The sequence below is a fragment of the Lottia gigantea genome, assembly GCF_000327385.1.
Source record: "Lottia gigantea unplaced genomic scaffold LOTGIsca_8, whole genome shotgun sequence".
Classification (NCBI taxonomy): Eukaryota; Metazoa; Mollusca; class Gastropoda; family Lottiidae; genus Lottia; species Lottia gigantea.
The window spans coordinates 2,092,488-2,164,576 of NW_008710662.1; the positions used below are offsets into that span (position 1 = coordinate 2,092,488).

At 31.6% G+C, this 72,089-nt stretch overlaps 3 protein-coding genes across 3 annotated transcripts; 1 reads left to right on the forward strand and 2 right to left on the reverse strand.

The window, feature by feature from the left end:
• Positions 1–8,894: 8,894 nt before the first annotated feature.
• LOTGIDRAFT_177571 (hypothetical protein) lies at positions 8,895–9,476 on the reverse strand (the record flags this gene model as incomplete). Its single annotated transcript, XM_009066948.1, has 1 exon — positions 8,895–9,476. The coding sequence occupies one exon, from the start codon at positions 9,474–9,476 to the stop codon at positions 8,895–8,897; it is 582 nt and encodes a 193-aa protein (XP_009065196.1).
• A 12,457-nt stretch (positions 9,477–21,933) lies between these two features.
• LOTGIDRAFT_108533 (hypothetical protein) lies at positions 21,934–45,997 on the forward strand (the record flags this gene model as incomplete). Its single annotated transcript, XM_009066949.1, has 20 exons — positions 21,934–22,063; positions 22,786–22,872; positions 23,579–23,681; positions 24,382–24,654; positions 25,200–25,278; positions 35,649–35,746; positions 36,404–36,503; positions 37,459–37,543; positions 38,377–38,456; positions 38,743–38,797; positions 40,197–40,854; positions 41,158–41,322; positions 41,718–41,754; positions 42,448–42,578; positions 43,715–43,815; positions 44,382–44,450; positions 45,069–45,106; positions 45,293–45,397; positions 45,662–45,697; positions 45,932–45,997. Coding segments are annotated over 20 exons (2,496 nt in total), but the record flags the coding sequence as incomplete, so codon positions are not given.
• A 934-nt stretch (positions 45,998–46,931) lies between these two features.
• Positions 46,932–55,602, reverse strand: LOTGIDRAFT_211010 (hypothetical protein; the record flags this gene model as incomplete). Its single annotated transcript, XM_009066950.1, has 14 exons — positions 46,932–48,398; positions 48,605–48,677; positions 48,917–48,983; positions 49,145–49,297; positions 49,516–49,611; positions 49,863–49,942; positions 51,462–51,564; positions 51,753–51,848; positions 52,006–52,074; positions 52,337–52,402; positions 52,597–52,683; positions 53,443–53,664; positions 55,073–55,150; positions 55,453–55,602. The coding sequence occupies 14 exons, from the start codon at positions 55,600–55,602 to the stop codon at positions 48,380–48,382; spliced, it is 1,359 nt and encodes a 452-aa protein (XP_009065198.1). The 3' UTR covers positions 46,932–48,379.
• Between the last annotated feature and the right edge of the window lie 16,487 nt (positions 55,603–72,089).

Consider the following 72,089-nt stretch of genomic DNA (forward strand, 5'->3'; position numbering starts at 1 on the left):
TTCTAAGGCTCTATGATGCTGCTATTCCAATTAACATAAAATTGATGTAGAAAATTCAAAATCTTTTTACTATGCTCAGGCAAAACATGACCAATACCTCGTCTATATGGCCTATTATTTTCTTTTTCTTTGTGCTAGTTTTGCATTGATCAATTAAAAATTTACTCTTTAGAAATATTTGAATTAAAAATGTTTAAACCCTTGTTACTACGTTAAATAGTGAATGGTTACGATAAACATGATATATGCCTGGTTTGATTAATGCTTTTAATACATGAACAGATGAAATTGATACTATTTCTTTTTGAATCTAAATCAGGAAATACAACTTTCATGACTTTGGGGCTACTCGTACAGATGAAATTAATAATAATGCTTTTTCGGTCTCAATCAGTATATAGGGAGATAAATACCGACAGGAAATCCAACTTGCACGCCTTTCTTATGAGTGAGATTATTAAGACTAAATCTATTGACGTCAACAACATGTTTAATTATACTGTTGTTAATATCACCTAAAAATACCGTGCACTTAACTTCAGTTCATTTTAAAGGTGTCCGAGTAGTCCGATATTGTCGACGAATTAGTTTTCTCTGATGTTGATAAAATAAATTAAGTTACAAAGTTACAATTTGTGTGTATGGCAATGGTTGGAGTTTACAATAATGACTAATGATCTTTTGCAATATTACCTGGTAGTCGGTTATATATTAATAGACATGAAGCATCTTCAATAACTATTGTATTCAGTGACAGATTTTATTTCGCTTCCTGCTTCCTACCCTCGAAACATATTAGCTATCAGAAACAATTTGGCAATGTGAGAGACTGGAAAGCGTTGTCTTCCCACATGTCGGAATTTCAGTTCATTATTCCGAATCTTTGTTTAGGCCACTCTACCTCGACAATAAAAAGATAGAACTGTGGCTCATTTACTGCAAATAGCTTCGTATAAGGCGATGAATTTAAACCAATCAAACGACATTTTTCTTACTAGATGGATTGCAAGAGGTTCGTGTGTGTGTTTCAATAATTTCTTACCTAAGTCCGGAATACGAAGGTATCTTGCTTCATTGAAACACGAGAGAAATTTCTAATAGTTTCGGGCGTGTTGGCATTAAGTTGAGAATTCCCTAACATCCCGTGGGCTCCGATCTCGATCAGCGTGTCAAAGTCCGTTGACCTTCAATAAGTCATCTTCACTCATAATTCCAGTTGACCCAGCTGTAAATAGATACGGATAGTCCGGAAAAGAACAATGTCAAGAGGATCCTTAACTGTGAACCTAAGTTGCTATCCTTGTAAAATTTGGTTTTTTCTCTCTTTCCTTTTAAAAAATGGCCGTTATTACTTCTATGTGCATTTAAGTATAAATTCGGGTTGTCATCAAATAAGTTCCATATTGTTGCAATTCGTAATACGCTCAAAGATGTAAGTAGCTAGATAGCTAGATTGTTGTCACCTTTGATCGTATCGTTTTCTAAAATTAGCTGTAGATGAACCATTATAGCTCGCATTACAGAGCGCCGATATGGAGATCCAACTTCTGGGTGAGTTAATATTAAGCAGACCAATATCCCTTTAGTCATCTTTAAATGAAACGGCTACTATTTTATTGTTAGATAATATAAAGCATTAAGATATTTGTCATTGAAATATTCTCACCATGCACTGAAAGTCAAGAGCGAATACAGTGAGATCGGCTTAGTTAAATTATTAGTGGATTAAAACAATGAATATTTAACAACTATAGAAGGATTAACTATTCTTCTCCGATATTACAAAAAATGCAAGGATTAGATTATCCTTTCCTATTTTTGTTGTAACCACAAAACGCTTTATTCTGACAATTATTGAAGCTATTGAAGCAGATGTTTATCATCATTATAGGATTTAAGAAACGCATTTAATTCATTAGTGGTTTTGGGGTAGATTAAATTCACATTAAATATTTGAATAAAAGCATGAACAATCAAATTATGAAATGTATGATGTAAGGATAACAAGTTAAAGGGACATTCTGCTTTTTTGAGAAAGATTTCTTTGTTAAAAACGTCGTAAATTATACCTGAAAATAGTTTTATGCTATAGATATCTATGTATCTTCTTGATCTAACTGAATATATTTTATGAGGGTGAATTGAATTAAAAACTGAGAGTACTAATTGTTAATTAATCAGTTTGACCTAGTTTTGGTGTTTGGCTTTGAATTTGTAGGAGGCATATTTCTCTACAATTATGCGTCAATTTTACTTAAATCCGTACAGTAGTTTTATTACAGCTTCCATAAAGCGTAACGAACTTAATCTTAAGTTATCCAACTGAAACTTTTTAAACAGTTTTGGCGTTATAAAATTAACGGTTGAATTTTTTTAGTTTAAACTTTCAGATACTTTAAAGGACACATATATCTTGATTTTGGTGTAAAATTTTCACAAATTTGAGCAAGAAAACTTTTCGACCTACAAAAAAGCGGAATGTTCCTTAAAAAAAAACTCATATTTGTATATCAAGTTCTGATTCCAAAGCCAATGATTTCAAGTTTGACGTTCAGTCCTATAGTCCACTCTGTAGTAGACTCGACCTAGTTCCATGTTATAAACTAACTGCAATGATCAAGGAAGGTATTGATTGGTAATGTACTCAGCGTTTCATCTCTGTTGTCCTAATTACAACTTCCTAACAGAAGTCCTGTTGCGAGTAATTCGATGGCAATCTATCAATCATGCAACCCCAAGTCGCACAATTGCACCGTTTACTCACCAGAACAACTATTCCTTTCAATAACCAGAAGTGACAATTATTCCTCTCGATCATCAGAAGTGATTACTTCACATTTCACCTGCTAGAAGTAACAAATGTACCTTTCAGTCACCAGGAGTGACCACTACATCTTTCACCTACTAGGAGTGACAACCAATAATAGTGAAAGCTACATCTTTCACCTACAAGGTGTGACAACCAATATTAGTGAAAGTTACATATTTCACTACCCGGAGTGACTACTACACCTTTCACCTACCAGGATTAACAACCAATAATAGTTAAAGCTACACCATTCACCGGATTGACTACTGCACCTTTCACCTATGGTGACAACCAATAATAATGAAAACTACATCTTTCACTAACCTGGAGTGACTACTAAATCTTTCACCTACTAGTCACAACCACATCTTTCACAAACGAGGCGTGACCAATACATATTTCGACTACTAGTGACAACCACATCTTTCACAAACTACCCCCTTTCACCTACTAGGAGTGAAAACCAATAATAGTGAAAACTACATCTTTCACTACCCGGAGTGACTACATCACCTTTCACCTGCCAGGAGTAACAACCAATAATAGTTAAAGCTACATCTTTCACTAACCTGGAGTGACTACTACATCTTTCACCTACCAAGAGTGACAACCAATAAAAGTGACCACTACACCTTTCATCTATAATAGTGGCAAATACACAATTATTGTTAACTTTATCTTTCGAACACCAGGTGTGACAATCGAGCCGTTTTCTACCGAGGAGTGACGACTGCTTTTCACCAACTCTTCTCTTTAGAGTTAAGTACTGTATACACTGGCAATATTTGGCAACACGTTGCGAAGATGTCATGATTTTGAAAATGTTGTTAGTGTGTACAGTGCGGCAACATTCAGTAACATGAAATAAATACAAGATTATTTTTGTAACCGAGATGAAAATGATGTTGTCGAGTTAAATTTTTTCAGGAATAGGCTATAAATCACATTTGTATGGAATCGAGTTGATGGGTGTTTTGCTTTTCTATCCCAGGTTGTGTAGGAGCTCCCCAGGAATGATAGTTTATCCATTCCGAGGAACTTGATCCCAATCTCAGCTTTTTAGGCTCAACGCTGGTCTCCCATATATATCTATTGCCTTGTCCACACCCCCCTCCATGGATTTACGCCTTCTTTGCTGTTTTTTCAATCAAATTCTTGAAATTAAGCAGATGACCCATTCTCTGCTAATTTACATATTGTCGAACGGTTGTGTGTATACGGAACCAAATGTTTGATGTCCGGGTGTGTTTCCAATAATGTTGTCAGTGGGTATAGTAGCTTCTAGTGGATTTATAATAAAGGTATTATTCACTGTTTATAGACCTAATGGTTATTAAAAAGTTTTTATAAAATAAATCGATCCTCTAGAAAGTGACGTTTATGAGAGAGAATATCTAAAATAACCAAAACCTTGTCTGTATGATAATGATATGTGAGTTACAAATTGCCTTCAAAGTGACCTTAACATAGAAACTGTCTGGAAAGTTATAGAAAACTACGATATTAGCTTCATTTAAGTCCCTTAGTGAATTAATGACCTTGAAGCAGTCGTTAGAACACGAAGATATATATCATTGAATATCTTTGTAGACATATATCGTAAATGATGTGATTAAAAGTGGATATATGTTGAAATCTGTATTTCGAAATAAAGTTTGTTATGTTTTGAAAATTCAAATGACAAATTTTGTTTGACACATTCTCATTTCTATCATGCAACGTGCAAAATTTCTACATGTTTTTTTTTCTTGAAGCTTATGTGCGTTGACAACTATTTACCCCTGGAGTATGACAGAACAATGCGTTCACAACTATCTTTCCCTGGAGTTTGTCTGGCCAATGACGTTCTTAACTATCTACCCCATGAGTTAAAAGGGCCAATGGTGTTTACAACCATCTATTCTTTATAGTACTAGAAGGTAATGTAGTATAAATCAATATTTATGCCATATCACATAACAATCGTTTCTTTTTGTAAATTGTCACTTCCAAATGTACTGTGTCACACGTCTCGAGGCAATGTTTGCCTACTAGTGAGTTTGTTTTCTCAGACAATAGATTGCAAGCCGTAATAGATTTCACTATGATAACAGTTTAATTTTGAAAAAAATCTTAAACATTTACTTCATCTATTGAGAGAAAATTGGCTATAATTTGATACGATTTCAATTAACAACATTAAGGTTTTTCCGTTAAAATCAAAAGAAAGAGTAAATAGGCTACTGGGTTTTATATAACTTCCTTCTTCGATCCAGATCGATGTTAAGCAGCTTAAAGATCTTTCTTCGAAAAAAATTCCGCATCTTTGCGCCAAGTCTTTGTAGGATTTTATTCTCTAGCAGTTATCGTGTAAGACGAGATAAAGTAAGCTTATTGACAACTGTCTTTGATATTTCTTATATTGAAGAACATTAAACGCACTTGCTGAAATACCGGGTTAAAATTGTGCAGGTAGCGCTCATATCGGTCTGACGACCACAAATTAAAATATTAATGTGTCATTTGATTCAATTAAGTAAATTCAAATCAATACAGCAGATAAAAATCGCCCAAATCACAGTCAAAAGACTATCCCTCCTACAAGACAAATTAATCAATCTTTTCAAAACAGGAAATCCAACCTCCACAATCCGGGGAATAATATATACCTATCTGAAGTTCTTTACTACTTGTCGACTATCAAATACTCAACTTCCACATTGCTACTTAAAAATGTGTACAATAGCTGAAGATATTTTGATACCTAATTTTCATTTGAAATACATGTGGGAATCATCTGTGCTTTTGCTACAACGAAGCAGGTGGTACATAATTATTTCTATGCATCTTCTGTAATCTAGATACAAGGTGCATCTGAGCCTTGACTGATTCAATGGTATTATCAAATTCAGCGCTACTACCTTTAGAAAGACTAGTTTTTAAATTCTCAGAAGAAGAAATGAATACGGCTATTTCAAGACAAGAACTTCAGGTTGATGGAAATGAGTTTTTTTTTTATTACAAACAAGTAAATCAAAAGTCACAAAGTTAAAAAATGAATGGAGTTACAAATAACAAGTAAAATATTATTTTAGAAAGTGTACTTAACGTGTTAAATGAACAGGAAAACAAGTTGGTAATTAAAATCCTTTATGATTTTCACTATTTCCATCGATATACGGTTTATTTCCAGCCGCATGTGAGCTTAAAGAGTTTTTCTGGATAAATCAACTTTAAATGGGTTGCTTTTATTTCGAAGTTTTGAAAATTTTTCTCTCCCCTTATCTAGATAGTATTGTTGTGATGAGCGAGGGGTTTTAATTAGTGATGTGCATATTCCTCTAGTAGTTCTCAGAAAAGGGTTTATTTAATTTCTTGATTGTCGCAGAATGTAGCGACGGTTTGATAAATTATGTGTTATTATCTCTAAAGTTATAAAGAGAAGGCGATGTTTTGAATGTATCTAACATATAGTATGTAAATACTCTGGGCGATGATCAGTCATATTATAATGTAGCTTTCATCTTTTAACAAAGTGAATAGATTATTTAGTGAATTGGATAGTCCAATTATAATACCTGCTGCTTCCAAATGCAGTTTTGTAGGTTTTGTAGATTCTATCTCGGCCAGTCTTTTCATATGTCTTTAGATAAAAAAAGGGTATCCATATCTTTTGTCGCACAGTATATATAATTGGACAACCAATAAAATGTGTTTTTAACGAAGCCATAAGACATAAGTTTCTACAGTTAATCACTTTGATAGACATGATCAAAAGTTTTAGAAATATCAAAGAACACATGACAGAATAAAAATTGTTTCTAAAAGACGGAACGACATTATGGTACAGTTCAATTAGCTGATGAATTCTTGAATGCCTTGGTCAACAACCAGATTGATATAGATGAACTTCTTCTTGAGAAGTAGTTGAAGAGTGTTTTAATAAAATACAAGAAGATTTCTTAGGGGAGAAATTGGCTGGTAGTTAGACGGAAGAGATACATATCATTGGACATTATATTGTCATTTTGAAAGAGTTATGTAACATGATGATGATACAAGATTGTCGACCTTTTTGAAGAAAGTTGTTGTGATTTATATTAAAAACTAACAATAAAACATAGAGAAATTTTCATGAAATACAACAATGTCATGAGATACATGAAATTAATGAAATAAGTCAATCATCAACATGTAACTGCAACTGTAAATGCCCGAACAACATCATTCTAGCACGTCTTGTTTGAATTGTAGAAAGTCCCAAATCAGAATAGATTAAGAATTGGGACGGGAGTGGGGGGAAAACGTGTCATTAAAATTTGTATTAAGGCACATAGTGGGTATGTTTTCAAATGATACTAAGATGATTAAGGATCATCCTTTTTAATTACCCGAGCAGATTCTATGGGATAATCCCACTTCTTTAATTACACGGACTATAATATCTTCCCTGCCATTGCATACGATAACTAGAACAGTTTCATAACGCAGACAGTGAAATTAATCATGGCGACCATCATGAGTTGATGCCAAGTGACGTTAAATGAGATGAAAAGAAATAATAGAAGAAAACCTATAGAATCCTTGTATTTAATTAATGGTGAGCTCAATTCTTCATCTCACTACATGTATTCTTTATTAGAAGTACGTAATATACTGCTTGCTGTTAACATTTTTAACACAGCCAATGATGTTTGTAAATCACAGAGTAAGTGTGCAACAGCAAATAACTTAATCTATGTGCAAAGTTAATAAACTCAGTCGTTGGTTGTCACCAAATGGTCTATAAGGATAATCAGAATCTGTACAAGCAAGACAATTTCGTTAATCAAAAACACCCATCAATACTAGGCCTATATATAAACGTTCATGCCTGACCAAACAAATCAGCCAAAATGAAAAAAGCATATTTTATTTATCAACGAATTCTCTATAACGACCATAAAGGCATCAGCAATAGTGGATATTGTATCGCTTAAGACAAGGGTGGTAACGACATGTAATGAATTTACACCATACACCAAGGAGTGGTTTGTACAAACCCAATCCATTTATTATCCCTCAAAGAGATGTATAAATTTTCTCGGCGTATAACTTTTCGTATATATACATCTTGTGAATTAGAATAATTTGGTATCTCCTTGTTTATTAGGTTCCGCTAAATATCGCTTATGTTAAAACGCAATTCCGGTTATTCTATTTCTTTATATTTTACGGTTAAGTACAAAAAGGTTGAAGGTTGCAATTTCCCACCATAGAAACAATGCAAAATGGCATATCTTATCCATTTTAATGTCACGCGTCTAAGAATAGTCTTTTGGTCTTTAGTTGCCAGCTTGTATCAAGGTGAGATCAATGAAACAGTTTTGATATAAGTATTCAACATCAGTTGACATCACTTCCGTTTATGTCGTGTGAGTTATACTTGAGCATATGTCATATAATAAATGGTTCTGTAAGATTACCATCTCGAGAAATAAATCAATATATAATTCTTGATTTATAAAATTTTATTTTTTTCATGTTATTTATATTATTTCATATCACAAAAGCATTTTGTATTGTATAATGCCACACATTAATGATCTACAAAATTACAAATATACAAAAGTCTTCCAGACAAAGTAAATATGAAGATCATTTTAAGGCCCCGGCAAAATTCATTATATATAGAATTACCAAAACAACATACAAAATTGTATTTTACTGACTCTTATTTAAACCAAATCAAATCAATTAAAATAATGAATGTAAAAAATCTAGTATATTGAGTACATAATATGCAAAATGATTTAAAAAGAGTATATTGATACGAAGATCGGTATCGAATCAACGTGTAAAAACCTTAAATTAAGTACTTTACATCAAAAACACAACTTATGATGAATTTAAATCAATGCACATAAAAGTACAAATACAAAGTATAAACCCATAATGCTAAAACATTTACTGGACCTTTTCACCCAAAACACGTGATATTAAATAGCACAAAATAGCAAATATAAAGCAAAATTTAGATACAAAAATAATTTATGGAAAATGTATAAAAATACTGTCTATATAAATTTCTTTTCATTATATTATAAAAAAGTTTCCAAGTGTCCAATTAGTCAATACTATGACGTTTTGGAGATAAGTCTTTTTTCTTTTGTGTGAGCACTGGTATGGAAATTCGTCTTCTTTCCAATACTGGACTTAAGGAATACTTCACTTTAGATTGTCTTAAAATTTCCTTGAAAATACCTTCGATATTTACATTTTCTTTGGCAGAGGCTTCCACGTAACCATGTCCCCATTCAACGGACACAAGTGTTTCTGCGATTTCACGTTTTATTACTCTTTCGTCCGATTCCATGTCAGTTTTGTTAGCAACTATCACAATAGGAACATTTTCGTCATTTCGTTCAGCTAAAATCTGTTCCCTTAAAGCAATAACTTCATCAAAGGATGATGGATCATCGACTGAATACACTAATATAAAGGCATTGCTCGTGGATATCGCTAATGTTCTCATGGCAGGAAACGAATGCACTCCAGAAGTATCCAAAATGTCCAACTCTAATTGTGTATCTGTTAATTTATATTCACTACGATGTAACTCTTCAATGGTCTCCTTATATTCCCCAATAAACTGCTCATATAGAAACTGCGATATGATGGAGCTTTTTCCGACGGCAGCGGCACCCATTACCACGATTCTGAATTTGGTCTTCCTTAATTCTCTGTTTGACCTGATGCCAATTTTGATACTGGTTAAGCGGCTTGCAGTCAACATCTTGTGTTGTGTTGTCGATGTATTTCAAAATAACTGAAAGGATAAAAATAAAATATTTAAAAAAAAAACGATCAATTCACTTAAAACATTAATATACATGACATAATATATCCAAGCCATCGAGACAATACTGAAAAAAAGGCTAGGTTAAAATTTGTGAAAAATGAGCACAACATACCTGTAATTCTATAATCTCAATAAAGAAATCGGGATGCAGTTTTCAGTAGTAATGTTCTGGAGAATATTTCTTTGAAATGTAAAGAATCTGAATGTTGACAGTCCTATTTATACTGGTCTCATTTCAAGTGTAACACATTTACACGTATTTCATTGGCTGTTCGTTTTAACCAATAAAATTGATTCAAAACCAGAACATTGACACAGATTCAATACGACTGTGTCATTGCGCATCAATCGAATGAGGAAGACAGAGGAAGAAGAATGAAAATCAGAATTCAATACACTACCTTAAGACTTGTACAGATCCCCGCCCTGATCTTTTAAATATCATTCAGAGACTATGATAGGAAAATAACAAGCTTGTTATTGAAGCAATCGATAATTGTAAAGACTATCAGGAACATTATAGAAAGATATGAGTCATTATCGATACAATGTAACAATATAAATCTGTATGTCTGTTAGTACTTGATGATGGCCATTAACTTTGATTCAGCCTACCTTCAGTAGAGCTGTGTTTTTATAATACTGATTATAACATTCTATTAGAGATCGAGAACTCTCTTCAACTAACTCATCATCAATTGAGTACATGGCGACTGGAAGTAATTGTCTTATATGTACCATTTTCTATTTCTATTTAATGTCAACACACTTTCTCTATAGACACGGTAGTCTTATCAGGGTACTCTAGCAAACATAATCAATCTGAACACAGAAAACTATCATGATGATCGCGATGAGCAAACCATTTACCCGTCGTTCAATAAGTTGCAATATTTGCACAGGCTAGTTTAAATAAAATATGGAGTGGCTAAACATTTATCACACTTTTAAGTTACTATTCAATGCAATAAAAACAAGTAATTGAACAATGAATAAAAATAGCAATACATATATAAACAAATATCTTAACATTTTTACAACATATAATCCTACAGAAAAGCGTATCTATATGAATAGCCCAGATCAGGTCAGGTCAATGAGTACACTACATGCCATAGTTTAAATTAGATTTACAAAATCTTCGCCTTCACACACATCTTTGTAACTGTTTTCAGACAATTGGCATTGTTTTTAATGGACAAGTTCAAATTCAAACACCTACTTATTAGTGCTATGGTTATTTGGAATTTCAGTCACAGTTATGTTTTTAAAGGTTAATCAAAGGTATCATCTAAGTACAAGAATTGTGTATGATAACCGACTTAGCTGTACTGTCTGATCTCATGTTATACCGTACTCATTAACAGCGGAAATTATCAATTTGCAACCTCAATAGTTGATAATTATAGAATACATATTTGGAAGTCATTTGCACACTTTTAAAGTATTTGATTAAAAAATCCAAAAATCTAGTTGATATTCCCATACACTTGAGATTAATTTGCTAGCTTGTTAGACACGATATTTCGTATGCAGAAGTTTTCTTCAAAAATAGTCCGAGTATGGAGCGGCAAAGGTTGTAGAAACTTACTGTTCACTTGCATGTATCAACGATTCAAATAGTTGCATCACTGGGCACACTGCAATGCAGAGAAGATTTTTTCAATTTCTGAGGATATTTAATGCGTACAGGTACTGATTGTTTATACAATTATATTCCTGATGACGGTGTGAGAACCACATTGAAACGTTGTTGAAGTAATAAATATACCAGAAGTATCTATCCATAAAATTGTCTTTTTATCTATATCTTGTAGATAATATGCCATTGAAAGATTATTATTGTGAAAGCTATACCTTGGCGTATCTAAATAACTATCTATAAGTTACATGGTTAGGCACTTTCTATTGCAGATGCCCAGGCCTATTATTGATTTTTTTTTAACAACATTGGATACAACTCGTGGATTGTAAATTGAAATCGTCATGCAAAAGTTTCATCAATTTTAAAATAGAAATGGAAATTCAAACAATTCTCGACAAAAGTAGATTATTGTTGAAACTGGTTTGGTTTAATATTTTTGTCATGTTAGTTGTTAAACCAATAGATTCGTATATAAAGAGGTCCAAAAGCAAATAATTAATAGCTGTTTCTTATAAAAAAAATTCTTTACAAGCTAGACTATTCCGTCAATCAAAATTTGTCCAAAGCATTGCAAAATTGGGAGTAAAAGTTGTATAGTCATGGACTCGTTCAAAGAGAATTATTTTCAGGAGTTTCGAAAAAAAGTAAGCTTGGCCTGCTTCGTTTGACACCTGTCACTAACATATGGGCTAACACTATGTGATACAAATATAGCAATATATGCCTACGGGCTGAAGGCCTGTTAGAGGGTGGGGGAGACCGGTTTGCCAGAAAATTTCGCGTTGTTAACATATTTTCTTTCAGAACTTAATTGTTTTTAGTGCATCACCTGAAAACACTACCTGTCTGCTTAATTTTTTTCGATCGCTGCACAAAAAGATAATATTTGGGGGAGGGAGCTTTAAGAAGTCAAACATCTTTTCAAGAGCATTGTCTGCTTCCAATTTGATAATTTCGTTAACTAAAATTTCATGTTCTGTTTACAGTTATTACTATGTTTGTATGAATCGAAATGTTAAGACAATCGCATTTTCTGTTGTTAAAACCGTTAGAAGGGTGTGTTTCTTTTAAACGTTATTTGTGAGCCCCATATTAATGGTGTTACAGGTCTTCTGTTGTTAGTAAGTTGGAACCGTTAGAAGGGAGTGTTTCTTTTATCTACGATATAACGTTGTATTTAAGTTTGATTCTCATATATCATTATCTTGTAGGTTTCTTTTATCCCCCAAACAGCAACTTGAAGGTATTTAAGAAGCTCGGTGATGATACGGAAAAGAGTTTTATGGTTTGTTGTATGTTTTCCATTACCCCCAACTGATAAAATGTCGTCATTGCTGTTTATTAATTTTCATGCCAATACAACAGAAAAAACTCTATACAATATAGCATAATGAATTGGTTTGGGGTTGATGGTTCGTGATATTTCGAATTCCCTTTTTCGCACGCAATCATTTTTCAAAAAAGCTATTTTGAACTAAAGAACTTTAAAAGTTGTGTTATTTTCTTAACAGTTAGGTTTAAATTAAACTGTCTAATTTGATGGCCAAAATCTATCGATCAACCCTCTCTACTACCTACATCACTGGCGGTATGATCATGGGAAGACCCAAGGAGCAATTAATCTCAGATGTTTTAAAATCGAAATAGAAATAAGCTGAATTAGCTTGACGACATGGTGCAAAGATCACAAAACCACAAAAAATTGTATTATCTTGCCTTAAAAGCGAAATAAAGTATTCATCGTTAAATCATGTTTTCGTCTGAAGTCGAATTTAAAAGAACAGGTAGGAAATTTTTTGACCAATCATACGTTAGTCTCAGCTGAGCGAATCAGTTATAGTGTTCACAGCTCACCGTCGAAATTTGAGCCTTCAAATCCGAGTGTGTCCAGAATTATCCGCGTTTGAATGTTGAAATGACGACTCGTCAATTTAAGAGACTCTGTTATATATAGGAAAGACATATATAGAAATAGTGAGTAAAATTCATAGTTTGAAGTATTTTTAAAGGAATTGTTTTCTTACATTTCTTTACATATAATCAAGACTAAAAACAGCCCTAAAAAAGGCAAAGGACATTCGGCTATTACTTGGTAGTTTCCGTAACGTCACATTTACTTTGGTAATAAATGGGCAATCCCTTGTTTCTTTCTGACATTTCTGACCATTTACGTGTCTGGACCAGAATCACTGTTTAAGGAGTTTAAATTAAAATGATCACAATATGATTAACTTACTCGGAGATAAATGACTGATATGTAACTGTAAAAGTTTGAATATACTTTATAAATTGCGTATATAAGTAAACATTAGAGGATTACGTGTCTGGGAGCTAGGGACTACTGCTGTGAATTACAATAGAATTTCTATATTAGACTCCTGATAAACATCACTGATAATACTAATATACACTTTTATTCTATTTTGCGTAAATGCCGTAAAATAATATTAAAGTACAGTGGAATTCTGTTAGAATCAAAAGTGCTTTGTAAAACTCCAGACTGCGTTCTGATATCATTCTTCCTGTTTTCAAACTGCATTGGAAAAATTTCCCTTAATGCACCCTGTACGACATTGACCATCTTCATGAGCCCTGGTGCAGAAAAGTAGGGCGTAAAACTCCATTCATTTCATTTTTTGTTTTCAAACTGCATTAGAACAAGTATCTTCTGCTCGTCCGCTTTGGGATCAACATATACATTTGTAAGGTGTCTCGGTGGGTTAGGCACATTCACGTAAACGTTTGGATCCCTCATAAGTCCAGATGATACGTTCGTCCAGGTTTTCCCATTGAATGCAAAGTACGTCCATTATTTATGATTTTGCAATAAATTAAGGCCCCGTGTTCTATTGAATGCATTTAAGGGATCAATCGATAGTTGGAAAATGAAATAATGAGGCTTCTGCTGCTGCAGTCCTGGGCGCAAAATTAGGACTCCTTTGCATTCCCAGTTTACATGGGTCTACTTGGGTATTTTTACATTCTGAAGTTGTAAAATTGTAGCTTTCTATTGACCGAAAAGATTATTTGAGAATAAATTGTAAAGATCTAATCATTCACGACATTTCGTGTTTGTAGCGTAATCTGGAAAAATATTTGAATCGTAAGAAAAATATTCTTAAAACACATCGAGTATTCTAGAAGAGTAGATTGGAACGAGTGAGATTCACGAGGGAATCCATTCATCGTGGTGAACAATGTTATCAATCAATTCCAGTACAAAAATTACAAAAGAGTTTGATTCCCAATAGATTTTATTAGTAGAGATTAACATGTCGTAAAGACTTAATATCAGAATTCTAAAATCTAGCTGAGTCTCAAATGTGAAATATCTGGGTTTCTGTGACACGAGAATATTAAAGATACTGTTGCATATCATCTAAACATCAGACGAAGTCAATTCAGGGTTCAGATGAAGTGGTATCACACTGCAGAGTCAATATATATATAACCGTGTTTGCGATCAGATAGATAAATAGTAACGTTATATATACTTTTTACTTCAAGGGAAGGAATTCCCCGTAAATTTGTAAATTGTAAATGAGGCTACTTATTACAAAAATTTAAATCATTTTATGGTATCATCGGTGGGAGAGATAGAAGACGCGACCCATAATAAGACTTAGGAGTACTGTAATTCGAAGATTTGCACGTAGGTACAATGCGTGCCTCTCAATTCAATAGAAAACCTTACTGTTTTGCTGTCAGTGGCCTATCTCTTCTTCCCTCTGTTTTCTGTACTATGAGTTTCTGTCTTGTATTCTCTTCATCCTTAAAGCATGTCCTACTAGCAAGCAGCGCCATACGATATATCATGTCCTACTAGCAAGCAGCGCCATACGATATATCATGTCCTACTAGCAAGCGGTGCCATACGATATATCATGCCCTACTAGCATGCAGTGCCATACAATATTTCGTATTCAAGTAACAAGTTTCGTATGATATATCATGTCCTACGAAGTAAACATCTGCCATGTTTCATCTCAAATATGTTCTTATGTAATCACACATGATACACTCTGTATGTACTGGATCCAACCTGTATATTGAATGGTTATGATCATTAACTACTTACAAATACACCTTGGTAGCTCTATAGTATTATTGTACTATTATTTGATAATTTGTGCTGTTTGTAAAGAGTTTTGGAACAACATAATTATCATAGCTCCAAACTGAGCATATAGCGTGTAACTATGTACAGTTGAGCGAACTTGAATTATTAATACAATAGAGACCTATTTTTAATGTCAAGATTTCATGTTTATATTTAGGCCTATATCAGATAACATAAAGAGACTTTCTCGTGCTTCTTTGACGTCAATGTTCGTTTGTGAAACTATCAAATGTAGGCTCAGGTGGACTATTCGAATGGTTTTAGTTGTCTCTTACACAATATAATACATAAGGGCTCGCCGAATCCTTGAAAATTTGTATTAAAATTCAAGTAATTTTTGTATCCAGGGTGACAAAAGTTTTTAGCGATAACTGAAAACAACGTTTTTTATATAAACTGACACTATATTTACACTTTAGTATTATCCTTTAAATAAATATATTAACATAATTATGATGTTTTCATGAATTGTACCTATATCTGTAAAAATTAATACATATGTGTTAATAATAATAATTATAATAATTTATATGGGTATCCATTGATACTGCACGAAATAAGCATTTTATATTTATTATGCAAGATGACATTATCAGGGGTTACATTAACTTCTAAACTGATTTTTATACGCCCATTTGAAATGGGGGGCGTATATTGCCGTCACCCATGTCCGTTTGTCCGTCCGTCCGTCCGTCCGTCCACAATTGCTCGTTAACACTCTACAAGACACAATTCTTGACGGATTTTGACAAAACTTGGTATGAGTGTTCGTAATCACCCAAGGATGAACCCAATTGAAAATCGGAAGAATCGAGCTAAATATTGAACACGTTTTCAAGAACAAGGGCAATAACTCATACTCAATATTATTCAGTATCGCCCTAAAGAGTTCAAAAGAAGTGTATGACTGAAGGTTGAATATTTCATACTGGTGATTGTAACTGTACTGCTAAATATTTTTATTCAAAATCAAAGCTGCCTGTGGGCGTATATTATCTTGCCTGACAAGCTATCTTTGAAGTTATTAATGAACTCTCTGACTAGTGATGGTGCCTGTGGAGTAACAGGATTTGCAATATCTGGCAAGAAGCATGCCTTTTAGTGTTTACGAGCTAAAAATAGAAAGCGTTTTAAGAATCAGGTCAATAACTTCTATCAAATAAATAAAGATCTAAACATTCACGACATTTCATGTTTGTTGCGTAATCTGGAAAAAATATTTGAATCGTAAGAAAAATATTCTTAAAACACATCGAGTATTCTAGAAGAGTAGATTGGAACGAGTGAGATTCACGAGGGAATCCATTCATCGTGGTGAACAATGTTATCAATCAATTCCAGTACAAAAATTACAAAAGAGCTTGATTCCCAATAGATTTTATTAGTAGAGATTAACATGTCGTAAAGACTTAACATCAGAATTCTAAAATCTAGCTGAGTCTCAAATGTGAAATATCTGGGTTTCTGTGACACGAGAATATTAAAGATATGTTATACTACGCGTCCTGATGTGTGGTCCGAAGACAACTTATACTTATGCTCGATTGATATGCTTTATACATGCTTACGTATGCTTTTATATATCCTGGGACTCCCTTTAACTTGTATCACGCCGTGGCCAATGACGGGTCTGACGTGTTTACTGACGTACTGACGTGGCTGCATGGAGGTAAACTTGGTCAGTTGTACCGGATATTTACTTGTGCTCTTATTGCGCATTTGGAATTACTGACCAATAATAGGTCTTAAATTGAGCATGTGATACGGGGAGGAGGTTGAACCCGGGTCAGGGTATATATTCCGAAATGGAACTAGTTTCGGGGAATTTAGATCTGCTGCAACCAAAGAACTCCTCAAGCTAGAAGGCATATAACATCAATTATAATAGAATAAAAGGATATGATACCAATATACTTAATATAGTTTTATATTGAATATCCTGAAAGTGTCACAAATACTGTTGCATATCATCTAAATATTATATACATTATATAACATCAGACGAAGTCAATTCAGGGTTCAGATGAAGAGGTATCACACTGCAGAGTCAATATATATAACGCTTTTTGCGATCAGAAGATAAATAGTAATGTTATATTAATTATATACGTTTTACTTCAAGGGAAGGAATTCACCGTAAATTTGTAAATTTTATTGACCACTGAGGCTACTTATTACAAATTTTAAATCATTTTATGGTATCATCGGTGGGAGAGATAGGAGACGCGACCCATAATAAGACTTAGGAGTACTGTAATTCGAAGCATTGCACGTAGGTACAATGCGTACCCCTCAATTCAATAGAAAACCTAATGCTGTTATTGACCTATCTCTTCTTCCCCTCTGTTTTCTGTACTATGAATTTCTGTCTAGTACTCTCTGCATCCATAAATCAGTTTTCCACTGCACTACTCTTTCTCTCCACTTCCATGAATCGCTAACTTTCCCCCTGTCTCTACCTCCCTTTATTCCTAGATCTGTATTTCTTAAAAAGTGTACACCTTTTTTCCTCCTAGTTGCTCTCCTTGTTTATATTTTACCATCCGGATCCTTATTTTTGTATCGCTGATTCCGTCCCCGACCTCGTTTATTCGCGGCAGAACTAATTAATATAGTACTATTTGATTGTAGAATAACCATGCACAAAATGAATTACAACTGCAACCAGATAGCTCAAGTCACCTTCAAACGTTTCAAATTAGAATTAATGGATCTAGGAGCTTAAATATTATCTTTATATATTTATTTTTCAGTCATAACTGGGTATGAGGTGGTAAAAGCCGACTCTCGGAAGCACCGGCTTTAGAATTTTAAAACCTTGAGGATAAACCCACGGCATCCAATCGCATAGCAGACGACAATCCAACTAGCTACCGACTAAGCTATTCCACTGCCATAATAAGACAAGTGTTCCGACCGGATAATTATTAAGTCCTTGCTTTTGCTCTGTGAAGCTGGTTCGGTATTTCTGACTGTAAACAAGGGAGGACAATATTCAATACACCATTTCATGAAAAATGATAACTTGCGATTTGTTCATAAAATTAAGAGCTATTGAAATCCTTGACGTGAGTTATGATTTTTTTCTTTCGCTGGTGGTCGTTTTATTGGTCGTAAACACATTTTTCCCCAGGAGTCTACTGTATTATATATAAATCATGATACCTTCTTGTCTAGCGTTATGTGACACAGTTTTTAGAATAATGATTATATTCCATGACTGGAGATATCTGTTCGGAAGAATGATAACGACCTTGAAACTACCAGAATCGAACAAGACAAAAATCAGCAATTGTCTTTTCTGGCCAATCAGGATGATACCCTCGCACATGCACTGTAACGAGCAGTGTCATATTACAAATATCAAGTCCAATAAGCAAGCAGTGCCATTCGATATATCGGGTGGCTTTATACTTTTTGAAACATCCTGAAACAATCCTGAAATGAAAAGTGTTATCGTTTTTTTTCTGTGCCATCCGATATATCGTGTTCAACAATAACGTGTGTCATTCCATATAGCATGTTTAACTGAAAAGTAGTGATATGCGATATGCAAGCAGTGTCCTATTTCGTCTTTAAGTAACAAGTAGTGTTATACGATATAGCACGTCCTACTAAATAGCAAGCAGTGCCATACGATATATCACGTCTTACTAGTAAGCAGTGCCATACGATATATCATGCCCTACTAGCAAGCAGTGCCATACGATATAGCACGTCCTACTATATAGCAAGCAGTGCCATACGATATATCACGTCTTACTAGTAAACAGAGCCATACGATATATCACGTCCTACTAGCAAGCAGTGCCATACGATATATCATGTCCTACTAGCAAGCAGTGCCATACGATATATCATGTCCTACTAGCAAGCAGTGCCATACGATATATCATGTCCTACTAGCAAGCAGTGCCATACGATATATCATGTCCTACTAGCAAGCAGTGCCATACGATATATCACGTCCTACTATATATCAAGCAGTGCCATACGATATTTCGTATTCAAGTAACAAGTTCCGTATGATATATCATGTCCTAAGAAGTAAACATCTACCATGTGTCATCCTACTAGCACTCAGTGCCATACGATATATCATGTACTACTAGCAAGCAGTGTCATACGATATATCATGTCCTACTAGCAAGCAGTGCCATACGATATATCACGTCCTACTATATATCAAGCAGTGTCATACGATATTTCGTATTCAAGTAACAAGTTCCGTATGATATATCATGTCCTAAGAAGTAAACATCTGCCATGTGTCATCTCAAATATGTTCTTATGTTATCACACATGATACACTCTGTATGTACTGGACCCAACCTGTATATTGAATGGTTATGATCATTAACTACTTACAAATACACCTTGGTAGCTCTATAGTATTATTGTTCCATTATTTGATAATTTGTGCTGTTTGTAAAGAGTTTTGAAACAACATAATTATCATAGCTCCAAACTAAGCATAGCGTGTAACTATGTACAGTTGAGCGAACTTGAATTATTAATACAAATATTCCTGTGAAAAAACTTGGCAGAATAAACAATAGAGACCTATTTTTAATGTCAAGATTTCATGTTTATATTTAGGCCTATATCAGATAACATAAAGAGACTTTCTCGTGCTTCTTTGACGTCAATGTTCGTTTGTGAAACTATCAAATGTAGGCTCAGGTGGACTATTCGAATGGTTTTAGTTGTCTCTTACACAATATAATACATAAGGGCTCGCCGAATCCTTGAAAATTTGTATTGAAATTCAAAACAGTTTTTTGTATCCAGGGCGACAAATATTTTTAGCAATAACTGAAAACAACGTTTTTTATATAAACTGACACTATATTTACACTTTAGTATTATCCTTTAAATAAATATATTAACATAATTATGATGTTTTCATGAATATCTGTAAAAATTAATACATATGTGTTAATAATAATAATTATAATAATTTATATGGGTATCCATTGATACTGCACGAAATAAGCATTTTATATTTATTATGCAAGATGACATTATCAGAGGTTACATTAACTTCTAAACTGATTTTTCTATGCCCAAATGAAATTCCCTTCACCCATGTCCGTTGGTCCGTCCACAATTGCTCGTAAACACTCTACAAGACACAATTCTTGGCGGATTTTGACAAAACTCTGTATGAGTGTTCGTAATCACCCAAGGATGAACCCTATTGAAAATCAGAAGAATATTTAGTATCAGTTGTTATTGCCCTTGTTCTCGAAAACACATTCAATTCAGCCTTTGGTGATTACAAACACTCACACCAAGTTTCGTAAAAAATCCGTCATGAATTGTACCTAGCCTACTAGAGTGTTTACGTGCTAAAAATTGAACGTATTTTCAAGTGCAAGGGCAATAACCCATACTATTTTTTGTTCAATTTTTCTGATTTTCTATAATAGGGTTCATTCTTGGGTGATTACAAACACTCACACCAAGTTTCCGCCAAGAATTGTGGCTTCTATGGTGTTTACGAGCAATTGTGGACGGGCGGACGGACGGGCGTGGGTGACGACAATATGTAACAGCCACCATTTCAGACGAGAGAGAGATTTGCGACTATGACGCATCTATATAGTTGCCGCATTTTGAATTTCAGCTTCGACATTTAGTCTGAATCGCTCAAATCGGCTACAACAGCGCTCAACTGAATGGTCACGGATTTATGTCGATGGCATGATCTAATGTTTTACAAGAAGATACTTATAGGATTATTGGCGGGCCTATTGATGATGTAATCGCCCGATTCTGCTTCTGAATAATGTTTCAAAATAATGAGACATCTCCAGAAAATCAGGGATAGCCTATCATCTTCAAACAAGTTAAATTTCTTTGGGACAGTATTTTAAACTCATATTATGAAGCTACCTAGAGTAGATCCGATGTCATCTTTCTAACCCAATTATTTTTTTTTAGATTTTCGGGTCAGTTAGGTCCGACATTACTCATTCAGTGTGGCCCTGATTCCAATTTCAAATTTCTGTTGTGCATTTACCTAATGGGACTGGTTGACAGAGACATTCTTAAAATATTGTCATCTTGTTAATCAAGACTATGTAATTGCGGGGAAAGATTGTTACACAGAATGGCGGAAACCAATGACAATATTTAAACGATGAGCTTGTCAACTTTTGATAGCAGGTAATATGCTTGAAAATATATATATAATATGTCAGCTCTGTTATTACACAAGTTACAGATCTAACAACAGGTCAGATCTTGAGTACACTGTTTTGTTTTTACTTGAAGACTCTTTATACTTGCAGCTGAAACTGTGCAAGGGAAGCAACTCTTTATTTACATTTGTAGTGCATCAAGATTCCAGACCACATAAAACGATTTATTTTTACAAGGTTTATTTTTTTTATATAAATGATTAAGTCAAAAGGAATGAATATACGGTTGATTTCCAGCTTTAAGAGTTCAAATTCAGCAAATTGAAAGAAAATTGTTTGGACTAGTTCCGTTCACTTTATGATTCTCATTGTAGTGAAACTCAAGAATGTAAAGCCAATATGATACAAGCTATTGATAAAGGTTCAGTTCATAGGATATGTTCGGGACAAGTAGTGCTTACGCTTGCTGTAGCTGTTAAAGAACTGGTAGAAAATAGTGTTGATGCTGGCGCAACATCAGTCGGTAAATGTGGGAAGGCTGCCACTTCCATATAAGTTGAAGCAAAAATTTCACTGGATTTAGTGAAATTACTGGAAACCTTTTCATATTTCTTTAGTGTTCCCAGCCACGTTGTTAGGATGGGGTCCGTGGGAGCGGGACCTCAGCAAGTGAGAATTAAGCCGCAGCAAAACCTTCTTCACTTCAATTCAGTAGAGATTTATTCATTTACATTGTTTTTGTACAAAATCAAAAAGATAAAGATTTTGATATGTTTTTGGCACCTCAAAATTGTCAGAAATGGGTACTCTTGGCCTTTAATTCCTCAAATTTTCTGAGTATAAAATCTGAGCTGCTGCACCAATTCATTCCTGGAGACAGGGCTGAGGGTTCCTTTCAACCTAGCTATACATGGTTAAGGTAAATCTCTAAAAGACCATGACCAATTTAAGCGCTTGCTTTCTAATCTAAAGGTTTGAATAGTGGTCAAGATAGTAGATGTACTTATAGAATATTCAATCAGTTCCCCAGTCAGTGATATTGTAGACCTATGGAGATACAGTAATTTGAGTTAGTGATAAACCAAGGCCTTTTTGAATAAATGCTATGCATAATCAAATTTCCTCAAAAACTGAAAATTGTTCATTCACAATTTCCTTCAGTGCACACTACATGGCATGAATATCTTTAACATTATGCCAGACCAGTATCATAATTTACTAATTTTTACGACATTTGTATTATAGATATTAAGTTGAAGGAATATGGTAGTGAATGTATTGAAGTATCTGATAATGGTTCTGGGGTTGAAGAACAGAACTTTAAGGGGCTAAGTAAGTTTTAAAAAATTTGAACTGTATCACACTAGGACAGCTGAACTAGGGGTAGAATATCATATTCTGATTGTAATGTTATTCAAGCGTATAAGAGGAATCATACATGTATATTACAAACGTTTTATTTCTTACTCAACACAGAAAGTACCCTTCAATTATTCTGATTCATTAACTGTGTTTCCACTGAGGGAAAAAGCTGGCTTTAAGCTAGCTTCTGTGTGTTTCAACTGGGCAAATTGCCGAACCGTTAAAGTAAGGGAACTGAAAACCTCTCTTTTTGTGTTTAAAAATTTTAATGAAATTTGGTGTGATCATTTATATTGATGAGATCTTGGACAAGTTCGAATTTGACATTTCAATGAACAGTCTTTGAGTTATTGCCCTTGACTTAGGAAAAACGCATCAAAATTTGTTTGTGAACACATAAGAGACTACAGTTTTCAACTGATGTTAATGCAACATGGTGTGATCATGTATATTGATGCGATAATTTGATGTATTTGGGTTTTTGACATTGATTTTTAAAAATTGGTGGTATTTCTCAGCATAAATAACTGGCAGTAATTATATATATCAATGATTTCAAACTATTTCTTTAATATGAGAAAATTCATACTTTAGTCACTAAAGACTGTTTTATCATTTCTGACAGCTGCCAGTGGGCGTATGTTACATTGCCTGGCAAGCTATCTTATGATTTCAGCTTTAAAACATCACACATCCAAGCTGCAAGATTTTTCTGATTTAGTTAACGTTGAAACTTTTGGATTTCGTGGAGAAGCTCTTAGTTCATTATGTGCACTCAGGTAATATAGAATATATTATTAGATTTTGCTTAGGTATACAAACTTAGTACTGTCATAGTATCTTGTTAGACTCATCACAGCAGGTGAGGTTCTATAATACAGTCGGTTAGAGCGTTGGTTCTTTACAAGACGTCATTTGCATGGTTACATCGAGCGAATGGCGGCTGTGGGTTCCGATCTCGAGAGGCATGTGAAAGTCTGATGACCTTGAATAAGTTATCTTCACTCATAATGCCAATCGACCCAGCTGTTATTTGGTACAAATAATCCAGGAAAGATCAATGCCAAGAGGTTTGGCCAAGGATAAGCTGGTAGAAAGTATCCTTAACTGCCAACCTGAGTTGTTATCCTTGAAGTCCTAAAATATGGTTGTTTCTTTCTTCCCTTTTTTTCAAATATGTATTTGTAGACTTACAGAATATCAAAATTTCATTCTAAAAAGTGATATGTATAGTTGATAGGATGTTTTATGGACTGATACAGTGATGATTTAGAAATTGACTAAGTAAAACAAGAAATTTTTTCTCCAAAAAGAAGATCAATTAATATAAAATATGGATAATTCTGAAGTTGTTTTTCAGAAACATTCAATAACTTACTTATTTATGGAGTAAATATATGAGATGGAGAAAATATGAAACCTTACTTGCACACATCTTCAATTTAGCTTGACTTCACCTGAAGAGAATTAATTTTTCAGTGATTTAAGTGTTTTAACTTGTCATAAAGATGCAGCAGTAGGAAACAAGTTGGACTTTGATTATCATGGTAATATAAAAAAACAAGTACCATCTCCAAGACAAACTGGAACTACTGTCATCTTGCAGAATTTATTCCACACATTACCAGTTCGTCACAGAGAATTCCAACGTAATTTGAAAAAAGAATTTGCAAAGATGGTTCAAGTATTAAATGGCTACTGTCTTATTAATATTGGTATTAGAATACATTGTACTAATCAAGTTGGGAAAGGGTAAGAATATAAGATATAGTTTATGTTGTTTTGTAGTTTGTAGTTTAATATGTTTTCCATTTATTGTCCTGTCAAAGTGTTGTATTATATTTGTTGAACAATCACAGGTATTACTTCCCTGCATGTACTTTGATTACTTAACTACATGAACCAAGATAACTAGCCTGCATGTACATGGATTACTTGCCTTCATGTACTTGGATTACTAGCCAACATGGATTACTCGCCTACATGTCCATGGATACCTAACCTACATGTACTTGGATTCCTAGGTTACAAGTACTTGGAAAACTAGTTTACATTTATTTGAATTCTTAGCCTACATGTACTTAAGTTCCTATGATCCGTGTACTTGGATTACTAGCCAACATGTACTTGGATTCCTATCATACATGTAATTAGAGTATTAGCCTACATTTCATTGAATCTCTTGCCTACGTATATTTGAATTACTAACCTACCCTTGTTTGGATTTCTAGTCTATTTTTTATCACTAACTAATTTGAATAACCAACTGTACTAATCTTGAATGTAAATTTTTTAAGGTCAAGGTCTGTTGTTGTATCAACTAAAGGAAATTCAACAATTAAAGAAAATATAGTTAATATTTTTGGAGCCAAACAGGTTAGATTTTAGTTATTTTTTATACATCCATGCAAAGTTTGGTTTTAGTACAGTGGTGTAACCTATTTTCATGGATATAAGGATTCAACACCGAATTTCGTCAAAGTTAAATGAACGAAAAAAAATTTTTATGTCTTGGATGTTTCCTCAGATATTCTACAAAATAATAAAAATTGGTTTGTTTCGATTTTCTTTATTAATCCTTCACTTTGACCCATATTTCATGAGCAACCAACTCGGCAACGGCGGCATAATGCGTCACCTATTTTCGTGTACAATGTTTGATCTATAAATAAGTCTAGAAAAACACGTTGTATGGATACCGGGTGGTATAATTAACTTCTCTTAGTATTTATCTTTAATATCAATTCATTATAACTAGTGACAATTCCTTGAAAGAACCACGATTTAAAAAAAAAATAGTGACTGACAAAATATGATATGTACCGTGATTTATTGCTAAAAGTCACTGAAACAACATAAGAATATGGTCCACTTTGTGTTCCATAGAAATTTTCTGCTGACACAGAATCCGCTAGTTGATCACGTGACTTCATTTGTTGGATTACATTCTAGCAGACGACACTTGGAATTCCGATTACCGCTTGGGATTATAAGGAAATTCGGCCGATAAAAAATGATGACATTTGGTAATAAGTGAAATCCGCCATTTTGTATTTGTCAAAGTATACATTAATACACTTTACCTTGCTTGAAACTACTGAATTCATTCTACTAGCTGATATTATACAGAAAGCCCATGTTTATTAAAACAAACTAATGCGGAGGTCGCGCAAGGTCGCTCATGTAAATTATTAATCCTTTCCGGAAATCCACGAATAATAGGTTTCCACGAAATTAGGTTACTTGACTGTATATATTTTTGTCCCACTTTCCATTCAGCAGTCTATCTGCCTGCTGGTCTAGTCACTTTTAGCCTCTGATTTACAGGTTGTTTTTATTTTATTCATCCCTTTGACAGATTCCTTTCATTTTAATGACCTACACAAAGTGTGGGTGTTATTGTCCTCCTTACACTTTTCATTTGTCTGTTCGTCCTTCAACTGATCATATAATATCAAGTGGTTAATCTACAGGTTAGACACCCAGATTATTCTGAAATAGCCCAATTAAAACAGCATTCATTTACGATTTTAAAATATCAAATGAACATTGCAACTCATGTTGTTTTAAATATTAAAGTTTCTTGTCCTTACCAGTAGTGCAAAACTGTCTCACAAGTCACAACAGTCCAAACTTGGCTCATGTCCCTTTTGGTGGGTGAGCTAACTAAATGCTTTCAAGCCCATACTATTCAGTGGCCTGTAGTAGGGTAAAACTGACGACAGTCTAGACCCAGCTCATGTACCTTTTTTCGTAGGTGAACGATTCAACACAATTCGATCCCAGATATATGTTTCTCTCGCACTAGTCAGTCCTACCCGCTCGTAGCCGTTCGTTCGTAAAGAGTTCCCTACCAGTTGGGTAAAACTAGTTAACATGATTTAAGATGATCTAAACCCAGTTTGCGTTTTGTGTTTTACCTTTTGGTATTCAACATTTTTGTTGTATTCACTCATAGTATCTCGATTATAAAGAAGTCTCCCACCAGTAAAATTAATCTGCCTCACAACAGTCTTAACCCTGCTCATGTTCCCTGTTGATAATAAACATTTTTGTTGTATTCATTCATAGCTACTTGATCGTAGCCTTACCGGTTGGTTTAAAATTAGCCTGTCTAACAAAGTCTAAACCTGCTGAAGATGAAAAATTATTATTTCTAAATGACCATTACCCTATCCACTCATTTGTAAAAATTAACCATACTTGTTTTCCCATATTCTTGTCAAAGATAATAATGATTATAGAGGTATTATCAGTGTATTGTTGTTGGCATAGATTATTCTGGAAAGTTTTTTGTCATTACAATAATTGTGATTTTATTATTATTATTCCTGTGAGACTGTGTGTAGAGAATACTCTTTAACTAGAACAGGTATGTTATACAATTCTATAATTTATCTATATTATTTCTTTCATTTTTACCTACCAACCAGTAACCAGATATCAGTTCAAAGTTACAGATTTAAATATAAAGAGAGTTTTAATTGTATACATTGCAAAATTTTATCAGAAACAGTCATAACAAGATATGCTTATGCTTTATTTTTTTTTTTAGAGAACTTTGTCCATTTGCATAATTTTTTCATCTCTAAGAAATTGCTCCCGTTCATTTACCATGGCATGTATGAAATTAGGGATGCTATAAAATATGTTTAGTTTTGACAAGAGTTCGTCCTTGTCTTGTTCGAAGTAAAATTTATGAAATCAAACAATGTATAGTGTATAATGTTGTTTAATGTGCGGGTGGGTGCATATATGTACGTTAAAGTACTGGCTTATAATAAAGAAAGGTAATCAAATTCTCTTTTGTAGCTTCACTTGATGAGGTAATTATTGAAATCTGTAATTGTAATCAGCTATAATCAATAACAAGTAATCAGATGTAATTTGTAATCTTATATTTTTCAATTATGTATAATGTAATTGTAATTGTCTACCTGATATTGTAGTTACCTTGATTTATCATTAGATTACTTTTTAATTGCCTTAATTTAAAAATATCAAATACCTACTTATAACTTATTATTATAACTTATTATTATAACTTAATGTTCCATTGTAAGATCCAAGTTGAAAATTTGCTATAAATTCACAGGGATACAAAAAAGGTTATTCTGTTGGGGGTACATTTATTTGCACCATTCCAATTTCCTGTTTGATACATCTGATGTTACATAGATCCATAACATGTGAAATGGTTTATGCAATAATAAAAAAATTTGAAAGTAGAGTTAATATAAATACACAGAAACCTGCTTTGTTTCCTTTTAAACTTTAAGTTCTTTATAATCTTTGATTTGTTACATTTTCAATTCAAGTAGAATCTGTTCTTATTATTTTGAACCATTTCTGCAATTTTTACAGTAAGAAGCAATCAATGTTTTTGGTTGATCAAAGACTTCAGTTGTTGATATCAATTTAATATCTTTTATACAACTTGGGTTTATCTCAAATTTTATTACTTGCTTTTTATTATTTTACTTACTTTCAGTTTGTAACATAAATAAATTGTGTGCAAATTGGTCATTTTCTGGATAAAAAGATCATCTAGGATGAAGGGGAGATTGTTTTCCTACCTGTGACGGATTTATGAATTTAAGTTATGCTTGATCAACTTGTTGAAGTTGAGGGTGAAAATTAACAAGATAACAGCCCCACAGGAGGCTTAGGTTTGTGACTATTGTTCCATCTCAGTAATCTAGATATATTTTATATCCATCCTTTCTGGCCTGCATCATCAACAAATATAAAACTTCTACAAAATGATTTATATGTCAGTTTAAACAATAGTTAGCTATAGGTATTGATTTATAGTTGCTACCTTTTAAAATATAAATAAGTAGAATACTCAGATATAGAAAAGATAGCAATTAAACAACAACACATACTGGATACTGGCAATCAAGGTAGGATTACTAATACTTTATTTATTTTACTGTGGTTTTGGAAAAATTGTATTTGTAGGCTTGTTTTGGTTATTGTAGGCTTGTTTTGGGATTCTCATGTTGTTATTTTTGTAGGTTTATTTTGGTTATTGTAGGCTTGTTTTTGAGGTTATTTTACTGGTTTTTTTTGTGGGTTTGTTTTGGTTAGAGTAGGCTAGTTTTAAGGTTATTTTACTGGGTTTTTTTGTGGGTTTGTTTTGGTTAATGTAGGCTTGTTTTGAGGTTATTTTACTGATTTTTTTTGTGGGTTTGTTTTGGTTAATGTAGGCTTGTTTTGAGGTTATTTTACTGGTTTTTTTTGTAGGCTTGTTTCGGTTTTTTGAGGCTTGTTTTTAGGTTATTTTACTGTTTTTTTTTTGTAGGATGGTTCTGGTTATTGTAGGCTTGTTTTTAAAGGGTATTGTGCTGTCATTTTGGTAGGCTTGTATTGGGGTTATTTGACCCTGGTTTTGGTTGGCTTCAGTTATTATAAGCTTGATTATAGCATGCTGTTATTTTGATAGAATTGTTTTAGTTTTATCAGTTATTTTGATAGGCTTGTTATAGTTGCTTGACATTCATAACTTGATTCAGAAACCAGTGGTCATAGAGTACTTTCTACATGTGAAGGCATAGCAAAACAACAATATAAAATAACTGTCAAATGATAAACAAATAAACAAAATAAAACTATGGAAACAAATGGATATGTTATGTATGTTAAGAAATAATAAATGTTATAAAATGATAAATAATATAAGATAATAGTTATAAGATAATAAATTATATTAGATAATATATATTATAAAATGCTACAGCATGGCAAAGTGTTGAAAAGGGGAGGATACACAAGTCTAAGAAGGCTAAAATTTTCAGAAAGGCAAAAAATTGAACTGGCATTAGATTTTAATTCTGAGAAGGGGAAATTATAGGTGAAATTGAACAATACAGCAAATATTTAGACTTCTTTGTCTATATAATTGATTATTTGTAGGCCTATTTGTTATTCGGGATTTAATGCTTTTATAAGAAAATGAAATATATGTATTAATATTATGTTAATTTATGTAAAAGTAAGCAACATATGGAATATTAAATGAGTATATATTAAAATTTTTTAAATAGTTTTCATAGATTTTAACACTTTAAAATTGCTGTTGATATATCTTTATCAATTGTAAGTCTGGGGTTGTGATATAAAAGATCCTGTAATCATTCAATTTATTAGAAAATTAGTTTTTGCTACATGTGTCAATTATCAGTATAGAAATCAGACTGATGGTTAGAGTTAAATTTTTGTTCATGTAATTGTAGAATTCTAAAATCAGCTAGGTAGACAAAATAGCGCAAGTTGGGGCAAGAAGACATACGACATAATAAAAGTGTTTTATTTTTCAGAGAGAATAAGTCTGAAGTGTGACACAATGGGGAGTTTTGGAGGTCATGCTGTTCCTGGATCATTTTTCTTTCTCTTTGGATTATGGCAAGTTATTCAAATCTTTAAAAGACATCGACATTGTCGTAAATTGAAAGAAGACTTTGTCAGTTCCACATGGTATCCATGTGCATGTTGTTGTGGAAGGGTAAAAGAATTTCCAGTGGAATCGTGTGTGAAGATAGTGTTTTCATGTATTGGAATAATCATTGAGAGTTGGACTGCAAACTATAGCAATGGCATTATCTCTGATCCTGGCAATGAACAACACATCACAATGTATTTAGCCTTTGGTGTTAATGGTATTTTAGAAACTTTAACTTATTATCAATTAACATTTTCTCCATACGTAAGTCATGTTAGCTTGGCTTTTGCCTTTGGTGTGGAGTACATTTTGTTTCATTTTCACCTGCATGGACGTACAGATATTGATGTTTTGGTACACACTTTACTCCTGTATGCCATTCTGGTTTCTATTTTTTCTGTGATCTACATGATGCGTTATAGAAATCATGTGTTAGCTCCTCTATTGTTGGCTTACTCTGGTCTGCTTCAAGGAACATGGTTTTGGCAGATTGGTTTTATTTTATACAATCCATTTCCAAATGCAGTTACGTGGAACAGTGAAGACCATGGAAACATGATGCTTGTTGCATGTTATTTTGCATGGCATTGTGGGACATTGTTACTTGGTGTGATTTTTATTGGATCATTATTTTCAAGATGTGATCAAAGCGTTTATATTGGTCAAAGCGATTATAGTGCATTAGATGTAGAACATAAAGTGTCACTTTTGTCTGCGTTTAATGAAAAAGAGTCATTGAAAAATTTCAACGAGGTAAATGAAGATTTTAAATATGAAGATGATAATTTATAAAGATTGTAAAACTAACATAGCTTTCAAATGTGTTTTCAATTGTTTCTTCACCAAAACTTCACTCCATATTCTTGATTTCCAAAATATATATTTGCTTGCAATATCAATTAAAATAGTTATTTTTATACGCCCACCCGTAAGTATGGTCGTTCTGTCGGTCCGTCCGTTCACATTTACCTCATGCTCACTCTACAGGCTACAATTCTCTATCGCTTCTTTTGATCTTTTGTTTGTGTGTCAATATCATTATGAAGATGTGCACTATTGAATTTGGTGATGATTCGATGATTTTCTTCAGAGATATCGCATAAAACTCTGATTTCGCGTTCGTTTTTCTTTACTTTTTTGCTTTGTGCTCACTCCACAGGCTACGATTCCCCATACATTCTTTTGATCTTTTGTATGTGTGTCAATATCATTATGAAGATGTGCACTATTGAATTTGGTGATGATTCGATGATTTTCTTGAGAGATATCGCATAAAACTCTGATATCGCGTTTGTTTTTTTTCTTCACTTTTTTGGCTTGTGCTCACTCTACAGACTACAATTCTCAATGGAATCTTTTGATCTTTTGTATGTGTGTCAATATCATTATGAAGATGTGCACTATTGAATTTGGTGAGGATCTGATGATTTTCTTCAGAGATATCGCATGAAACTTTATTTTTTTCACTTTTTTGGCTCGTGCTCACTCTAAAGGCTACGATATAGAGTTTGTTTTACAGTTCACGTTTAGTTCTTAATCAAGCTGCTGGTGGGCCTATTTACTTGCGAAACTTGCCGCAAGCCTATGTTTTATTCTACAAATTGACATGGATAGCTAATGTTAGGATGACTACCTACCTTAACAGTCATGATGATTAAATGATATTCTGTTCCTTGCAAACTTTTTATAATAACCTTAGAAATAAAAAAGTAAATAACCTTGTTTAGACATCTAAATGAAAGAATGTATTGACCTTATTAATCCTTGGAACCATCAAAAGAACAGCTCATTTTGCAAATTAGGATGATTTGCTGGCTCAAATTAAACTGAAATTTATTTTTTTCTTCTGACTCATTATTATGTGAAGAACAAGTCAATATTTATTAGAATGTTATTTTAGATTATTTTTGCTATTTGTTTTCTTGTTATCTTGTATTTTGAATGAATATTATTTATATCACCTATAATCTATGCAATAAATTATATACAATGCCAGTATATGTTATTGTGATTATTATTTTGATTATCATTTGGATAAGTACTGTGCACATGAAACTACTTTTTTCTTGAAAAAAATACACACGAATGTATTCCAAAACCATTTTGAATCTTGTATTCAACTTAATAAATCAAGTTTTTAAAATACAACAATACTTCTAATCACATTAAAAGCTTTTTCTAAATGTTTAAACGTGATTGAAAGGCGTAGTTGCAATATTATATTTAATATTTATTAAAATTCGACTTGTTAAGTTGAGGAAAAGATTCAAAACTACATTCTTGTGTGTTATTTCCATTTAAGAACCAAACATAAACCGCGTTTCCACTGATAATTGTTAGGTAAAACTAGCTTAGAGCGTGCTTTATTGCCGAAACGCAATATCACAATAAATAACAAAACACAATTTTATGCTGTTTTACTCCTTGAATGGTACACAGTTTAAATTGCCATCATCGTGTAAAATCTCACAAATACTGATATTGTTCTCAAAGAATTATCTTGAGACGCGGCCGCTACTGCAGCTTTCTTTTCAGCCAGAAACTGCCAGTTGTGCAAGGAAAGCACTACTGAGAGAATATTTGCCACTTTGTAATCATCACACAACCTCAGTTAAGTTAACCCACTATTCATATATAGCCTGTAGAGAAAGGTTAATAGGTCTATGTAAGGATGCATTATGAAAGCTCTTCTTGCTTTTCTCAAACCCTTTGCTTAACTCACTCAAGTTATTAGTGATGAAAATAATTCATTAGAAATTAAAGTATTTTAAAGGACAAACAATCTTCCAGAAATATAACAACTCTGAAGCTGGTTTTTCAAAAATTTAGCTTATTTTGCATAAGCAACATTGATGTTCTAACTTTGTTTTCTGCAGAAAAATATATGAATATTTATGAAAAAAAATGTCAGACAAGTAGATTTGGAAATTAGTCGATCCGCTTTCTACTTCAGTAACAGATGATGAGCCAGGGCCATCATCTAAAAGTGTAACTATAGCTCTATTAAGAGAAATATCTGTTATAGGTCCAAGTCATTATAATATTTAGCTTATTAACACTCTAGAAGACACAATTCTTGACGGATTTTGATGAAACTTGTTGTGAGTGCTTGTAATCACCGTTAAACCCTATTGAAAAAAAGGAAAATCGAAAAATATTTAGTATGAGTTATAGCGCTTGTAAACAGATTCAATTCATGCAAGATTTTCACAAAACTTATTTTCTTTTGCTCATTATTGATCTCAATCTTGAAAATGCATTTATTTTTGAGATCATAAACACTTAAAGGCTCAATTCAGTATGCACGTATCGTTTCAAGTCCGCTCCAACAAATTCCAAGCGACATATTCTTCACATAGAAATGTAAAACTATGCTTGGTTAACTCGCAGTTAAAAGTTCCCACAAATTTTTCATAGCTTTAGAAAGTTCCCGGCATCAAAGTACCAAACTCTTTGATTGCTGTGTATAGCCACCATTTTCTGGTAGTGATAAGGTTTTCTTGGAAAAGGCGTAGAGATATTTTTAGTTCAACCAATGAGAGGCATTGGAATATGGGTCATCGTCGTGGTTGCGCATAATAAGGTCATGACGTCACAGACCGTAAATAAAACAGTCAATAAGTTGCTTGTTTTAATCTTGTTTTGAGCGGAAAGTTTGGCGATTTAACATGAAATTGCTCTTTTGTGTTCAAATAAACATTAATATGCAGTTTTAACTTTATATTTGTATCTTCAAAGAAGCATAAAAGGAAAGAGATAAACACAGCCTAGCCTAGTATCTGAGATAATCGAATGTCCCATGCCATAATTTTATGTGAAAATCGCGAAAAAAGGGATTATAAAATTAATAAAAAAAAAAGACAATAGACCAAAGAGTGGTTTTAGGCTTGGCCTAACTATAATCTAGGCCTACTTCTGTATGAAAATTACAAAACATTTTTTTTTCAAGCATAATTCATTAATTAAAAACACGCAGGTTAAAAATACTAATATAGGCTATATTGATATAAGAAATGTAAGATAAGTTAGGGCCAATATTATCATTAATAAGCTTATGTTTCATATGATTTATGATTTATATATACTCATATGAATTTTAAGATATATATGTCTATATAGCATGAATGTTACCAGTTTTTGCATGAACAACATGCATTGAATGCAGTTTGTAAAAAATGAATGAGCAGAATTTGTTGAAAAAAGAAATTGATATTGCATGTTAGATTTATACATTATTGTCTTTCTTTCCAAAAATACTAAAAGTGTAATCATGTAATGAAGAAACATCTTAGTACCTATAACATATGAAAATGATTTCTTTTTATTATAGAAATAAGTAAAATAAATCTGAACTGAATCAGTACATAGGGTGATCTATTCTCTTCTCAATAGATGATTTAATCCAAGTAAAATGTTGCTTGATAGGAACTTTTTACATAAAATATTTTACCTCCTCCTGGTCAAATTAAAACATTCTAAAAAAATTAATAATAGCACTATTTTTTAGACAATGGTGTTGTATTTCCACCCTATGGGGTGGTTTAAGGAATAGATGATAAATGAAAAGTATTTATTAAGTGAATCAACAAAAATGCAAATAAAGATAAAGTAACCTATTGGTTACATTGGTTCAAAAAACTGAAAAGTTTTATAACAATCAGCAAGTTGGGTTGTTTGACTGGAATGCGCCATATTTATTTACATTTATTGTGGGAGGGCTTCTGTTCATCACGTGATGTTATACAATAGGTTTGATTGGCTGTGACCGATAATTTGACCGAATAATACAAATGTCCTTACGCACTACAGATTTTAAAAACGTAAAATACGAGAAAAAACTTCTTTTTCGACGGGAACTTTTTGATTATGATATCCACAGTATGTACCCTGTTCGTACTAAAAAGTTCTTCTAATACAATTTTGTCGGAGCAGCTTATGATTTATAACGAAAACTTTCACTGTGAGAATAGGGCCTAACAACTACGATTTGTGTCTCAGACTTGAGTCTTTAATGAAGTTTTTGATAATCACATGATGAATAATGAAATATTGTATTATTAATAATATTAATCTAAATGAAATAATTTACATAGACAGGTGTGTTATATTAATATATTATAAAATGATCTCATAATATATATTATTTATTGATTAAGTCTGCAGTTTCTGTAATATTACAGATTTAAAGTTGCAGTATGGGACCCTACATGTCTTTCTATTCAATCTCAACTTCCAAAAAATTTATATGTTTATTAATGCAAAGTCATTCTAAGAAAGTTAGCGAAAACTTTGTTATTTTCAGTTACAACAAGTATTAGAATTTAAACAATATAATCCATCAGAAGATGTCTGTACAGAATTCGGGGTGAAAACTGCAGATGATACTTCAGATCTTTTTAAGTAAGTATTTGTGAAGTCTTTGATACAGAGATGGTACTCTCTTGTCATCATTTCAAACAGATTTGGAAGAGTGTCAAAGTAATCATTGAAAAATCATTAACACCAAGTGTCCAAGTGTCTTGGATGCATATGCATGAGAGAATAATGTAATTTCGATAATATAGCATTTGATTTATGACGTCATCGGCAATCTCCTTGCCAGCAAAAATACTTGTTGGTTTCAATAATCATTCTGGTTCATATTAAAGCAGAGGGATGATTGAATTTGGCTGTAAGTTGAAGGAAGCTGCTTTATGCTCAACAAGAGCTATATTGCATGGGGTCATGCAGGAAAGTGGTATGAAAGATCTTTTCATCATTCAGTACAATATTAACAATATTGCAGTCTAATTAAGATTAGCCACTAGCCAATAAAATTTCTTCCTTATCCAACACTGGGATTTTGAGGAACAAGCAAATGGTGTATTCCAAAAAGCATAAAACTAGTTTATCAAATGAATACTCAAAATCCAAGCATTGGAGAGAGAATAAATTTTTATAATCAAACGGACGAATGGGCAAGAGAGCAGTTGTTAGACACTAACTGAGGTGTCTAAATTAAAAATAAAAGCTAATAAAAAGTTTGGCCTAATATTAATTAGACTGACTATGTTGTAGATTAAATGGGTTTATATCTAAATGTGACCATGGTTTAGGAAGAAGTAGTACAGATAGACAGTTTATTTTTATTAATAACAGACCTTGTGATTCTACTAAGGTAGGTTACAATTAGTGCTGGTATTTCCACATTTTGTCACAATTTGTATCACTATATAAAGGTTGCAATATGATATTTATCACGATATAAGGGTTGTATGATGATTTGTATCACTAAATAAGGGTTGTGATATTATGATATTTATCAGGATATATATTGTTGCAATGCAATATTTATCATGACATATTGGTTGCAATACAATTTGTATCACGATATAAGGGTTGCAATATGATTTGCATCACTATATAAGCTTTGCGATACAATATTTATCACGATATAATGGTTGCAATACAAAATGTATCATGATATACGGGTTGCAATACGATATGTATTACGATATAAGGGGTGCAATATTATATGTATCACTATATAAGCTTTGCGATACAATATTTATCACGATATAATGGTTGCAATACAAAATGTATCATGATATACGGGTTGCAATACGATATGTATTACGATATAAGGGGTGCAATATTATATGTATCACTATATAAGCTTTGCAATACAATATTTATCACGATATAATGGTTGCAATACAAAATGTATCATGATATACGGGTTGCAATACGATGTGTATTACGATATAAGGGATGCAATATTATATGTATCACTATATAAGCTTTGCGATACAATATTTATCACGATATAATGGTTGCAATACAAAATGTATCATGATATACGGGTTGCAATACGATATGTATTACGATATAAGGGGTGCAATATTATATGTATCGCGATATGGGCAAATAAATTAAATCAGTAGTACTTAATTTTTAGTGTTTAAATGTTTTTACAGCTGGCCAATAATATATTGTATTTTGGATAATGACATGTATTAACTAAGAAGGATAATAACATGTATTATCCAAGTAGAACAAGAACATGTATTATCTTATCTTCTCAATTAAGAAATATTTTTACCCTTGCATTTGATTTTGTAATTTTTTTATAGTTAATAAAAGTAGTAAATGAAGTATATCATCAGTATAACAGACATCAGTATCCATTTTTAGTTTTAAATATAAATATGGAGAAGAGTGAGTACTAACTAACAGATTTGTAGTAATAAAATGGAACTTTATATCCAATTGTTCCCCTTATAGAGATAACTGATACAATTTATGCAGGTGACATGTGCTTAGAGCCTGACTATTGTCAATGACATATGTCAAGATTTCATTTTTCCAACTAGGTCTCCCTTTGTTATTAATTACATCAAGTACTAACAATCTAAACCACACAACAAAACCAAAATCCAAAACATTGGGAGCGGAATAAAATAAGATTACAATTTCATTTCTTTCTTCTTTTTTTCCTTCTCTATTGCAAGTTATCATGTTATCTAGTGCAGTACCATTCTAATGATGTAGATAATCATATATTTGACAATATATCATGATAACTACCATATATCATAAAATGGCTATATTTAGATAGTTTTGAATGAGACAATATTACTAATGATATATTCCTATACCAGTATTTATCATGATACAGGTGTTGAAAGTGTTTAGAAATCAGTATACTTCATTTCTTAATGAGTTGAATTAACTGATTGTTTTAAGAGATTAATAACATCAATGATATCAATATCAATAATAAATAGACTTTAATATCCAGTAATATCTTTCTGCTCCATTGACTCTGGTCAATAACTGGAATGATTACAGGATGATCGGCTGATAAATCTAAATATCCATCTACTTGTATCTTTCTGCTTCATTGCTTCGTTCTTTTCAAGGTAATTTTATTATAAGATATTTCAATATCTATATCATCAGAGATATATATACACAATAGATATACCGAAATCCATGGCAGAATGGCATCAGATATTCTAGAAGAGTGATATTTTTAATCTCCTTTTTAGCATCAGTAGATGTGAATGTGACTCCAGATAAAAGACAGATATTTTTAGAAGGAGAGAAACTTCTACTAGCTGTTATTAAGGTAGACTTTCAGTGAAATTTGATTTTTTAAATAGACAAACAGGGTCATGAAGATCAACTGTAAATAAGGACCTAATGGTTAATTAGATGAAAAGCCAATGTTTCAAAAGATTGAAATCAGTTAGGAAGATGTTATGATGGCAAAGCCAGAAATCTGTGTAGAAAGAATAGTCTCTCTACACTTGTACCATCATTTGATTATTGTGTTACTGATTTGTTCTGCTACTGATTTGTTATGCTTACTGATTTGTTATTCTATAGAGTTTTTACTCATCTTGTTATTGTAGACATCCCTAATAAAACTATTTGAACCCACCACTTGTATGATGACTCTAAATCAGAGTACCATGTTGAATAAATCATTTGGTAAGCTTTATTCATTCTTTGTTTAGATTCATCATTGGTCATTAGAGTTCAAAATTTAGTAATAAGAGCTCAAAATTTAGTTATTGGAGCTTATAATTTAGTCATTGGAGCTTAAATTTTAGTCAGTAGAGTTAAAATTTAGTCATTGGAGCTCAAAATTTAGTCATTAGAGCTTTGAATTTTGTCATAGTTCAAAATGAAGTCATCAAGGTTCAAAATTTAGTCACTGGAACTTAAATTTAGTCAATGGAACTTAAATTTAGTCAATGGAGCTTAAAATTTAGTCATTGAAGCTTAAGATATAGTCATTGGAGCTCAAAATTTTGTTATTGGAGCTCAAAATGTAGTCATCAGAGCTTAAAATGTAGTCATTAGAGCTTAAAATTTAGTCATTATAGCTCAAAACTTAGTAATTAGAGCTCAAAATGTGGTCATTGGAGCTTAGAATTCTGAGGAGTAAATAAACAAATCTTAATTTTGATAAGATATGTTTGTGTTTGTGAAAAGTTTCAATTAGGGGCTGTGGTCCAATTACAGCCCCACTATGTGCTATACATACAACAGTGGTAATAAGATTGATAAAAAATTAACAAATGTTACTTTAGTGTATTAAGTTTGCAAATAAGCTAATACAGAAAACATAATAAAATGTCTTATCAAATAATAGATGTTTTCTGATACACGTTCATATCTGTATATGGAAATGAATTCAACTAGTATTGTTGTATATTTCAGACTATAAGAATTCAAGTTCACAAAATACCATTGATTCCAGTTCCTTTATATAACAGATTAAATAAAAATTCATTTTTGACAAACAAACCAGTTATAAATGAACCAATATTATCCAGAAAAATCATTGCAAACAGTCAAACAAGAGGCTTGAGCAGGATCTTGATTTCAGTTCTATTCTGGCAGATGGTACAAGCAATGCAGAACTTTCTCACCCTTCTGAAACACCTGACGCCTCCTGGTGACTGCGCTCCTATATCTACCATACATAAAAATAAACATGTATGTTCCATTTCAGCCAAGCAAAACTAGTGTATTGTCCAGATTAAAGAGATCTTTTTCTAGTGCTTTTAATCCACTAGACAGTCAAAATCCATCTGGTACTAGTCCTAAAGTTGAAAAGAGTCCTAAAAAACGTAAGCATGGATTTCCTTTGATGCAGCAACCTGCAAATTTTTGTCTTTTTCAGCTGGTTATTTGAATATTAAATACTATTATACCGATAGTTAGTCAAGGTTTATCTGTCTTTCATAAAATATGATGTGTTGATGACACTGATTTAAAATGTCATATTTGGCTGAACCTGGTCAACATTTCACATGTCTGCTTAATGTTTATGATTTTGAAAATTTTACTATTTCAGAAAAATGTTTGGATCAGTTTGTGTCAAGAACATCAAGTGATTTAAACATTGATTCCAAACCTTCAGTCAAGGATATTAAACTATTTCTATCTCCTAATAAAAGCTCTGAAGAGTCTGGTGATTGTGTAATTCTTGAAAAAAAAGACAAATTTTCTTCGGAACAAAATATTTCCATAGAAATTTATAATCCAACCACTGTCAAAACACACAATGAGTCAGAAGAAACTTTAAGAAGACTTGAGGTTTCCACCTTGGTGACTACAGACAGTTGTGACATTGACACATCAGAATCTGGCATCTCAGGAAGTTTGACTTCAGAAAGTCAGAGCATTTTGTCTTCACAAACATTCTTAGATGATAGCTTGTTACAAACATGTGAAATGCAGACTGTGATTAAACAGAAAGAGACAGTGTTGAATGTTAATAATCTGGAACAGTTTGTGATTACACAGAAAGAAACAGAGTTGAATGATGATAACCAGGTACAGTCTGTGATTACACAGAAAGAGACAGTGTTGAATGATCATCAGGTTCAGACTGTGCATGTATATAAAAATCATGTCAGTGATATAAATGTATCGGACAGCAATAAAGTTCATCAAAATTTCGAAACAGAATTAGTAAGTTCTCTGAATATTTCCAGATCAACAAAAAGAAGGTTGTGCATTATATTCTCCAAGATAGGTTATGTGGCACAGCACAGTAAAATGCAGTGAGATGTGGCAAATTTGGAAATATGTGGCATAAATTGGAGCTCAATTTGATATGCCTAAAGTAGTTTCAATTGATTTTTTACAGGATAAACCGCAGAAATTCCAGAAAAGAGAAAAAACTATAAAGTTTAATTTTGAAAAATTCAAAAGCAGACATAAAGAAAGAGAAAGTAAGTGAAATATATTAGTCTTATTTATCATTTCTGTACAATATTCTTCTTATGGAATTCTCACTCCATTTCAATGAGTTTGCTCACTTATCTCATGCCCCTTAAGTCTATTAGTAATGTCTCATCTATTTCATTCTGTGTTACAGAGAAAGATGTTAATCAAGAATTTTTTCGAAGTTTCCGGGCTACCATATCACCAACAGATAATAATTCTGCTGAAGAGGAATTACAAAGAGAAATAAAGTGAGTGAAGATTTTAAAATTTAGATATAATAGAGTTGCAGTCCTGGGAATATAGTTACTTAGAGCTGTATTATCAATCATGTACCTGTATATCATTCCTGGAAATGTCCTGTTTAATGCAGATTTCTACATTTCTTGTTATTTTTTTATGTTCAGAACATTATAGATCTTGATCTTGGCTTGAAATAAAATATCATTAGATGATATCTTTAACCACCTAAAAGAACATCATATTTTAAATACTGTATGTAAATTTGACGTGACCTATACTTGATGAAAAACTAGTCAATGTGTCCATCAGTGAACAGCTATTTAGGAAGCTATACCATAGAAATTGGAATCCACAAATTTATGGAGATCAAGCATATCTATTTATATTTATTATCTTGTTTCAGGAAAGAAATGTTTTCACAGATGAAAATCCTAGGACAGGTAAAGATTTATGATTTTCGGTTTAGTGTGTGATTTATGACATTTAAAAATTTCTGTTTAAGGAATTTTAATTTTTCAGTATTAATATATTGATATTTCAGTCATATTTAATAATATTTCAGTTTTATAAGGATTTATAATATTTCAGTTTAATTTGGGATTTATAATATTTCAGTTTAATTTGGGATTTATAATATTTCAGTTTGATTAGGGATTTATGATATTTCAGTTCAATTTGGGATTTATAATATTTCAGTTTAATTTTGAGATTTATGATATTTCAGTTTAATTTGGGATTTATAATATTTCAGTATAATTTGGGATTTATAATATTTCAGTTTAATGTGGGATTTATAATATTTCAGTTTGATTTGGGATTTATGATATTTCAGTTCAATTTGGGATTTATAATATTTCAGTTTTAATTTTGAGATTTATAATATTTCAGTTTAATTTGGGATTTATAATATTGCAGTTTAATTTGGGATTTATAATATTTCAGTTTAATTTGGGATTTATAATATTTCAGTTTAATTTGGGATTTATGATATTTCAGTTTAATTTGAGATTTATAATATATTTCAGTTTAATTTAGGATTAATAATATATCAGTTTAATTTGGGATTTATAATATTTCAGTTTAATTTGGGATTTATGGTATTTCAGTTTAATTTGAGATTTATAATATTTCAGTTTAATTTGGGATTTATAATAACTAAACTACAAGATGATTTGTTTATTGTTGACCAACATGCTACAGATGAAAAATATAATTTTGAAATGTTACAGAAAAATACAGTATTACAAAGTCAGAAATTAATTCAGTAAGTTATGGATTCTTGATTTTAGAATATTATTAATCTCTTTTTTGCCTGACTGGAAATTGATTCCTAAAAGGTTACATGTGTATCTTTGTCATTGACTATGGTCATTACCAGGATGGTCTCGTATGCAGATACATGTATTTTTGATACATGTATCACGACACCATGAGTCATAGCTGCCTATGAGAATGCTTTTGTGTTTTCAATATTTAAACTCTACTACCATTCCCTTCGATGAAGCTGACATATAATTTTCATCATTTATTCAGTTTGTCATGTGATCAATTGTGTTTGCACACCAATAATGCTAGTAAGAACAACATTTAACTCTTAATTGAACAAGACTGACTTACATTTATTGAAATACCTAAACTGATTTCATAATATAGAATATTTAAACTTAGATTTCATTTAGAGAATGGATTAGCTAGCAGCTCCTGATTTTTTAAGTCATCCTTCACAATCAGTTTTATATTAGACATTTTTGATAACTATATTAGTTGATAATTTATTTATTATTACAGTCCACAGTGTCTAGAGTTAACAGCTAATAATGAAACTATATTAGTTGATAATTTATCTATTATTACAGTCCACAGTGTCTAGAGTTAACAGCTAGTAATGGAACTATATTAGTTGATAATTTATCTATTATTACAGTCCACAGTGTCTAGAGTTAACAGCTAATAATGAAACCATATTAGTTGATAATTTATCTATTATTACAGTCCACAGTGTCTAGAGTTAACAGCTAATAATGAAACTATATTAGTTGATAATTTATCTATTACAACAGTCCACAGTGTCTAGAGTTAACAGCTAATAATGAAACTATATTAGTTGATAATTTATCTATTATTACAGTCCACAGTGTCTAGAGTTAACAGCTAGTAATGAAACTATATTAGTTGATAATTTATCTATTATTACAGTCCACAGTGTCTAGAGTTAACAGCTAATAATGGAACTATATTAGTTGATAATTTATCTATTACAACAGTCCACTGTGTCTAGGGTTAACAGCTAATAATGAAACTATATCAGTTGATAATTTATCTATTATTACAGTCCACAGTGTCTAGAGTTAACAGCTAGTAATGAAACTATATTAGTTGATAATTTATCTATTATTACAGTCCACAGTGTCTAGAGTTAACAGCTAGTAATGAAACTATATTAGTTGATAATTTATCTATCTTTAATCAAAATGGTTTTGAATTTGTTATAAATGAAGAAGGTAAGCCATGACATATTTTATCATCAAATTACAACTTAAAATCTCAAAGATCCTTTCTGGTTGAATGTACATGAATTTGACTAAATATCTTAAGCAGTGATCTTTCTTTTATTATCTGAGGCGTTCTGTAGCAGTTGGTTAGAGCGTTTGAAACTTAAGTTGATGTCATTTCATTCTCGGTAGGCATTTGAAAGGCTGCTGACCTTGAATAAGTCAACTGTCCTCATTGTCCAAGATGTGGGGTCTTGAAACTCAGAGAAAGATTAAGAGGTTTAGTCAAGGACCAGATGCTGGACAGGATTCTCCTGGACTTGTTGTTATCTTTGTAAAAAATATGGTTTTTCCTTTCTTTCTCAACTGCAGTGCAGATTCTGTACCCTTTTACAGTAGGATAGACTATTACTTATTCAAGGTAACCTTGACTGGAACATTGACTGAGATTTAAACACACAACTCAAATATAATCAAATATATTCAGCTGGCCATTAATTCTTCAATACAATTTATAAAGATTTTAGTTTACAGTAAATAAGACATTCAGATAAAAGGTGTTTTTTTTATTTCAGCTCCTCCTACTCAAAGAATAAAACTAACGTCAACACCAGTCAGTAAAAATTGGAATTTCGGAAAAGAAGGTTAGTACTCTGTTTCTATTTATCTTTTACGTTTGACAGGACACCCAAAATATCTGACGTCAAAACATACTCCATCAGATATCAAGTATAGATTAGCTAACAAACATTGAACATTGCAGTTCTTGGCCAGATTTTGGAAACTTACAAATATCTATAATGGATTGCATTTGATTTGATTTTTTCTGACATGTATTTTTTGCAACAATTTGTAGATAATCTACACGTGAGGAATAGATCTTTCATCTTAAGTTCTGGGAACCTGAGCGCCACATTGAGTTGGATGCTTGATGTTAGAGATTCAATCCCTGCATAAGTCAAGATGACAACTTTGGATTTTTTATGTTGTTCAGAATGACTGACCTCGAAAAAACTTTAGTTGTTTCAATGTAACAATAAACAGAGGCTCCCCCTGTGCTGCAAAATGCCATCTTCATTAGCCCACATGGTGCAGAAAAGTTGGACGTAAAGCTCCATTCATTTCATTTCATTTTTTGTGCTGCAGACTGTGTTGTTATAGACACCTTGACACTTTGAAATAAACATGATGCTATCCTTTCAAAATACAGATAATATGTTCTCTTAAATAATTATGTTAAATGTATGTTATATTTATTATAGATATTGAAGAGCTATTATTTATGTTAACTGATTCACCTGTAAGTTTCCTTTCATTTCCAGTGAGCTTTCTTTATAGAAATACTGGATAGATTTTTTTAACATGTATTTTTTCTTTAAAAATTCATCATCGTGTACAAAGACCTGATTGGTTGAAACTTGCTTACTGTTCTTTTTATACAAATCCCAAGCTTGATTTTAATTCATTTTATTTTTCCATTTTTAAGGGAACAATGTGTCGGCCATCAAGAGTTAGAATGATGTTTGCTTCCAGATCTTGTCGCAAAGCAGTAATGATTGGTACAGCTTTAAATAAAACTCAGATGAAAAAGGTTATTATTTTAGAATATTGTTATATATTGCATAAAAAAATATTGTATGTAAAAACTTCTTTTATGGTTGACAGAGACTACAATTGAGTTACTCAATTTCCAGTCGTGTAATGACCTTGACCATGTTGAATACTGCATAACTCATGGATAAATAAATCTATATATTTATTTGATCGTAGATAAACAGGACAATTTAATGTTTAAACATCTGCATTATCTCTTTGATTAAATATATTTGGTTTATGCTTTGATAATTTATTACAGTTGGTGTGTCACATGGGAGAGATTGAGATGCCATGGGTACGGATTCATTTTTGCTCATTACTATTGAAACTACATGAAAATAATGTACTGGTACAAGAATATGCCATATCTTCACAAATAACTTTGCAAAGATGTATACTACACTTTCATGTCAACTAAAACTGGTCCTGTGATCAGAGGAATGAAATTGTCTGTAGTAACCTCCCTTTAATGTAAAATAAAATGAAATAATATTTTCCTTATGAAACATATTTTTTGTTATTTTTTCAGAACTGTCCCCATGGAAGACCTACAATGAGACATCTATTTAATCTACAGATGTTACCCAAGTTATGATTATTACAATAGAAATACTCTTTTATGTATAAATTGCCTGATTGTGTTCTAATTTTTAAACATGTTCTTCTGAATCTCTCTATAGATCTAAGAGTTTTACTGTAAAATTATATACATTTTTTTTATCAGTCAATAGTCTTAGTTTTAGTTTTATCAATATGTGACAAGGCCATTCAACGTTTAAAGGAGTCTGAGATACATGTTTGCTCACTTCCTGAGAAGTTTGATTTTGGGGAAGGGAGGGTTTGATTCTTTTATTGAGAAATTTGAATTAACGGTCAGGAAATGCTGGGGATTTTCCTCTGTTCTGATCTGAAATTAAATAAAATGGGCGAGAGGTTAGATTGTTATATACTTATGTTCTTGCTATGAACAAGGTTGTCATTTAAGTTCTGTTTTTTTGAATATACAACAATCATCTTTTTTTTTTAGACATGAGCCTCTCATAATGGGTGTGGACTTTCGTACTTGCTCGATTGCTAGTGGTATTAAACGAGATGATAAAGGGTGCTATGCCTGCATTATGATGTATGGAGTTTGCTCAGAGATCTGAGTTAGATGTATGCTCCCTATCCTAGACATCTGAGTAAGATGTTTGCTCACTAACCAAGAGATCTGAGCAAGATGTTTGCTCACTAACCTAGAGATCTGAGTAGGATGTTTGCCCACTAACCTAGAGATCTGAGTCGGATGTTTGCTCACTATTCTAGAGATCTGAGTAGGATGTTTGCTCACTATTCTAGAGATCTGAGTTAGATGTTTGCTCACTAACCTAGAGATCTGAGTAGGATGTTTGCTCACTATTCTAGAGATCTGAGTATGATGTTTGCTCGCTATTCTAGAGATCTGAGTTAGATGTTTGCTCGCTAACCTAGAGATCTGAGTAGGATGTTTGCTCACTAACCTAGAGATCCGAGTGAAAGACATTCATATTCTGAAAAAAAATTTTAAAGTTTTATTTAATTTTTCTAATGTTATTTTATTTACATATTTTGTAATAATATAAATATGTTAATAAATAATGGGATAGAGAGAAACAATTCAAGGAGAAATAGAACAAAGTGTCAAAGGTTAAAAATGTTAAAGCACTGCATTCAGATGAAAATAATGCAATAAGTTTTATATTTTTTACCAAGTGATGGCATGATATATCAAATACCCAGCACTAGTTTAAACAGTAATAGTTACAGTTTTATTGCAAGTATATTGTGTAGTACAAGGAAAGTTTCACAGTATATTGAGAGAAATAACTTCATAATTGTGCATATTCTCAAACAAGTGCACATTTCTTTGGATTATCACTAAGGCTTTAAAGAACCGGTATGGGGAATGATTTATAAATAAAGGTGAAAATGATTCTGTGCTATTAGATGTTGTAATATGTGCCATGATGCTAGAAATTCAAAGACTAGCACATATCTTAATACTGGTAAAAATATCGTTGACAAAAATATTTCTTGATTTACTAAGTGTTTCAAAGAAATGCCATTTTCCTATAATTCTTAACAAAACAGTTTTAACAAAAGCATTCTATTTTTTCGGAAATATGAAAAAATGTCGTATACATTTATCCTATTTATGAAGAAATGAATGAATAATAATTTTAAGTGAAATGATATTCTTGGCAGGAATATTTACAAATATTTCTCAGCAATTATTTATACATTTCTTTTCATGTACCATGATATTTCTATAATAGTAAATTCAGTAAATGTACAATTCCATGAATTAAATGAATAAATATACAAATGATTATGAAAATGAAAAACAATCTAACAAAAATCTTAGTAGAGTTTTGGGGTTTCTATTTACAATTTATTTGAACATTTGCACTTTATAATGCATAGAGTTTAGAGTCATCGCTAGGACTATAAAGTTTTTATTGTCATCTGTTGCAAGTGCAATTAGCAACTTTCACTTATAGCACTACATTAGTATTAAAACACCATTAGAACCTACTAATCCATTCTCTTGTAATTAAGCTCACTTTTCAGCTTCAGCAAGACATACATATAACGTCAGTTAACATTTTGAGCTTTGAAGTGAGGGTATGTGATTCAGTACTTTCATGATTCCTGACTGCAAACGGTTCTTATCAAGCAAATTCATTCCTATCCCATTTACTACTTCGTTCTGCTTAAATTCATTCCCTTTCTTTCTTCTAAACTTTCTTTCTTCTCACTTGATAAATGGTGCTGAAGTGTCCATGATCAGAAAGCTCTTTCATCTGATATCATTATTGACTATTTTCATGTCACATGTAATTTAAAGCACTATTAGGCAAGAATAACCATTGAGTTATTAAAGTCACTATGGTCTTACTGATTTACCTACAGTATTTATAAGTCTTGAGCACCAAAAATAACATGGATCTGTAGATAGTCATAAACCAGCTTCCGATCTAAAAATAAAATAAATAAGCAACATAAGTTCATTTGAAAATAAAGCATAATTTTTGTCAGAATAATTTCCAAGCCTTCTAATAGTCAAAACAATGTTGATTATTTACATAACAAGCTTAGCCACTTTTAACTCTGATTTGTTTGCATTAAGAGTAAGAGAATACTTGTCAAGAAGATAGACATCTGTGTAAAAGAAAATACATACTTGAGTGTCTTGTGTCGTTCTTTATCAAAACTGTTTTCTGGTGGTTCACATTCAAATGATGCTAAAGACAGTGCTGAAATTAATAATAACAGACAATTATCAATCTCTTTAATATCAACCTCTTAAATATCAATCTCTTTAATATCAATCTCTTTAATATCAATCTCTTTAATATCAATCTCTTCAACATCAATCTCTTTAATCAATTAACCTTTGTTTATTTTCTACATATTTTTTGTAAACTTTGCATGCATTTCTAACTATCTGTATCAATACAACAAGATATGGAATTCTATTTAATTGTATACTTACTGGTTTCTGAGAACACTGGTGATGTTAATACATAATGTAATGTTTTATTTTCTTTCTTAAATGGACACTGAAATAAGCAAAATAAAAATAATCAGTAAATTTTCTCTGTAGTCAGTTCACAAAATGTACTTAGTGTTTTTTATAAATTTGTAATTTTATAAAATCTTCATGTGTCATTTAATTTGAAATAATTGTTGAAAAAAACATTCAATGAAATTGTATACTAACCTCAACTTGTTGCCAAGCGATAAATTCAGAGATCTGTTTGGCTAATTGCCAGAATTTCTCAAAATTGATATGACCGCCATCTATTTTATTGGAACATCCTTCATTGAGGAAATACAAATCTTTAACAAACAAACTGAAGAATGGCACCACAATCTGAAATGATAAATAGAGGCAATGTTAAAATAGTAAAAATTGCTTCAGATGTGAACTGAACCCTATTGAATTAATTGATTAAAGGGGATGGTAAAGGTTTTCTAAATTTGTTACGTGTATCAGAAACACCGGTTAATTACTACTGATACTGGCTGAAAATATGTTTATGAATCATTGGATGTTCTCCATTTGATTAGTAAAAAATTCTTAGTAATTACCTTTTCTCGATCTTCAACAGCCCCTTGTGACCTCCACATAGCAGCTTTTAAACAGGATCGGTAACATCCAAAATTATTCCATGGATTCATTTGATGCTGAAATAGAAGATGAAGAAGAAATGAATATCTTTATTCTGTAAGATCAAGTTGGTTTTATTTGAGTTCAATCCAATGCCAGTACATACTAAAACAATACTATGTCTCTTAATTTCTGGCCCCACATGAACCCTGCAGTAGTGGTACAATATATCTTGATATACCATTAGATGAGTATTTCTTTCGGTTATATGCATTCCACATGCAGAAGATATTGTATATTATTTTTATAAAAAAATCAATTTTATTACCTCTAGAATATCAAATTTATCTTTGTGAACTTTGGCCCAAGTTTTCTTTAATCTTGTGACTGGACTGAGATTCATACCAGCTGAAAATAACAAAAAAATAACAAAATTAAAATCCAGAAATTATTTGGCATTTTCCCTTTTACCACAGACTAACTAGTGTGTGCATTAAAAATCATACATGCCAAGAAAATACCTTCAAAATAAAATATCTATAAGTGTACATCAACCGAATCTGAAAGTGCAAAGCTATCTACGGTTCAGCACCGTGCACCCTACATTTAATAATAACAGACACTTGTACCAAAATTACATTTACAGAAGATAACAGAGCTTTCATTACATTAACAGCTACATTTAACATTACATATAAAATAAATCCCGTGAATTTGATACAATTCAATTTTTTTTTGCCCAATCCATTACATTAACATACATTTGACCAGACCAATTGAATATGCAACATGTCATTTGATTTCAAAACCTACCTTAAATTACAGACACTTAACGATAAGATTTTTTACATTAAAAAACTTTTACAGAACAGAACAGAAAGTGTGTTAATAAGCGAAAAAGAAACTAGAGCAGTGCAAATGAAAAACAGGGTGACTTGAAACAAAAAATGGACTATTCTTCAGTAGAATCTCAAAAATCTGCAACAAAATTTGTAATTACCCATAAACCTTATATTGAGGTATATTTATTATAGCAAGCATACTTAAGCATTTGAGGTTATAAAGCCACAACAGTAGACCAACAATAACAACATTGAATTATGGGAAATTAGCCAATTATCAGACGAAAGTTCAAGGCCACAACATCAAAATTTGTTCCAAACTTCCCATAGCATAAGATTTAAACAACCAATTCACAATCATTCTGATCAACACATCATTCAAGACATGACAGTCAGACATTTTGGATTAGTAGAAAGTATTATTTTCGTTCCGAGACATCTCAATGTTATTTACAACATATGCTGGATAGATATTGACAAATATTCACAAACCCATCATAGTCCATTTTACGTTTAAATATAATGAAGGTGCAAGAGGATATGTGCGAGATGTGACACCATTAACCAGTGCAGGGTGCAGTACAATAAGTGTTTCTGATGAACCCATGACCGACACCAAGATGTTTGTTCAGAGAGTAACCTACCTTAGTTGTCAGCCATTTTGATTCTACTTTCATTTTGTGTGAAAAGAGCTAAGAGCTTATAGAGATAAAGGGTGAAAAGATATGATGGAAAGAAATGTCATGATTAGATGAAATGTTCCCTTGAGTCTCAATCAGAGAGCTTTACTCACCTTTTAAGTTAGTTTAAACATGAGAGGTCAGAGAAGATAACACAAGTTATATAACTAGATAGGCACTGCTCGCAATATGCCAGGCATGTCTGACTTGTATTGTCTTATCTTATAGAATGAGAGTAGAGTTTAAGATTTTAATGTTAACGTGTAGGAAATTAGGTTACAAAATTAGGAAACATGAAAATTAGAATGATTAGGAAATTGAGTGAATTAGAAATGAACAGAGTGAAACTTATCAAAAGAAGTGATTGCCTATAAGAAATTTATTATGAGAAAATAATGAAATTACCTATAATAGCCATTAAAGAGTTGAAATTTCCAATATTTATACATTCTTTAGCCACATCAATAAAATACTCTATCATTTTAACTCGGTTCTTTTTCTTTAAATGCTGAAAACAAATAATGTTTGTTAGATCCAAATTCTCTTTGATTTTGAAGAAGTAAATTTCTTCCACCAAAAGTCAAAATTCTACACAGGCTTTATTTCAAATTGTTGAATTACTGCAGTCACTTCTTAAATCCAACCAGGCAGCATGTTTTAAGGCACAAAGCAGGTTTGATAGATTTGTCTACTTACTGAGGTAATTTCTGTGGCTACGAGGTAACTCAGTCGGTTAAACCACTGAACATAAGATTCCAAATTACTGGTTTTCTTAATATCTCGGAATGTAGTCTGAAAAAATAGAAACATTAATTCATTAAATCAAGTTTTTAGCAAAAGAAATATTGACAAAGTATTCATTATGTTAATCATATGCTCTAAAATAAAATTGTTAATTTTGTAAACATGTTGTTGTTAAGTTGAGTTATTTCCCTTGTATCATACTTACTTCTGAGGTGAGCTCTTCTTTACAGAAGGCTTGAACAAATTCTTCTGGGCCAATCATACTTAGTCGTTCCTGTAAAATAAATGATGTTGATAATATTGATAAAAATAATAATAAACAAATACAACTCACAATGGGCTTAAAGTCAAAAGGATTACAAGTAGAAAGACCATTCTTGGTATCTGCAAAGAACTGACATATTTTGCTGACACAAGAACAGATTCTTGCATTAAACACCAAGGGCAAAGAATGTAGTACATTGATTACCATACATTCCAGTTCAACAAGAGAAAAAACAGGAAATAAATTGGAGAGTTAAAAAAGACCAACATACCAGTTCTATGTGAGTAAGTTGTTGGGCTAAGACTAGAGGTGATGGACAAACTTCAATTATATCAGTCTGTAATAGAAAATAGGAATTAACTTCAAAACATGGCTAAAATATCAAGTTGAATCAACATTTCAAATCAGAAAAAATACTTAAGATGCATCATTTCATTAGTTATCATTGATCATGTCTTATAAAATCAAAACTATAGTTGAATTTCACAGTAACACTTGCTGAGGTTAACAAAACAACGAAATCAAACTTACAGTAGGGACAAGTTGAGCTTGAGCACTTTGCAGAGCTTCTGAATTTAATTTACTCAACATTTCTTCATATTTTGATAATCTGGCCAGCTGAAAGTAATATAACCAAAAATATGGAGAAACTACAAAAAAACACTATAAATACAGAAATATATAGGTCTAAAATGAGTAAATTTAGTAGTTTAAATTTATCATATGCTTGTCTGATAGATATCACATATGGATTTTATAAGTAGGCTACAGGTTTATTCCTTGCATTTGACATAAATTTCCTTCTATTATAAAATTACATATCTAAAGCGTCATATCTTGATGCATATATAACCATGAATAGGCTTAATACTAGATCTTATCAATCTAAATATGCAAATCATCATTAAATATAATTTAAATTCCACATCATTAATGCATATGACTATCAATTTCATGACTATGAATTGCATAATGATACATCACATGAAGTGTACGTGAACAACAACTGTATACATGAACATGAATAGGAGTCTTGCCATTATGAAATTTCCTTCAATGACTCAAGTGAATGAAAACAATAGGAAACCAGTGGAAATGCTTCAAGTGAAATGAGGAAATTGTTGCCTAGATCAGGTTAACAAGGTCACCATTGATATGCCCGCTTGAAAAGTTTCCAAGGTTTTTGTGGCCAGACACACTGTCCCACATCTACAATTATGGATACAATTCCTTTGATTGCCAATGTGCAGTATGCATTATTAACAAAAGCTCAATTATACGCCCATATACCTCAATATTTCAGTCAAAATCTTTAAAAAATGAAAAAAGTAATATCCTACTTTCAATTTAGAATAAAATGGTGGTTACCTTGACAACTAAGTTGTGCATGACTGTGCTCACTTCTTTCCTTAATTCAGGATAGATGTTGAGAATACGTTGTGTTATATCTTTCAGATGTGTTTTCATTCTTTCATCTCGGAAATCATAGGGGAATAATTCTGTCCACTCACTTAATAAATTAACGATATGTGGTCCGAACTTTCCCAGGGAGCCTTTGTCTATTCTGTCTTGTGCCAGATTCTGTTGAAATATACAGACCTAAAAAGTGGAATGAGTCTTGGTTAATTTTTGCTGTTACAAAGGAAACTAAGAAAATTCTTAAATTTTATTTCCCCATGCACCAAACAATTGTGTAATAGTGTGTATATTGACATTGATAAGTTATAATATATAAATCATAAAAAATGTCAAATTTGACAATTGTCAGCAGTTATAGCCATTTTTAGACACCCTACCACTGGACTATTAGGGTCTCTAATTATCAGGTGAGATAACGAAGTAATATAATTAATGATAATTAGTTTGACACCTTCACTAAACTGTCATCACTATTATTATCAATCACTAATTCTATTAGCTTGACACAACTGTTTAAATCACATTTCACTTTTTATTGTCAGTTTTGTTTGGACATAATTCTGATGCAATTTTTTTTAAATTTTGAATCATATCAATGCAAGCCAGTGCTTTTTAGGTCTTTTATACTTATATTTATAAAAATCCTTTCTCTTGCACAAAAAACCTAACAAAAAAGAGCACATTTAACCCAAACTTTAGAGATGTCTATGTAAACTTTTATTTTTTGTTGATTGTTGTTTTTTTTTTTCAACTTTAAATTTTCTTTTTTAATGCCTCAGCACCAAAAAAATATTGATATCTAAGATTAAACCAGGCATTTCAAGTTTACTCAAGAATGGCTCCTCATAGACTATGATATACAATAAGCCATTAGGATAGGAGTCAAGTATTTGTCAAGTCTTTAATCTATCTAGCCTAATCATTAATCCCTACTAATCCACTTTAATAATCTTCTTATCACCTGTCAATCAAGCTCTGAAGGATTTGAAATGGTTAAATCAATATTTCTCCATCAGATTTAAATGGCATTTTAATCGGTAGACACCTTGACTAATGTTTTTCAAAATAATATCAAGTATCAGATCTATTATAGTGTTTAAAAATGACACCCTTGCTTCTTTAACTTTAGAAAGATTAATCTTTTACAATAACTTTAGGTTTTCACCTTGAAAGTATTTTTTTTTTGCTTTCCTTTATGTATAATACATATAAAAATATTATCATATTTGCAAATTTCATTTAAAGAATTTTTTTTCATTGAAAAATTGAAAAATTGAAAAATTGAAATATTGGGCAATGACTCATAGAAGTGAAACTGCCAACAATGCAGTAGTTTATAAGTTTAACGCAGTCAAATTATCAGATAAGGAAATTTAAAACTAACTGGAATTAGCGTTACTGTGAAACACAAGACATTATTCATACATGACAGTTACTCATAATACATGCATATCAAATAGCTATAATTTATAACAAATCATAGGAAGTTATCATGACAACCATCCTCTTAGTATTTTGGGGAAATATATTCTGTGAATATTCTGTTAACAAGGAAAATGGAAGTAGAAGTAATGTAAAGTGGTCGTACCTGACAGACTTCAGCAAGTAAATTATGTGGACGAATAAATAACCGCGAACTCAACAAGAAAGCAAATATATACGTTCTCTGAAAAACATAGCAAATACAATTATAAGTAGTTGACAAACTATTAAGATATAACAAAATATTCAGGAAGAAAATTAGACTAAAAGTTAAATGATTCATATGCACAGTATCCATTTTGTTTATCATATAGATTCAAGAAAACTTTTAAGTTGTCAAAGAAAAAATTCCCTTTAATTTCAATTAACTTTTAATGGATATAATTTCATTTGTAACTCAAAAGAGAAAATTTAATATTTCTGTGCATAAATTATCATAAATCATGCATAAATTATCATTAAAGTAAAAGATGATATAATACTTACATCAGGGTAGTAATCTGAAGTTGGTACAATATGTTGTATTAATGCATCTAAAGAACCAGACGACAAATTTCCATCTTGAAATATTAACGTCTGCAAAGAATTAGCCAAAAATAATTTGACATCTACTTCAATGTCTTTATCAACATCCATAATAGTCCTTTTACACAATCCTTTTTTCACCTTCATTTTGACAAGTTTATAAGATTCTTACAAAATTGTAAAAAAAAAGTGAACTGTTTCTTATTTATGTCCAAAATAACAATAATCTGCCTTGTTAGTAAACACACTTAATATAATACACAAAAAATATCTCAGGTAAAAATATAACAAGTTGACAGTTCAAGTTAGAGACAAGTCACTCCAATAGCTGCTACATCCCAACTAAACCTAAAATGTCAACTGTGCAGTAGTATAGCAGTGTTAGAGTTTTTAACACGCCTCAGCTCTTCACTGATTATATTAAAGGAGATAAGAGCCCCTTTGTTCACTCGTCAACCAGCAATAAGGCTCTAATCAAGTCTAAACACCAATCCTTGTCTAGATCAATAACCAAGCTCTGTGGGACTTCAAACTTCAAAAAACTCTTGAAATTTGGCAGAAGTGAACGGATTCTGCCACTTGTAGAATACTTTTGACTAACAATCAGTCACATCAGTTAATTTGTTAGACAATCAGTCATAATCAATAACATCAGAAAATAATCAAATAATCTTTCAGCTGAACTATAAATCCTCTACACAGCTCTTCATATAAGAAGTTTTGAAAGACCACACAAACTTTCAGCAAAAATTAAAAGATGAATATCTGAACCGAAATGCAGAACACTTTTATCACAACTTGTCCAACACACCTCCGAAATCTAAATGAAGCTAGAAGAAACTGCTCACAGCCAGAAAAAAAGAAAACATTGACTGTAGGTCAACAGAAAGTTTCAATAAGGAAAGAGAGTTTCGATTTAGTCAACATCCTATCTTAGCCAAGACTTTATCAACATTCAGTCCATATTTGAAATAGAGGGAGAGGTCAAACCCAGGGCTCAAATTAACATACATGGACCCGATTCAGGTAGAATTTGTTATTTACAGAGATTTATTGACAGTATTTTACAATCGAACACTGACAACGTTTTAACTGTCTTCTCAACTTGTTGATACAAACTAGATTTTTTTGAGAGATGTCCAAACTAAATTAACACTACTAAATTGGGAACAACTGGTAATTTTATTTGAAGGGACAAAATGACGCAAATTTTCTACCTCCATTTAAGAAAATTTTCATGCAAGTTTAAAATAACGATTTCTCAAATGGGTATTGCTGCCAATTAAAAAATGTCCACCCTTTTGGTACACCTGATGCCACACAACGTCTGGGATTGTCAAATTTGAATTCCTTTTGGGTTGGCAACAATCTTTTGTGTTTTAATTATAGGAATTCAGTAATTATTTTCAAGAAAAAGACTTCAGCCCAAAAATAATCAAATTTCTATTTAAATATATTAAATTTCATATTTGAGATTAATGAGATGTCAAAAATGTCAGATTTATAACAAATGGTGGCATGAATATATTGACATTCCATTTAACTAAATTTAATATGGTGTACCAATTTCATTCAGAAGTTCCAACCACTTGTTGTGGCGCCGCCAACTACAAAGATAACAAGTCAAGGTTGGAATAAGTTCAGAAATAGAACAGCCACATTTTGAAATCTATATAAGAATTTGTCACGTTGCCAAAGAACTATTTTTCTAGTTCATCAAAACAGTTCCTGATAATCTGTTTTCAAAACTAAAGAAACAGACTATATATTTTAAATGTTATTTTGGCTAATGTTTTTGGCTTTGAATTCCATTTGATTGTCAATTTCAAAATTCCAGCAATTTTTCTGATGTGACTTTTTACCACTGAAATGTGAATCATGCACAAAAAAAATGATCAATTTCAAATCTCTATCAATTTATTCAAAGTTAAATTCAAACTTTTTCAAGATTTTAAATTAATTATTGTGTTGAAATTTCAAATTTCAAATATATTTCATAAATTCATTCATGAAGTTAATTGCAAAGTTATGGTGGAGGTCAGACAGAAACTTTCAAAGGAAAAAAACAAAAATTCTAATTAAGTGCCACAATCTGGACAATCAGTTAATCCTAATCCCAACATATGGATTAATAACATCAAACACTATCCTAATTAAAACCTATTGTTTTAACCATTATCCATATGTTAACCATAATATTTTAACAGATTTTCCTGCTATACCCCACCCCTAAATCTGCTTAGTGGGGATATACAGAACTGACATTATTAGGTTCTCAGACAATATCTATCTGGTTGATATACAAGTCACAGCAAATGATATCAATAAATAAAACTTCAAAAACAATACAATTAAAACTTTGATGAATTTTTTGAGATGTTCAATGGTCAATTAAAAATATTTAATAATAAAACAGTGATGTAGACTGTCCTAAACAGATGACGAGCTGACAATCACCATTGCAGAGTATCATCAGGTTTCCTCTTATCTAAGAACCAGAACATCTGTTTAATCATATGAAGCATTCACATAAAAGAATGGTTAATTTACAGTTTTATGAGAACAATACCTTCCATAGTGAAAAAGACAAAATTTGGCAAAAAAATACTAATAATAGAATACTTACATCAATGTCTTCAAGGTGTTCTAAATGACGATCATAGCCACTACCAGCTAGATCAAACATTTGAGCCAAACTTAACATTTGTGGTCCAACACTCTTCTGAAAGATATAAAATATCCTTCAAATTAAAGATGGCACTTTGAACTGACTGTGAAATATATCGAACTTTCTAATGTCGTCACTATTAGTATCATAAATAAACTGTAGAAAAACCAAAAGAGAAAGATTATTCATTTACCATATATGCCGCTAATGGTTTCATATTTGCAAATTTTCCCTCCAATTTGAATTTGAATATATATGAATTGTGTTTAAATAGAGAAATGACGGAAGCGTGGAGGTCATATAATCAAGTGCTCATTAACCCTAGTCTATTAGAAGCCATATCGCCTACGATTTAAACTGTCAGTTTACAGGAAGTTATGACCTAATATCATTAAAATGGTAGAGTTGTTGTATAATGATTGAGTAATATCAATTGAGATACAATTATATTCTGATAAACTCTACAGAGACTTAATTTCAACCATCTAGAATTTCTTAACTGGATTCCTATGAGATGAAGAATTATGTCATTATTTTCAAACTAAAAACTCAATATGTGATTTTTAAATTACTATGACATTGATGGTCATTGATATTTGGTTCAGTTTAGCCACTTGACTACTAAGACAAATGGATATCCAGGCTATAAATAATGATACTTAATAATATTAACTTTACTGGTCATGCTTTTTCTAATAGGTAGGCTTTTTGTTTTATATTTGCCCTTCAAAATACCTGATAGCACTTTGCAACTAGGATAGTTAACTTGGCATATACTTTCATGAGTAGATAGCTGATATTTTTTTTTTTCAAACAGCTAGTGTAAAATTAATTGCTTATTCAGGAATAAAATATGCATTTCCACAAGGTTCCACACATTTTTTACCCTAAATTCTACATCCTCTAAAAACCACTTGAAAAATGTTCAAAACAGGAAACAATGCGGATATATTTCAGACTATTTTGTTAATTATATTGGTCTTAAATAAGTAATTACTTTTTTAATTCATTAAGTTTTACCACTTAAGAAACATGAAAAATAGGTGACAATTAGAAGTTATTAACCATATTGAGAATAAGTGGTTCATTAATATAACAGTTGAGTTTCCATTTTCATTAATAAATTTACCACTTGCATTTTTTTTTAAAGTTTTAAGCATGCACTTAATGTGTCTGTGGTCTGAAAATAATAGAGGGGGTGGATTTCTAAATGAATTTCCTTTTTCTTGAAACAAAATTTAATACAAAAATCAAATTTTGATTTTAAACTATTTAAGTTTCTTCAACACTCAAGTCTGCAGCACACAGGGCTTTGATTTTTTTTATTTTCATTCTGACAAACTGGGCAAAAACGATGGCTGATCAATGTTCTAGTGTTAGTTATAAGATGTTGTCTTTTTACTTCTCAAAATATTGTTGACAAAAGATAAAGTTAGTTTCACTGTGCTTGAAAAATGATCTTCACCAGTGTAGTGTCTGCAATCAACTGTAGCAGTAATTGTTGTAAGGAGTTTTTTCTTGCTACAGACATTACAAATATAAATAACCTAAGTTATTAGTAGAGTTATAAATAGGTTATATCCACCAACGCCTATTTATAAACAATTTAGAATTTTGGCAAGAATACAATATGATTAATTGACACTAATATTTATGTTAATATAAAAATTGTTCTCCACCTACAAAATATATACAATACACATGTTATAATACATGCTGTTTATGAATCATAATTTATTGTGAGCATTTTAAAATCTTTTTTTAGTGACAAAGGGCCCTTTCTGTAAAGTAGATTTATTTTTATATAAATTTTGCTTTTAATTTTAACTGCATGAAAATATGCCTTTTATAAGAACAAAATTACAAATTGCCATAAAATAAAAGACAAGGTCAATGTGGCAATGGGGTATTTCATGATAGTAACACACCCTATAATTGTTCATTGGCAGCTAGAGTTTGGTCTGCTTTAGGATATAGTTGTACACATAAGCATTTCTACATACTAAATATAACATCCCTGTACAAAATCAGCTAGCCATCAACTGAGTGAATTCCAATTTTTTTTTTTATCAAAATATGCCCTTCATCAATTTTGAAGCAACAGAACCAGCAACTGTACATGAGATACAGGCTGGTAAAAGATGGGTCAAAAATACCAGAGAGTTCCAATAAGTCATTCATAAACAATACCATGTTTAACAATACAAAAACAAATTTACTTAGATCAGATTTGAGGCATTTGTAGATACTAAGTCAACTATGAAATACAGTTAATGGTATTAGAAAAGTGTAAACTTAATCCATAAAACTACAGAATATACTCTAAAAACACAGTCCAATGTTGATATTCTTACCGCTTTTGGCATTCTTCCTAATAAAAGCTAACAAAACTCTATTTGTTACCCCATTTACTGTAACCAAGAAAATTTCTCTCCTATTGACTCATGCCTGTCCATATAATTACACACACAGAACTATTTCAAGTTTGTAAGTACCGTGGACCATGAAGGCTATCAAAAACAAATATTCACTCCGTTTCTTTAAACATAACATAACTTATTGTTACTTTGAACAGAAAAAATGCTAATCGTTGTTAAGACGCAGTAACAGAGTTAAACTGACCAAAACTGGTATATCTTGACTAATTTCTTCAGAAGTGCATGGACATGACCATTCTTTGTAAAATTATTTTTAAATGATGAAACCTGACTCAAAGACGAAATCAATATATTTCACACCTTTTACATTCCACCAAAATAATGAAATTTAAAATCATTCAAACTCATAACTATCACATCAAGTCAAGCCAACCCCATTGTTTTTAAATGAAGTGGAAGAAAATTGAGAGCCGATAATAAAGAAACTCTAGTGGCTGTGAATATTTAAGGTTTTCTTGTAATGATGAGGTTTCAAACCTGTGGCACTAGTAGAGAATAATTTTACTTTCTAGGATGTAAGATAACTTGTTGCAACTTAGAAGATGACAATATAGCATGGCACTATTTATCAACACTATAAATGATATCTTGCTTTGTGATTTCTAATGAAAGAACCAATATGATGCAATTCCTAAGAGGATGATATATCCAAGACTTATCTTATCTCCAATGCTTGACACATTAACTCTCAATAGTCTAAAACAATGAGGTACTGTATAACTAGTATATAATTAATCACTGTTGACTTTACCTACCACTGTTGGTCTTTGTTTCTAACATGTTCAATTATTTGATCAGAGAAAAGGCTTGGTAGGGTCACAGGGTTTATATATTGAAAGACCACTAAAATAAATGAAGTCCTCAGGAAAGTCAGGCAATTGTTTCCTTAAGACAAGTGCTTTTGGGAGTGGATTAGCTTTGAGCTATCTATTAGCTAGCACCATAATCGTTAATGGTTCTTTTTGAAAATTGCATAGAGATGCCATTGACCTTTAATACAAGAAGTTACTATCATATGACAAAATCAATTGCAATAAAATGGGGTTTTCTTTCTTTTGATGAAGAAGATCACAGAATCATAACAAAAGAGTCAAACTAAATCAAATTTTCCAATGTTCCTTGGCACAGGATTCAAAATCTCATCCTTAAATTCAAAAGACACCTGGTATTCCTGGAAGGCTGAAAATTCTTTTCTGATGAATAATTCTGACAGGTAGCTTGTTAGATAGAACTGAATGATAATAAAGGTAAATTCTTAAAGACAACAGAATGACAGGAATTTTGTCTGTTTCTTTTCCATTTCCTTCAATTTGGCACTGACAGCTCTTTAGGATGTTTATTTAGTGGTACTATTGAAATCAAGTGGTTACTAGTAAACTACCAGATACCTACCAGTGTAATGACCTTCTATAGAACACCTGTTGGTTATAGCTCTAATGATATTCAGTTTGTTATCAAATTATTTCTTTGATCATTTCTTGAGATCTACAGGAATCTAACAGTGTAATTTAAGCTTAGATTTTTTTCTATGAATCAGGCTGATTTAACCTTTGAATTTAGTTGATTTAGGCTATTAAGTCTTGCAGTGTTGCTAAATTAACCTCTTTCAGTTTGCCTGGTTTAGCATTACAACTCATGCTGAAGGAGTAATTTGAGAATGAGTCTTCCTGTTTTGTCTTAAATATTGAAGAAATTAGCAGAGATTAAAATTTAGCACAAGAAGCACATACATGCATCTGATACATTTGTTGGTCGCAATGTAAATGGCTTCATAAAAGATATTTACTTTTACTCCAGTAGAGGAAAGAAATGATGTAATAAAGATTGTTCAACAGATACACGAATCATAAAATATAATGGCCACAAGAGTATTCTGTAATGTAAATCAAAGACTATTTAATGAGACCATTTCTTAGTTTGTTTAGTATTAAATCTGAAATTAAAAAGATGGAAAAACTCAGGTGGTTCATTCATGAAATTAATCATGAATTGATCCAAGCAGGTGTAACATTGACTTCTTGATATTTAAACAGAATTTACTGTTAGTCCATAATAATACTGTTAAAACTTTGTAATGAAACATCACAAGTTACAAATCAACTTAACTAGACAAATCCAGAACAAACCGGATTGTACCAACCAAAATTGATCTTCTGCTGAAATATTGGTTTTTGAATGGCAACAGATTAAGATATGCTTAAGCCTATTCATTAACCATAATGTGCATATAACATAATTTGATTTTTTAAGATTTGCGAGCTTGGCATCACCATGTAGAAAATTAATCTTCTAACTAAAATAATTTACACGTTTTCAATAATTGACTAATGCTACATTTAGTTATTATTGTCACTGAAAGTCATTAAACTTTGCCACACATTCTAGATTATACTTGCCTTGCTATTTTAAGATAAGGTTTGTTTGAAACCAAGACAAGAAGCAAGAGTAAACTACCTCTCTCAATAATTCTGACAATGTCAATATTTTCCTAGTGAAAACCTTCACTTATTGTCTATCTGAAGAGAGAAGGTAAATACTGTTACAAGGTGTGTTTCTCTTACATTCCAGTTTATACTATACTTGTATCTACAGAATAGACATGTCCTCAAGTAAGGTGGAATTCCTGAAAGTCTTTAAGAGTAAATAATAGATTGGATTTCAAGAAAACTTATGGAATTTCTGACCTGTAGGTAATTACAGTCTGAGACTATTCTTTGATGTTATAATGAAATTACATGACGATATCTTCCAAAGTGGAACTTGCTTCAAACCGCGATATGATTTCACAATGAAAAAAAATCATTACCTTTCACAGAAGATCCAAATAAGATGCGTCTTGCATTTTTCTAGGCTTTCCTAGTAAAGGGCGAATATAACTCTTCTGATAACCTTCAACAGACGTGTTCAAGAAATTTCCAATTAGCACAACAATAAAAGATATTGTTTAGTTATCAAGGAGGTGACCACCACAATAATCAAGTGGGACTTTGATGACAATAAATAAAGTAGGTGTGTCGGACCTCACAGATACATTCTAAATGAAAATATCACCATGTTAACCATACAGTCTAATTAAATTGTTTGTGGAAGTATGATGGTCGTGACTAAGATATCATATAACTTGTTATCTGCAAATTATCATTATATGATTGCAGAAGTAGAATTTAGTTTCAATTAATGACAATTTTAATTAAGTATGGAACCATATAGTGACAGTTAGAGCTTTGTTTATAAAATTATACTGATAAAAAAGATGACACAAGGGTGTGGCATTTTAATAGTTAGAGTAAAAATATTTTGGGTGCTGTGATTTTGATTAAAAATGGAGGAAAAAGGTCTTCCTGCATCTTTCTTCTGTACTGCAGCTTAACCTGAGTGATAATAGTCTAACTGAACTAATCCTTACAGCCAAATGGTGCATTTATTCACGATGGAAGAATTAACACCCTATAAATTCCATTACATGACCACATAATTATAAATGAGATAAGGGAATTGGGAAGTTGCAGAGACACTTGTAGTCTGAATTCTTAATAACGTTTAACTCCAATGCTAACAGTGATTGTATTCATATTAATTCCTTTCAAGTCATTACCCATGACAATAAATAAATAACTCATTATAATTCTTTCATTAATCTTGCGGTTGTTGTCTGCTAATTGGTTAACGTAAAACTCAGTGCTTGATAGGAAATGAATTTATTAAATCAGCAAGAAAATGGGAAATGAGAATGGACTTGCAGAAATGACTTGAATTTATAATTGAAATTTGAGAATTTAATGGACAACTAGAAGAAGTGACAGACATGACTATGGACAATGAAGGCCACAAGAGAAATTCATCCATGACTAGAAACCACTTATAATTTTGTTGTGTGGTCAATCTGATCAGTCATTAAATGAGAAATTCGAGACACTGGTCTGCTCAAGCTGTTATATTCACTTGACATAAGAAATCATTCAGAAACAGCTAGCCATTTTGTGTCCAAAAGACCACCAGTTCATCATAAGTGTACTACTTCAAAATAGTATCTTTGAAATAAGAATAAATCTGGTGTTCCTTTACTTGAAGCAAGACTGTTCAAGGTCATTGTTGAATGGTGTTAATTAAATCCTATCAGATTTGGAATATAACCAAATAAAAATTTTGGTTAATGCCAGTCTTAAAAGTTTGAAGAAAACAACTTCAACAAATGTTGTGTATTTCCATTCAAGATGATAAAAACCATCTTCTAGTTTGTAAACAATATACATGTGGGGTAATTTGATTCTAAAATAAAATGCTTTTAATGCCAATTAGAAAGGCAGGAATCATCATTAACAACTGTATTGCACTAAACAAAGTTACAGCCCAAAATTTTTAACCAAAAACAGAAAATGTGTATAACATTTGAGTAGGCTATATACCAAGTATATAACAGATACACTTGCTGTGTGAGGCTTCTCAGGTGTGAAGGTATTTTAAAAATGGCAATAAGAGAAAAGTTGGCTGATGCTACCATTGTAGAAATATTTACCCCATTGCACACTACTGTACAAGGTGTTGCCAGTCTTTAGCAGACCACAAAGGTGCAAAGACATAAATTTAGTTTCATTTCATTAAGTGATGCATGATAAAACATCAATACATCAATAGGTGTGTCACAACCTAGAAACTGTCAATGCAATCTCGGGTGAAATCTGTGTATGCACAGTGCATGTAGCTTGAGGCCTTTTTATCATATTTTGTGCACATTTCTTTTCAAAACACACATTCATACATTAAGCTTTAGGCAAATTATATGATACATGGTCTTGATTTACACCATTTGTTTACATTTTGTCAAGATAAATGTGTCAACAATTCACAGTAACTACTATATGGTAATATATAAAAAAAAACTAGGCTATGTTTGAGAGGAATGTACTTTTAAAAAAAATGTTGATATATAAATATTTTGGCAATGTTACAAAATGTCTTATAATTTAGGTCCCCTTGTTCAAATATTTATTGTTATTATTCAATGTGGCTATTTTCACATTCAATAAGATGAAGGTCACTCATTTTTCATACATATCAATTCACCAATTACCCTTCATTACCTAGCTAGCCTAGAAACACCTAATAATTTACTCTAACTTAGAGCTGTTCAAATGAGTCAGCTTAAGACATGGTAGTGTCTAGAAATTGATTCTGATATTTATGTAGATCCAGAAAGTTGCATTGAGATTTTGTGAACTAAATAATGGCATGGCATGACATTGCCAGCCAAACAGAAGCAGAAAAGGACATAAACTTCTTTTTATTTGACACTTTGGGATTTTAGAAAGTTCATATTTTGATGAAATGATATGTGATGGGCTTACTCTGGGCAAGCACATTGTCTTCTTTGCTTATCTCCAATATAGAACAGCACTGAAAGAGAAGAAACACATTTGGCAACCTTCCACCTGAACTCAAAACAATTCAGTACACTTCTCTAAACTGAACCTGAACCTCCATCTACAAGACACTTCACTTCTTCGTGACTATCAGTAACTTTTCCAATCAAGAACTGAGTACAATATAATTAAGCACTCAAAATAAAAGACTAATGAATAGTGTTTAGGTATGATACTAGTCAAGTCAAGGGTAATAATGAATAATTAACTACAGTTGATAATTAAGTAAAGAGTTCTATTTTATAACATGTAATTTTCCCTTTTAGTTTCAAGCCACTCATCATTATCTGTTAATGGATCTCTAGTAGTAGTGTAAGTAGGCATAAAGGGATAAGCCTTTTGGTATCAGTTTCATTGTTCATTATGCTTAATTCAACCACTACTAATTTATTACCTGATGTCCACAACCAAAACTTTTAATAACATAACTGACAGCCTGCTGCAATAATACAAAATGCCACTTTTCTGGGTTTTTCGGTTAATCAAATAGAATTTGTCAATGTCAATCCACTTAAAAGCGTAAGTAAATACCAATTGAATTATGTTCAATCATTGAAACAGTGGATCAAGATTTATTTCTAAAAAATAATATTGTATAGTAAGTTTCCTCTATAATATCTGGCTTCAACTCTTCAACAATGTAGGACTTCAGGTTTTTGGGGAATGTAAACAAACTCAGAAATGTTTCTGAAATAAAATTTTCATTAAGGCAACAATTAGGTGATGGAAATGGAGGTTAACATTTCCTGAAGACTGTTGGTGTACGACCAAATATCATCATTGAAAAATCACTAAAAGCCTGAGCATTTTACATGACATAGTTCTATGTTTCAATGTATACCATATTTCAATAACGTAATATTTTTATGATCAAGGCCACTATAAATTTTCAATTATCTTCCCATAACTATAAGATAAAATATATTAAAAACAGACTACCCAAATGTTTTCAGTTTTAAACAATTACCTTGTAATTTTACCCCACTTAGTACAGTACCATTACACTCCATCTTTATGTCATGTAAGATTTTAAAGAAGTGCCAAGTTTTCCTGGTAATTGAAGAGAAAATTGATGGGTTTGGTAATGAAATGCCCTTGAATTTGGCACTAACTGACATAATTAAGGTAAACATTAGATAACTAATTAACTTGATATTGAGACAACCAGAGGGTTAATTATAATGATACCCCTTGTTGATTGTTTATTAGAGTTGTTCATTTAGAACATTTAAAATTTGATGCTTGAAACTTATTCAATTAAACCAGACAACCTCCTGCATCGCTTCCTATACTGTAATATTCTCATATTCTCTTATATAATTATTTTCTATGCGTGGGTGTACAGTTAATGATTTAATATTTATTTGATGGTCGAGATCACCTGCACTTAATACATGTACTAATTTTACATCTTTCTTATTTGATTTCTAGCTACATCAAATCTGAAGATCTACAAAACCTGTTAAGCAAAATGATTTTGAAAATTGTTACACAATTGCAGTCAGTGGATGGTCGTTGCATAAGCTGCCGTTCAATATAGCTTTGAAGCATGTGTTGTATCCATCATACACTTTTAATGTCATGTTTCAGTGCCATTGCATCATCTTGATCAATCCAAAATTCGAATATTATTATAATATAATAGATCAATGTCTTTACATTAACCATGAAATATCCATCACAGCAAAAAGATACATATTAATATCACAAGGGCATTTAACACCATGATAAAAGCATATTGATATTTATACAGCTGGAAGTTATGATATATATATATTGTTGTTTTCTACTTATTTTAAGTTAACATGTTATATTGATTATCTAGAATACCTACAATGTTAGAAAACAGATCATCTCAAAGGAATATGTAGCATTTAACATCTTTATACAGGCCAAAACAAATACTTTTATATTTATTATTATTACCTACAGATCATTTATTATATTCATAATTGTAATGTTCATAAAGAATTACCCACAATTGAGTATAAAAATACCATACAAATTGTTTCACATGCTCTTGGAAGCAGTTGTATAACTCATTTGGCATGGTTAGATTTTAAAATAAAGCAGTATAACATGTTAACTTAGTCTGAGTAACTATTTGGTTTTATCATGAGCAATTTTCATCACTTTATTAGACATGAAAAGAACTTATTTGAAATGGAAGTTTGTTGTTTTCTGAACATGGTTGAAATAATTCAAACAGAAGGTACACATAAAGCCTTCCCTTCTTTCCGTTTTCAAACTTCTGAACACCAAACATATCAGAAGTGAAATCACAAGCGGTGAGTGAGAGATGAAAATGATATTCTGACAATTCATATTCTGACCTTTCATCATAAAGAAATAAGTAGAATGGTATATGAAAGTGTAGGAATAATAATCAGAATATTGAGCTATGATGAAAGAGGACTCTATATCAATACCAGATTTTACTCATACTTCTATCTTCAAACAAAAGGCATATCTACATATTTCTAGAAATACTTCTGTTAAAGATAAATAACCACAAAGGTGACTGAGGAATGTTTCTGCAATTCCTATAAATATCCTTGTAGAGTGATCTGCAAAGAAATGACATTCCAAATTGGCAGAAAAAATATTGTTTCTTTCAAGTTCAATATCTTGTTGGTGACTTGAGAAACACTTTTTATGCCAATTTTTTTGTTTTTTAAGACAAATTTCCGAATTTTGTTATACATAAATAACTCGTTCTGGAAACCTTGCATGAATCAACAAGATTCCCAACTTCTGGACAACAGGATATGATTAATGGAGACAAAGATTAATTTTTGTACAGAACCAAAAATATTGTTCATAACATTATCATCAAATCAGTGAGGGCCAGTGGAAAACCCAAGCAAAAGAATTATGACCAGTATTTTAACCAAGATGGTTTATCTAGAGCACAATTTGGTATCTCGTACCATTACTAAAATATAAAGAAAAAACTCAATGATAAAATTGGTAGGTATTAGAAGTAGTGTGTTTATAATAAAAACTGTGTTTATGTATCTCGTTATAATTAACCTATATTTCATATATATTTAGATATATATATATAGATAAAACATTGATAACTTAGATATACCTTGTTTTTTATATATCTTTCATTCATTCTTTCATCTTTCTTTACATGTAAAACTCCATTCATTTCATTTACCAAGCTGTAAAGACTAGAAATAATCTAGAGAAAGACCACTGAAATCCAGCTGGAAGAAACGGTCTGAAGAATTTTCGATGCTTCTCAAATAATATATGGATATTTCAATCTTTACTTTTACTAAAAATACATTTGATCCATGGATGTACTGTAAAAAACTTGTAAATTCTTCACTTTTAATGATGATGTTTTGTTTGGCCTTTATGGTTGTTTTCGAAGAAATATTTCAAATTTTTTCAGTCTCTTACTACCCTAACAAAAAGATACTACAATGAAACATGATATATAAAACATAAAACGTTGTATACTGAAAAGAATACTCCGGTTGTGATCTAGTTTAATAATAAATTTGATGCAACTATTACAAAAAAAATATCTTCTTGAATGTCAAGTGTAATGGTGCAAAGTAGAAAGCATTTGACAAGTTGTAATGAGGTAGAAGATGTTTTGAAGGCATTATTCTCACAAATTGTGTGGGAAATATAACATGATATATACACTAATTTAATTCTGTTAAAACCCTTCATATCATAGACAGAAAATTGACACTTTCTCTATAAGTTTGAGGGTTTTCAAATTAATAAGAAAATTGCATCTGCAGTGGTCTTCTTTCAAGATAAGATCTACATTTTTGCAGTAATAAATTTGGTCAATTTCAAATGTATGAGATCTCTCAAAAAATATGCTGAATAACCAAACCTGGCCACTGATTGACATCAAGTGTTCCAGAGGAGTAAGCATACCCTGCCTTACTTGTGAAACTTATTATGGTATATACAATTTTCAGATTATTAAATTGACAGAAGACTAAAACATCAGTTCCGTGTTTTTAGATAAATGTTCAAAAGTTCTTAAAAAATAAATGTTTTTGTAAACAGGATATTGTGATAAAGAGGATATTCTAATATTCTGTGATATTATTCAGTATGTCAAGATAAAGAATTATGACTTAATCTTTATTAAAACAGTTCTAGCTGTCATCATTATTATTCTCATCTGTATTCAGTTTTTACTTTTCAGGTAGGAAGATGTTTGGATTTATGCCCACATTTGCATTCAAGCTCAAGTGAAAATTAGCATATGTCCTATAACATGTTACTACAACGATCTGCAGATGATATAACAATCTACAAATATCTCATCTGCTGGTGACATACTTAAAATTTTCATGAGAATTATCAAATTTGTGCAATTAATACATATCTCACATTATTTGAATAAGGCACAATGATCATATTTTCTAACCTTATAAACAATTATATCTACATGTTATATACTGTATCTTCACAGGATACATCATTACTTACAAACAACTACAACCCTTCCTACAGGAAGTTTCCACTTGCTTTAACAACTTACTAACTCTCAACATGTTCACTTGATAGGTCAGTTCAGGCCAGTGATTCCCTGCAGTTACTACTTCATTCACATGCTAGACTATCAAGTCTGACATTTAAAACCTGCTTTTGGCAAAACAATTTTAGAAATTTAGCAAACTGAACCTAAAGCTACTTCTTGAGTCCCAAAATTTCATGTAATGAAAGTCGCTGGCCTTCAGCAGTAAAAAACACGCCTTTGTTATCAAATTCCTTGAAGAATGAATCTTTAAAATAGCTCTTACGTCAAAGAACTAAAGTCAAGTTCAAAATTAGTAACAATAACCTGCAAAACGCATCTTCAAGAAACATAACTCCACCTTGAATAACATGTTCAAGATCACCTGTTCTTAAATCAACAGGTACCTATTTTGATACAGTGACCTTTAATCAACTCTCCATGTTGGGAGGTAAGGAAGGTGTAGAATCAGTAGCAGACATGTATCTGTTATTTCAACTACATGTTTGTACAGTTGTAACAGTATGATGTATCCAGCTCTCATGAAAATCTAAGGACCACAGTCAAAGACAACTAAATATTTCTCCCAATATTTCTATTGGAACTAAGTGAAATGATTGGCATCAGAGTGGCGGCAACCTTCTATTTTAGAGATTCCTGCTAGAGAGTTGAAGGTTAGGTTATGGTAAAGTTATATAAAGCCCATATTGTTTGAAATAAACAGTGTGAAGATAAGGCCAACCATCAAATAGAATTATGTCTGCATAAAATAAATATTATGAGAGATTTTATGTTACATTTGACTTGTAAATTACAATAACTGATATTATAATAACATAATGGTTTTCAATCATAACCTTACACTTGTTTGGTTAGACTTTTTTACAATTTACAATATGAATTGAATCATGCAAGCAAGCTCAAAAGATTATCTGCATGACAATTTGGGTGATAGCTCATAGATATGCACCAAATAAACTACATATAAGATCCTGAGATGGCAAAACCAGTTGCATAGTGACAAATATTGATCCAAAAGATTGTAATGCCTTGCATATACTCAGTGGCTCATGTGATATCAAGAATATATTTTGGCCAGAAATGAATTTTACTCAGGAAAATGCTCAACATTGTGTAGATGATGTTCAAAATTCGTTAAAAATGGAGATAACAATTGTTGCCAACAAACTGCACCAAACTACTAACCCATTTAGCGTCAGAAGTTACACTTTCCAATCTAACAAAATCAATTTCTTTATTGAGAATGTTACTGGGTACATATATTGCACCTTAATTGTACCTGTCACAATGTAACTGTCTCAATGTTTTCTAGGAGTAAAGGGACATCAAACAAGTGAGAAAACTAAATCCAATTACAAGTCCATGGTACACGACAGTACAAGATGTATCAAGTTATTCAGTCAAATTCTTGTTTTACATTAAACATTGACATCATTACTTGACAATCTAATTACATTTGACAGATTATACTTGACAGATTATATGTAATAATGTCAATCATCTTATGTAATATTGTTTACTTTGGGGTTAAAGTAATGAAATTTTATGCA